This window comes from Anolis sagrei, chromosome 1 (assembly GCF_037176765.1).
Source record: "Anolis sagrei isolate rAnoSag1 chromosome 1, rAnoSag1.mat, whole genome shotgun sequence".
Classification (NCBI taxonomy): domain Eukaryota; kingdom Metazoa; phylum Chordata; class Lepidosauria; order Squamata; family Dactyloidae; genus Anolis; species Anolis sagrei.
The window spans coordinates 125,290,087-125,362,175 of record NC_090021.1 but is presented as its reverse complement, the minus strand read 5'-3'; the positions used below and the strand labels follow the sequence as shown (position 1 = coordinate 125,362,175).

The following is a 72,089-nucleotide window of genomic DNA, read 5'->3' as shown; positions in this document are numbered from 1 at the left end:
TCTGTGGAAATTGTCCACATGCTTGTGGATTTCAGTGGCTTCTCTGTGTAGTCTGACACGGTGCTTGAATTAGTCTGCAGTGCCTTTCATGTTCCTTGATTAGTGTTTGGCGATGCTGCGTTTGGTGGTCCCTATGTAGACTTGTCCACAGCTGCACGGTATACGGTAAACTCCTGCAGAGGTGAGAGGATCCCTCTTGTCTTTTGCTAAACATAGCATTTGTTGGATTTTCTAGTAGCTGCTTTTTCAAGCTGTACTTTTATCTTTGCATCCAAGCCAAAACTAAGTCTACTATTAGACAATTTAAATATTTCATTAAGCAGAGGTAGGAAACTATGGAAGATTGGTGTTAGCCCCCTAGGAGATCTTGGAGGGCAGGAGCAGTGCCAGGACAGAGAAAGTAGAAATGTGTTGGTGTTTCTTTTCGATTATCCCGGTATGAACTCAGCTATCATCTCCTTTCACCACTTGTGATGTTTCCTTCTTTGATAAAAAGTTAAGGTACAGTATTCACGTTGAACTCTGAATAAGTCAACTCAGGTTTTTTGGTTGATTTTTTAAATCCAAAATTTGAAGAGTTATTCACAAGTCTATAGGCCAATGGTTCTCAACCTGTGGGTCCCCAGTTGTTTTGGCCTTCAACTCCCAGAAATCCTAATAGCTGGTAAACTGGCTGGGATTTCTGGGAGTTGTAGGCCAAAAACATCTGGGGACCCCAGGTTGAGAACCACTGCATAGGCTATTGTTTTTGTCCCAAGGAGTCCAGGATGCCTCCAAATGTGAGAGGAAAGATCTCTACAAACCCTACATTTGGAGACATTCTGGAACAAAACAATTTTATTTTTGGATAGCCCTATAGACTTGGAGTTTGCATGTCACTCTTGAGCCACATTTTGCCGACTGTTGCCATTAAGTATTACAGAATAAGTATTTACATGTAAATTGCACAATGAACAGGAAACCCTAGATGGGCCCCTAAAATCTGAATGTCCTTTTTGAAAATACTGTGGGGCACCAAAAAACATTTTTGAACACAATTGCTATCTTTATCTTGGAGCAGCAAATACATACTAAGGACAGAACTCTCCCACGGAACCGACTATCTTCTAGCCATAATTTTAGCCTCAAAAATGACAGTGCTTCAGAAGGGAAATATAATTAGCCCATTGTCTTTGCCATGCCAAAGCTGTGTTATTGAGTTTACATTATAAGCGCAAATTTATGGTTCTGCTTATATGAAACACTGTTATTTCTGATAGAGGAACCACAGCATGAGTCTTAGCCCTGAATCCCCACCCCACCCCCACCCACCCACCCACTCATCCTTCCACTCCCCCTTCCACTCCCCCTCCTGCCTTAAATCTTCATAGCAATACTATGTTTCCCATAAGTAAAGCTGGTTTTTACCCTGTCTTACTAGGGTCCTTTTTGGGGAGATAACGTATATATTCGGGTATAAGCCAAGTTTTTTAGCCCTTTTTAAGGTTGAAATGTCCTCCTTGGCTTATACTCAAGTCAAGGTTATTTATCATTTTACTGTGTTGTTATTATTTATTACATGAAGTATTTTACTCTATTATTATTTTATTTCATTTATCTTATCTTAAACTTATCTTAACTTGTCTTATCTTAAACTACAGTTTTATGTAAATATTCAAAAACATTTAGCCTACTGATGACTCAATTAATGTAATTTTATTGGTGTCTATTTTTATTTTGAAATTTACCAGTAGCTGCTGCATTTCCCATCCTCGGCTTATGCTCAAGTAAATATGTTTTCCCAGTTTTTTGTGGTAAAATTAGGTGCCTTGACCTATTTTTGGGTCTGCTTATACTCTAATATATGCGATATGTGTAATTATCATACAAAATATTAGACTATACAGTAGAGTCTCACTTATCCAACAGAAATGGGTCGACAGAATGTTGGATAAGCAAAAATGTTGGCTAATAAGGAGGGATTAAGGAAAAGCCTATTAAACGTCTAATTATATTATGATTAGATTACAAATTAAGCATCAAGACATCATGTTTTACAACAAATCCACAGAAAAAGCTGTTCAATACACGGTAACATTCTGTAGTAATTACTGTATTTGCTAATTTAGCACCAAAACATTGCAATGTATTGAAAAAACTGTGGATCCGGGCAGGAGGCAGACTGTGTGGGATAATACAGAATGTTGGATGAGCCAAGGTTGGATAAGCGAGACTCTACTGTACTTTGCTCTAAATCATAGGTAGCTTGAGAAAATGGCCATCTCCTCTAAAACCAGACCACAAATGGATGGGCATTTTTTTAATCTGAAGCGATCTGAAATTTAAGATCACTTCAGATTAAGTGCAGTGTTATATGAGTTATATGAAGGATAATCATTCATATAACATTTCTAGTGCAGTGTTATATGAGTTTATAAAATATACTGTGCTTCTTTTCCTCATAGAAGAAAAATTCCTCAGATATTTGGTAATTCTCCTTGTAATCCAGGTCTTTGTATTACTTAGATGTTCCGAATGGGGAAGGGAAGCATTTTTCAGACAAATGCAGCTCAAATAGGACTTATGTTCTGAAATATTTCTGAAATGAGATCTTAGATCTTTGTCTACAAGACTAAACATATCTTATGATTTGTGACATTAAGAGATGGGAGTGTTATTTTATTTAAAGGTGGTTCTGTTATTCCCTGGATTAAAGTGATTGCAACAAATTCTTCTAAATTCTTGTGTTTTAACTTTTTAAACATAAAAGATACTTAATTTGTAGGCATAACTTAAGAATAAAGACACACAGCCTAACTTGTTTTTAAAAAGCTATAAACACATGTTCATTTTCCTTGCTAGATGTAGAATGAATAGTCTGGGCTGTATGATCATAGTCATGTCAACCGATGCTGCATTTATATTGTAGACGTCATACAGTTTGACTCCACTTTAACTGCTGCTTGAAATCATGAAACTCGTAGTTTGGTGAGTTACCAGCATTTTGGCAGAGAAGGCTAAAGACCTTGTTAAACAACAACTCCCATGATTCCATAGCTTTGAGCCAGGGCAATCCAAATGGTGTCGGTAAAGGTAAAGATTTTCTCCTGACATTAAGTCCAGTCGTGTCCAATTCTGGGTGGTGGTGCTCATCTCCATTTCTAAGCCGAAGAGCCAGCATTATCTGTAGATGCCTCCAAGGTCTTGTGGCTGACATGACTGCATGGAGTGCTGTTATCTTCCCGCCGGAGGGGTACCTATTGATCTACTCACATTTGCATGTTTTCGAACTGCTAGGTTGGCAGAGGCTGGGGCTGACAATGGGAGCTTACCCCACTCCCCGGTTTCGAACCTGCGACCTTTCGGTCAACAAGTCCAGCAGCTCAGTGATTTAACCCATCTGCCACCAGGATCTCCAAATGGTGTCACGCTGCACTAATTCCACAACATAGATGCACTCTCCTGATAGTGTGCAATATGGTCTCTCTTGAACACAGGCAGCTACAAACATCCAACTTACAAATGACTCATAGTTAAAAACAGTGGCGCGATAACAGGAAGTGAGAGAAATCTACCCATAAGACGGGAAATTCACTCCTGGAAGAGTTATCATGGGGGAAAGGTGTCTCCATTGAAGCTTTATCACCAATCTTTGTTTCTACAACCAGCCACCTTTTTCAAAATCCAATTCTCCCAGGGACAGAAAGCGAGGTGAAATCTTCTGAACGGACACAGACAGCAAAACAATTACACCATAGGGGTGTTAACCCTTCCCTATGCCATGCAATGCTAAAGTGTGTGTGTCGGGGAGGGGGGGGGTTACACTTTAAAAATATACCTGTTCTGACTTCAACTTGAGAACAAACCAATATAACCTATCTTATTTGTAACTTGGGGACTGCCTGTATTGGGTAGAGGCAAATGTCTTTGTGTAGCAACTGTGAAGGGAAGGCAAATTCTGTTGCAGCCCCCTGACATTCCTGGAAGGAGCAAAACAAATGTATGTGTCCCAAAGACTGCATATAGTTCTTCTTGTTTTGTTTTGTTTTTTGAATTGGCAATTCTACTTTCCACAAGGTTCAAATAACCCACATGGATATGGAAACCCACTGAGTAAGTCACACTCCGTCTGAGAAGGCAGTAATGGTAATCCTACCTGAGCAAATCTTGCCAGAAAACCTTAGAATTGCCATACGGATTTCTTAGAGCAGTGTTTCTCAAACTCTGTTCTTTCCGTTGTTCTGGACTTCAGCCCCCATAATTCCTAATAGCTGATAAACTGGCTGGGATTTCTGGGAGCTCATGTCCAAAACACCCGGAAGAGCAGAGTTTGAGAAACACTGCCTTAGAAGTTCCTTTGACCATCTTAAAGGATCCTGATTGTACTGCACCTAGCAGTTCAAAAACATGCAAATATGAGTAGATCAATAGGTACTGCTTCAGCGGGAAGGTAATGGCACTCAATACAATCATACTGGCCACATGACCTTGGAGGTGTGTACGGACAACACCGGCTCTTTGGCTTAGAAATTGAGATGAGCACCATCCCCCAGAATCAGATATGACTAGACTCAATGTCAGGGGAAACCTTTAGCTTTACTAAATACAATTATTTTAATATTTTTATTAACATGAAAATTGCTTTGGGCCTCCATTCTCCCAATGTTTCTAGTAGGGAAGGTAGAGGAACTGTGTACGCATCACATGAATGTGATGTTGATTCTCCCAGAACCATCATCATCATCTCCTCCCCTTCCTCCTCCTCCTCCTTAATAGATTCTGTGGCACAGAGCCAAGGGAATCCATTGGAAATCTTCCAATTCTTCCTTCCTGGTTATTCAAAATCCATTTCATATTGCTACTATTCCAGCAAAGCAGCAAGGGAACTTCCTTTCCTGTTGAAATGAAAGAGAAAACCTTTAGATTTGCATTCAATCCATGTTGAGATTTTTCAATTTCCGTTTTTGGGCTCCAACTTTGAGTATTATATACACAAGGATGTGTTTTATACAGAGAGAAGTGGTTTGTGCATTGGATAGAGAGGACTGATTATTCTTTATACTGAAAACAGTGGTTCTTATCCTGTGATACCATGGTGTATTTACTGAGAAAATCTTAGCAAGTAAGCCACAGTCTTCAACCCTTGAACCCTCTTAAACCAGTCAATTCCCATAAAGAGCCCTGGCTGTTTTAAGATAGACACTGTTTTCTCATGGGAGTTTTGCTGCAGGCCATAGAATCAAAACTGAAATCAGGAGAGATTGGTGAGGTTATGCTGGAACCATCCTATCTTTCTAATGCTTTAAGAATGTGTAGAACAAAGCATGATCCTGGTGGTGGAATCAAGATAGAAGGTTGTCGTTGGTTCACAGAGTTGGCTGACACAAGAAAGGGAATTCGACAGTGAAAATGACTTTTGTATGAAACGAAACTTCATAGGGAGAATTGGGAAAGGAAAGCAAATGTTAAATAGATGGGAAATTTGTTTAGTACATCAGTCACTCCTTTGTTTCCAGAAGCAGGGAAAGAAATAATTTCCCTATCCCAAATACTATTAATTCCCTTGGGCATTTATCTGACATTTCCCCTTTGGAGCTTAGTATAAATTTGGAACAACATTTGAATTTTGAGAGAAAGTTGGTGTTTTTCATGTCACGGACTTTGGCTGGAATTTTGCTGAAACCAAATATTATGGCCTCAGCTATAGCGGAAGCGGTCTAAGGACAAAGGCGCCTTTTGGAGAGGGACCAGTTTTTCCAATGCAATTATATTCTCAAGATTACATTAAAGGAGGAAAAGCATTCCCATCTATTAATTGTGGGATGGCATATGATTTAAACATGCAGAATCACTCTTCCTAAATGTCTTAAAATGAAAACTGTTATTTGTTCTAAAATGGATGACCCATTAAAATGGGTTTTAAAACATTATATCAAGCAGGCACTTTTCTCTAAAAGTCCATCTCTACTAGGATTGTGCTTTCAGGGTAAACATTGACACGTTTCGTGCCCTGGCTTTCGGTGGTGGCCCTGATCCATTTTTTGGGAGCCTTCCAAAATCGAGAGGACAAGTACCTGTTTTTGCTCTGGGGTGCTGAAAGATCCGTTTTCCACTGGCCCATTATGGGGAAGGGGCTTCCCAAGCTCCATCATTTCCCATCATTTCCTTATGGGAGAAGATTGATTGGAGAAAATTACTCAGCATTGTGAACTTTTTGTTGAGTGATTTGTTCATTTAAACTGTTTTACTCTAGAGGAGAGGTGCTCAGCTGCAGGCAGGCACATGCTTTAAGGAGGCTTTTTAGCTGTTTCTTACTCTAGAGAAGGCATCAGGGTGCGTTTTCTATTGGCCCATTATGGGGGAGGGGCCTCCCAGGCTCCCCTTCCCATCATTTTAGGCATTGAAGCTGTTTTACTCTAGAGGAGAAGTGCTCAGCTGCAGGCAGAGTGTGTGCTTTAAGGAGACTTCTTACCTGTTTCTTTCTCTAGAGGAGGCACTGGGCTGCAGGCAGGCAAGTGTGCATTCTGGGCCTGCATGCCACACACACTTTCCGAGGCAAGGATGAGTTCTCTTACTCCAGAGGGCGCGCTTGGCTGCACCCAGGCGTGCATGATTTCTGGGCCTACAGCACACCACACGCACTTCCAGGAGGCAAGTTTTCTTACTCCAGACAAGGAGCTCGGCTGCAGGCAGGCGCACATGCTTTCTGGGTCTGCACACCACACACTTTCCAAGGCAAAGAGTGCAATGTGCTCACGAAAAGCAGACAATGAGCCAGAATCAGCTCCTGCTTGCTTTTGTGTCAAGCTGATTTTCATACCGGGAGGGGCCCTCCCATTACGTGCTCGTGGAGGTGATGAAAGTAACAAAAGAACTGATGAAACGAAGGAAAACGGTTTCGTGCACAACCCTAGAATGGAGGCAGGGGCTAAGCCATACCATAGAACAGTAGTTCTCAACCTGTGGGTCCCCAGATGTTTTGGCCTTCAACTCTCAGAAATCCTAACAGTTTGTAAACTGGCTGGGATTTCTGAGAGTTGTAGGCCAAAACACCTGGGGACCCACAGGTTGAGAACCACTGCCATAGAAGGAGAAGAAGGAATGAAACAACAGTGTGAAAAGTTTTATCCCTTCCTGCCCCATTCTAATTCTGTTCTACTGAAAATGCTGGTAATCTCAGAAGAAATATTTTCATTGATGTTAAAGTGGCATCGCTCAGCAAACCCTCTCTATTTAAACAAGATGTTGAATGACCTTTATTTCAGGTCCAAGGAATGGCTAGAAATAACACCTCTAAAGGAAGAGAATGAGTGAATTCAGAGATGACAACAACCAGAAAAAAACCAAGGACATCTACCACTGACCTCATAACTTTATAGATCAACCTGGAAGAGCCTTTCCACCAGCTTTGGATGGCCTCATTTAGCCAAACCGAATGATGTACAACTGTACATCATTTTGATGGAAATTGTAAGCAATTTGAATTAATCACCAAATCACAAAAGGAAAAATGTATCTGTGGCCCCTTCCACACACCCCTATATCCCACAATCTGATCCCAGATTATCTGTTTATCCCAGATTATCTGGCAGTTCAAAGCAGATAATCTGGATTTTATACAGCAGTATAGAAGGGGATATTATTTATTTATCATGTCAGAAGCGAACCGAGGGTAGAGTTGCAATGTATTGAAAAACACAAAGTTTTAAAACTTGGCATTATACTAAATATCCTTTGACCAGTAGCTGACCACTTGGAGTGCCTCTGGTGTTGCTATAAGAAGGTCCTCCATTGTGCATGTGGCAGGGCTCAGGCTGCATTGTAATAGGTGGTCTGTAGTTTGTTCTTCTCCACACTTGCTTGTTGTGGACTCCACTTTGTGGTCCCATTTCATAATGTCAGCTCTGCACCTTGTGGTGTCAGAGGGGACATTGATCCAGCTTGTATTGTCTAGTTCCTTCTCCCTTATGGGAGAAGATTGATTGGAGAAAATTACTCAGCATTGTGAACTTTTTGTTGAGTGATTTGTTCAGGAATTGTCTTATCATAGACAGACTTGAGGCAGTGAGAGGAGATTATAATTCAAGATTTCCATCCACATCATCACTCCTGGAGATTTTCATAAAAGAAGATCTCTATCTTAGTGGGACAGGCTATCTGTAAACCACATTTTAAAAATAAATAACAAACGCCTGCTGATCGTTTAATGATTAAAACAACAACAACAGCAATGTGATTTATTGACATAGAGATATCTTCAACCACAGACTGGGTTGAGAGCTGTTATCTGCACTCTGGGGCTTTTGTCCCTCTTTGCTGTGTGTGAGAGAGTGATTTAGTTTTGAAGCTCTCATTAGCAAATGCTTTGAGCAGGAGTGTGTGAGAGAGGGAAGCATTCCTCTGCTTCTAATGACTGCGGGGAGGTCAGATTTGGTGCTGTTGGCATTGGTTTCCTATCTACAATTACTGACCTCTTCAGCTGTTCTTAAGTGTCAGCCTACAGCACAGTTCTTGCTCCACTAGATATGGGAAAGGGGGTCTATAAAGATTACCTCTGTGTTCTTGAGCATTTGTCTAATTAAATTCATCTGTTTTAAAATTAAATCTTGCCTCCAGGAATGTTTGGATACTTGGCTCAAAGCCACAACGTTCTGAAGTGTCCCGGGAAACTATGAATTGCCTCTGGGTGCAGACTTAAAATGATATTTTATTTGCCCAGCTTTAATGTTATCATCTAAACCAGGGAAAGGCAATTTGTAATATTTTAGATATTACTAAACCACAACCCCCATCATCCCTTACCATTGTCTGTGCTAGTGAGGACTGATAGTACCCCCCAATCATCCTGATTTGGGAGGGACAGTCCCAATCAATCCTCTGCTGTCCAACTTTCTCTGCAGCTTTTGAAATGTCCCATTTTTTCTCTCCCTCCTCCCATTGTCCTCAGCTCATTTGAATTGCTGCAAACAAAGTTCACAATGTAAAAAGCGCTCAATTAACTCAATCACTTTATCCAATTACCAAGAAGGTATTCTCACTTCTTGGTAGAAAGAAGTCATAGAAGTCCAGCTGGAAGAAGATGAAGCCCTGTCTTCATGGAAATAAGTATATGGTTCAGTACACCCAGGCTTCCTGCAAATTTGACATACAGACAAGGGATTGCTCAGTGCAGGCAGCCTGCACTCCAATTCTCCCATCCATGGGGCAACAAGTGAAGCAAGGAATGATATTTTGATTACAGTATTTTCAGTTTTCAGCCACATGCTAACTAGGGAGAAGGTTCCAGGTATTGGGTGATAATCATACTATGTGAAGCGGGCTTACTGTACTGCAGCCTCTTGTAGTTTGTGTGTCCCTTTTCATATATAACTCCCTCCCTTTACCAAACTCTGATCTTGCGTGACAACACATATTTTGATTTTCCACTGTGAAATGTTGGAGATCATTAACTGATGACAGTTCACCTCCTCAGAACACCACAAATTGTTCACCCTGAACAGCCCAGTGAAAAGTCTCTAGGTTCAAGTGAGGTTTCTTGCAATAGCTAATATCATTAGACCCTTCTGGTGTTACACGTGTGCTACCAGACACCCAGGATGTTATCGCCTTACAGATGATGAACGAGTGAAGCAGTATAAGCTTTATGAGTCCAGGGTGAACAGAAAACATGTAACAGGGTAATGCTATCATTAAACACTCCCACTCCCTACCTCCACTGGGATTTTTCAAAGGCAACAATCACAACCACAGAAAAAATGATACCTGTGAACAAGACAGGGAAAAACAAAAACATAACATATAACTTTGGTTAAAATAGAAATACATATCAAAATATATCAAGAGAGACTTTAAAAATAATCTGGATAGACCTGCTGGAAGAGGTATGTCCTGCTTATTTAAACACTGGCCCCCATGGACACTGCCATATGATCCAGTATCTGATCTCAGATTATCTCTTTGAACTGGATTATATGGCAATGTAAATCCAGCCTCAGACAGTATTTGAGCTAATTACTCTCATTCCACAGTTTGAGGGTGGGCAAAGAATATGCTATACATAACTGAAGTAGATGTGGGTTGTAGGTTTTTTGGACTGTATGGCATGTTCTAGAAGCATTCTCTTCTGATGTTTCACCTGCATCTATGGCAGGCATTCTCAGAGGTTGTGATGCTGTAGATAGATAGGCCCAAGGATGCTGATCTCATAACCTCTGAGGATGTCTGCCATAGATGCAAGCAAAAGGTCAGGAGAGAATGCTTGTAGAACATTTAGCCCAAAAAACCTACAACAACCCGGTGATTCTGGCCATGAAAGCCTTCAAAAATACATTGAAGTAGATGTCTCCCAAGGAGGGTGGCAGGAGAGAAATATAATGAGCAGAGAGAGCTTAAAATATCAAAGGCTTTCTAATGGGGGAACCACCTATCCGAAAAGAGAAGAAAAGAGGAAAGGCTGAATTGCAGCAAGGAGAGGTACATGATGGATGGGGAAGATACATTACAGCAAGAAATGGGCAAGAGAAGCACAGACTTCAGAGTAACCAATTTATTAAGGGATCATAGGCAGTCTGTAGCTAGCTTCCTGATTGTCTGAACATGCACAGAGCTAAACAAGTACACTTTAAGTGTCTGCGGCCTTTGGAACTCTCTGCTGCAGGCACGAAGGGAACAATTAATAATTTTGCCCAGGGGGGTTTCATGCAACACTTGGAAGACCAGTAACTTTATTCTTTTTGTGCGGGCAATCCTTACAGGAGCTCAAAGCTGTACAGCAAAACAGGATGTATCACAGGTGGATGGGAGACATAATATTTGCATTACCAAACATTAATGCCCAGTTCAATGGAGTGAAAAACAATTTAAGCTGTTATGGCGCTATTATTAAGGAAACTGCCATTCAGGATGGGAAACCTCCTATTGAATACTTGAAATACAACACTCTATGCAGGAAAGGAAAATACTTGCAGGCAGAGTTGTCCTCATCTACTTCTTTATGATGGTAAAGCTATTCAAATCCCTTTGGTCCCAGGCAGCTGATCAAACAAGGTGGTGTTGAAGTGCTGATAACCTCGACCCTTGGCAGGGGATGCAAAGCAGTGACAAAGGAGAATGTCACACCTGGGCAACTGAAAGCACCAGAAATTGTCAAAGATGTGTATTGCCGGAAATGGATGCACCAACACAAGAAAAATCAACATAGTTATATTACCGAAAGGGCTGTTAGGCACAAGGGAGAAACCACTGCTAGGCGCATGGATTAAAAGCTTGGAAGGCAATATGCCCAGAACTTGCCACATTATATTGTACATAACAGCGTTCATTTTAGGGATAAAAACAGAACAATGAGCAGATGTGAGACATAGCCAGATTATTATACTAACTTGTACTGTTTAGATAGGAAGAGGGAGAAGAGAAGCAGAATTGAAAATGGTAAAACATATATAGCATTTTGTTGTCGAAGGCTTTCGTGGCTGGAATCACTGGGTTGCTGTGAGTTTTTCAGGCTGTATGGTCATGTTCCAGAAGCATTCTCTCCTGATGTTTCATCCACATCTACGGCAGGCATCCTCGGAGGTTGTGAGGTCTGTTGGAAACTAGGCAAGTGAGGTTTATATATCTGGAATGTCCAAGGTGCATTACCAACATTATTTTCTATTTTTAAATTTTATTTTCTTTTGATCTAACTATATTTAAGATTGAAAAAAGTTTGGGAGGATGAACATTTTTGTTCCAAGGAGAATGTTTCATCCCTGAATAACCTAGACACGTGTATAAAAGAATAGAAAGGACTCCCTATTTATGGAAGACAGCTGATGTGTGCCTCCAAGTCATTTCCGGCCCATCACAACCCATTCACAGGATCTTCTCAGCAGGATTTGTGCAGAAGGATCTATCTATTAACCTTTGTCCTTCCTCTGTGCCTGAGAATGACTTGTCAGTAGTTCAATCAGTGTGTTTCCATAGCAAAGCACGGAGTTGAATTCTTGTCTCCAGAGTTGTAATCAAACAGTACACCATCCTGGCTCTCGTATCTTAGCAGCGCACATTTAAGTTGGTGTGTGAACATGGTGACTGTGAAATGGTCCATAGGTACAAACTACATGATTAATAAGTAAAAGTTTATAAATATCCATCACTCTCTATTCTGCAAGCCAAATACTATGCTTTGTCTTCCTGTATATGATCTAGAATTCTCAGTTTTGTTTCACAAAAATCTTAACTGGAAGAAGAAAGACTTATTTGGAAGACCTCTGTTCTCTCCAAGGGCCACAACCATAAGCATGTTTGAAGGTACATTGGGGAAACATTAATTTACAGGCCTTTGACAGCTTAAGGAGCATAGTCCACCCTCTCATAATGCCATTTGTATTTAGAGCATGACAAATCTGTTTGTGGTCAGCATGACTGCATTGAATGCTGTTATCTTCCCACAAAAGTGGTATCTATTGATCTACTCACATATTTTTGAACTGCTAGGTTGGCAGAAGTTGGGCCTAACAGCAGGAGCTCACCCTGCTCCCCTGATTTGAACCACCAACCTTTCGGTCAGCAAGTTCAGCAGCTGAGCTGCACCACTAGGGGCCTTAATGATTATGTAGAAGGCCTCAATACCATAAAAACACCATATGCCATTGGGTCTTAGAAGCTCTTGGAAGAGGGCAAGCTCTGGTAAGTATATGGAGGAGAGACTGCCAACAGATCTGAGGTGTTGTTTTCTATATTTCAGAGGATAAAACTAGGAAAATCACCTTTGAGTATTCTTTGCCTAAGAAAACACTATGAAATGAATGATTTACCATAACTTAGCCTATGTAATTTGAAGTCATACACACATACACACTGCTTTTGTAACTTAACAAGAAAGTGTCAGGTAGAATTTTAGGAGCTCAGTTGATGCAAATGGTCCATAGACAAACTATTTCCTAATGCCATGGGATGCGATTGTAGCTAACATTTCCTTTGTCCTTTGTGCTCAATTTTGTACAAGATATCTCTAATCTGATATACTTCTTTAGATACTGTTAAGCTTGGTTTTAAAACTATATGGTCAGAGTCAGTATACATCACAGCACAATAAATTGTAGGAATTTGTGGTAAAACATTCGAGATACTTAGATTTTGAAAAAATATAACTGATTATCACTTTTTTTATAAGGGTGACACTGCATGTTGCCTTGAAGTAGAAATATTAAAAAATAATGTATTAAAGAATCAATGGTTTGGTTGCTATTTTTAAATTCCAAACATGCATAGATATATGAAACAGTCACAAGTATGTAACTCTAGCTTACACATGTATAATTGGCATTTTTGGACTATAGTTTGCAAAATTGCTAACTGGCCAAAAAGTATACTTTCCCCCTCCTAAGATAAGTCGAAGCTAGGAACCATCAGGAAAAACATAAGCTATGGAGCCAAATGAACAAATATGAAATAAAACAACATGTCAAAGAGGCAAGATAAGAGAATGAAGATAAGCAGTATTTCTGTCGATTGGAGGGTAAAATAAGTGCACTTATTCAAATAATCTGTTTTGAGAAAGATCATCTTACTTGGGCTCATTTTTCTAGCAAAATTTGACTGTCCAACTAATAGAGGATTCAAGACTTTCCATAAATAAGCTCTGCTAGATTTAGTGCCCGGGTCATGCTCTACAAGAGGCCTGAGCATTTCTGTTGCACGCTCTCCTCTCGTTTGACCACTGGTCGCTCTGTTCTAAACAAACTTGGCTTGCCGCTAAGTACACAGTGAGAAGGCTTGGCAATGTGGCTCCACTGTCAGTATTTAAATATATCTGTTTGTGAGACAGTATCATAAGAATATAATCCAATGTTTTGTCACACATTGCCATGCTGGGACAGTGAAACACCTTTCAGATATAACCGGCTATAGTTATACCATAAACACTGGGCATTCTTTTAGATTTCTCTCTTAAAATCAGAGCAATCTAAGCATGGCTATGTTACATTGTTCGTGTATACTATCAAAGGCAAATCTGAACTAAGTGTATAATATGGCAACCTATCTCAATGGGATACACTTGAAGTTATTTACTATTGCAAGACAGCCCAAATCTGAATTTTACAGATGTTTTCATATACAGCATTCAATTCTGCTAAATTTGGGTGAATAATATTCTTCAGAAAACATGCATAGTTTGTAGGAAAAAAAACTATATTTTCTATTGATTTGTTACATTAGCTAGAGTGCTAAATCAGCCATTATAATACAGGTTGGGTTTTTTTTTTATCATGTCAGGAGCAACTTCAGTCTTCAGTCCTGCTGGCACAGGGGTTTAACACACTGCGCCACAGGGGGCTCCTACAGGTTGGGGTACTGATTCATTATCTGGGCGGAGGCCAAAAGGGGCGTTAGTGGGGGGGGGGGCTTTAGTACAGCTGGCAAATCACCAGCAATGATAAGATCTATCAACTAAAAGGAAGGTTGCCACTTTGAAGCCCTGGGCCGGTGTGAGCACCCAATTGCCAGCTCAGCTAACTGTTTACCTAAGCAGTTTTTAAAAAAAACCTTAGAACTGTAAGTAGAGAAATTAGGTAACACTAAAAAGTGGGGGAGGTATTTTATGACACCACAAAAGAAAGATCAGAAAAATGCCCAGTGATCAAAAGGAAGGAGGAAGTCCTGATGGCTCTTTGTCATAGAGAATGGAGCGACAGTACCCCCCTGTGGCTGGATTTTAGCACAATCTTCAAGGTGCCCAAAAGCTGGAAGTTGACACAACATACCTCCTTTCTGTCTGTCTATTTCTGTCCTGTCTGAATGTTCGCCATGTATGTGTACTGGGATCTGTTCTGAGTCCCCTTGGGGAGGTAGGGCAGAATATAAACAAAGTATTATTATTATTATTATTATTATTATTATTATTATTAATGAAATGGGAAGTAGGGAGGGGGAATAACCAGCGAAAATGGGGGAAATGATTTTCCTTCTTCAACTCCCCCCCCCCCCTGAAATGGACTATCCTTTGTAGCACCCCCTTTTGTCCTCTGCCCAGATAATAGAACAATACTCAAGTTGGCTATTTGAAATGCTTGGGGCTGGAAGTTTTTGAATTTCAGACTATCTGTATTGGCATATACATACATAATGGGATATCTTGAAGATGAGATCCAAGTCCAAACACTAATATTTGTTGCCATTTAAATGCCGTCATTTACTGCTGCATTCACTAACAGAAATTCTGCCAAATGATAAAAAAACAAAGGGCTATTGTAAATACAATCTTGTTATGGTGTTTCTTATGACTGGCAAGATTTAACACACATTGTATACAAAATAATGCAATTTCCCCAGTCGCCACCAGATGGTATTTTGAAAACAAGCTCAGTTCAGTGCTGTCTTATCTGGTTTCAAAGTATATTGCATTTGGATATCTTCCAGGAAAGGCATGATAAAACAATGTTTAAAAACCCAAACCACACATAGATACTGCTCCAAACATATAAATGTACTGCTCCCCTTGCCTTTATAGATCCTTTCATGCTAAGTTTTCACTGTGTTGTTGAAACCTTTCATGGCCGGAATCACTGGGTTGCTGTGAGTTTTCCAGGCTGTATGACTATGTTCCAGAAGCATTTTCTCCTGAGTTTCACCCACATTTGGCAGGCATGTAAGTTTTCACTCTTCTCAGAGTTGCAAGACAAGTTTCTTTCTAATGTAATAATTCTATCCTAGACATACATGCCAAGACGGGACGGTTGTGGTAGAGAGGTCAGACCAAGCACGGTCCCGAGGGAAGGTAATGGCAAACCACCCCAGTATTGGGTTGTTGTAGGTTTTTTCGGGCTGTATGGCCATGGTCTAGAGGCATTCTCTCCTGACATTTCGCCTGCACTTTGGCAAGCATCCTCAGAGGTAGTGAGGTCTGTTGGAACTAGGAAAATGGGTTTATATATCTGTGGAATGACCAGGGTGAGACACTCTTCTCTGTTAGAGCTAGGTGTGAATGTTCCAACTGACCACCTTGATTAGCATACAATGGCCTGACCGCGCCTGGGGCAAACTTTTGTTGAGAGGTAATTAGATGTCCCTGCCTGTTTCCTCTCTGTTGTGCTGTTGCAATTTTAGAGTTTTTTAAATACTGATAGTCAGATTTTGTTCATTTTCATTGTTTCCTCCTTTCTGTTGAAATGTTTGTGTATTTCAATGGCTTCTCTCTGTAGTCTGACATGGTGGTTGTGAGAGTGGTCCAGCATTTCTGTGTTTTCAAATAAAATGCTGTGTCAGAGTTGGTTCATCAGGTGCTCTGTTATGGCTGATTTCTCTGGTTGAATTAGTCTGCAGTGCCTTTCATGTTCTTTGATTCGTGTTTGGGCAATGCTGCGTTTGGTGGTCCCTATGTAGACTTGTCCACAGCTGCATGTTACATGGTAGACTCCTGCAGAGGTGAGAGGATCCCTTTTGTCCTTTGCTGAGGATGCTTGCCAAAGTGCAGGTGAAACGTCAGGAGAGAATTATTTATTTATTTATTTATTTGTTGCATTTGTTGACCGCCGTTCTCAGCCCTAGGGCGACTCACGGCGGTGTACAACATATAAAAGACAATTTACAATAAAGCAATAACAAAAAATCAACATATCACTAATACACTAATACACAATAATATAATTACACTAGAATAATCCGCTCCGTCTTATCGTAGAATCATAACCAGTTTCGTAATCCATATTCCGTTCCAGTTGTCATTACCAGTTAATGTAGCACTCAATTAAATGCCTTCTCAAATAGCCATGTCTTTAGGCTCTTACGGAAAGACATAAGGGAGGGCGCCTGTCTGATGTCAACAGGGAGGGTGTTCCACAGCCGGGGGGCCACCACCGAGAAGGCCCTCTCTCTCGTCCCCGCCAGACGTACCTGTGAAGCAGGCGGGATCGAGAGAAGGGCCTCCCCAGACGATCTCAAGGCCCTCGTGGGCTCATAGGCCGAGATGCGGTCCGAAAGGTATTTTGGGCTGGAACCGTTTAGGGCTTTGTAAGATAACACCAGCACCTTGAATTGGGCCTGGTAGCAGATCGGCAGCCAGTGGAGCTGGAACAACAAGGGCGTTGTATGCTCCCTGCGTCCCGCTCCTGTTAGTAACATGGCTGCTGCACGCTGGACTAGCTGGAGCTTCCGGGCCATCTTCAAGGGCAGCCCCACGTAGAGAGCGTTGCAGTAGTCAAGGCGGGATGTGACCAGAGCGTGTACCACCGTGGCCAAGTCAGACTTCCCGAGGTACGGGCGCAGCTGGCGCACGAGCCTGAGCTGTGCAAATGCTCCCCTGGTCACCGCTGAGACCTGGGGATCCAGGCTCAACGATGAATCCAGGATCACACCCAAGCTGCGAACCTGCGCCTTCAAGGGGAGTGCGACCCCATCCAGCACAGGCTGTAACCCTATACCCTGTTCGGCCTTGCGACTGACCAGGAGTACCTCTGTCTTGTCTGGATTTAATTTCAGTTTGTTCGCCCTCATCCAGACCATTACAGCGGCCAGGCACCGGTTCAGGACCTCGACAGCCTCCTTAGTAGCAGGTGGGAAGGAGTGACAGAGTTGGACATCATCTGCGTACAGATGACACCGCACCCCGAAACTCTGGATGATCTCACCCAGCGGCTTCATGTAGATATTAAACAACATGGGGGACAATATAGAGCCCTGTGGAACCCCACAGGTCAAAGGCTGTGGTGTTGAACAGGAGTCCCCCAATAACACCTTCTGGGTATGGCCCTCCAGAAATGACTGGAGCCACTGCAGAGCAATGCCCCCAAGGCCCATTTCCGCAAGGCGCCCCAGAAGGATACCGTGGTCGACGGTATCGAAGGCCGCTGAGAGGTCCAGGAGCACCAACAGGGACACACTCCCTCTGTCGAGCTCCCGGCGCAGATCATCCACTAAGGCGACCAAGACCGTCTCGGTTCCATGTCCCGGTCTGAAACCAGACTGTGCCGAATCCAGATAATCCGTGTCTCTCAAGAATACCTGGAGTTGTGAGGCCACCACGCTTTCCATGACTTTGCCCAAGAAGGGGAGATTGGAAACAGGCCGAAAGTTGTCAAATTTAGTGGGGTCCAATGATGGTTTCTTCAACAGCGGTTTTATAATAGCTTGTTTTAAGCTCGCTGGAATCTTGCCTTCCCGAAGGGAGGCATTAACCACCACCGTTACCCACTCAGCCAATCCCCCTCTGGCCTCCTTCAGAAGCCAGGATGGGCAGGGGTCTAGGATGGACATGGTGGGCCTCATTCCTCCAAGTATCTTGTCCACATCCTCGGGCTTCACAAACTGAAAAGAATCCATCAAAATAGGACAAGCAGGTGTTCGTGTCACATCCTCAGAGACTGCATTTAACATGGTGTCCAGCCCAGAACGGATCAAGGCGACTTTGTCTGCAAAGAACCGAGCAAATGCTTCGCAGCGCGTGACCGAATTGTCTCGCGTGACTAGAATGCCTCTAGACCATGGCCATACAGCCCGAAAAAGCCTACAACAACCCAGTGATTCTGGCCATGAAAGCCTTTGACAATACACCCCAGTATTCTTGCCAAGAAAACTAAATGGACCAGTACAACCAGAGATATGTCGGTATGCCATCAGAAGATGGGACTCCCAGGTCGGAAGATGGTCAAAATGCTGCAGTGACTGGCTTGACCTTGAAGGAGCTGGGCATGGTGACGGCCAACAGGGAGCTCTGGCGTGGGCTGGTTCATGAGATCACAAAGAGTTGGAAGTGACTGAACGAGCGAACAACAGACATACAAATATTTGCAGATATTTCTTCAATTGCTAAGCTATACAAATCAATTTACCTACCTACCTACCTACCTTATTTCTATCATCACTTCAATATCAGGGAGCTTCTTGCAGTGATGCTACCACGTGCAGTGGAACTCTGCATTCACAGAAAATGAGGAAACATTTCCCATAATAGCAACAAGCAAATATATTGAGGATGGTCACATCCTTATAGGTAACAGGCCAATTTCAGTTAATCACTATATCAATGGGAACATTTTGAAATATATGCTACCCCCTGTTCCAAATTACTTTCTGCTTCTTGGCTCTTTACAAAATATTGTGCCCTGCAATGCCCATTTGGGGGGGGGGGGGCTGTTAGCTGGAGGGGAGAAGGAAATTGATGACAGCAGAATATCTCCTATACTAAACTCTCACTTTGGATTTTAGTGTTGCTAGGCCATTCAGAGTAAAGTTGCCAACAGAGAGTAGTTCAGAAAGGATTGCAGGACCTTCCACAACTTTGGTACACTGTTTAGGAATGCCTCTATGGTGCTTTTCTCTAAACCAAATATAAAGATTGCCAAGAGATTTCTCTGGGACCCCTTCCACACAGCTGAATAAAATCCCATGTTATTTGCTTTGAACTGGGATATATGACAGTGTGGATTCAGCTATTCCAGTTCAAAGCTGATATTGTGGGTTATTCTGCCTTGATATGGCTGTGTGGAAGGACCCTGGGTTCCAGAAGGTTGCAGGAAAGAGTGGTGTAATTTAGCAGTGAAAATCCAATGGCTGGTTTTCTACCACAGCTCACCATTTGCAAGATCTGAGCTGAGTTGTTGATACTAACATGTCTTTAAGATGATGATGATGATGATGATGATGATGATGATGCATAAGTTTATGTTTATTTATAGCCTGCTTTTTCTCTCCACAAAGCAGCTTACATAAAAACCATGTCAATACAATTTAAAATCTACAAATCTACCAACATTAAAACAGAATTAAAATCAGAGGTATTCTTTAAAAACCAATGTTAAAATTCATAAAACATATTCAAAGCTGAAAAGCCCAGGACCCCCTGACTTGATTTTTAAAACCTTCTTCTTTCAAAGCCTGCCTGAATAAAAAGCTTTTAGAGCACTGCCATAAAGCAAACATGACAACAATTAACAACAATTCTATTTATGGTTAAGAGGACCTAGGCCATTCTCTGAATTCAGGTTTCCATTAAAAATCAAAACTTTTCAAAACTCAAAATTTTAAAATTATGGCATATTGCCTACAGGCATTTGTTTGATGACTGTGGACAAAAAATGTTGAATTTCAAGTTTTCATTTTTGGCATGATTTGAGAAGCTTTACACCAGCTAAATGTACCACGCTGCAGAATGTGCATTTTGCTAGCAAAATACATGTATGTGTGGTACCTCCCACACTACATCTGTCTATTTGGGGCAGGTCCAAGGAAGGAGAATATCACATGCCCAGAAATAACAAACTATGTTTTCTTTTCTCTCTCTCTCTCTCTCTCTCTCTCTCTCTCTCTCTCTCTCATCCAGAAGGCTTGCACACTAAGGCATTAGGTTACTCACTGATGTTATAAACAATTTAATTGCACTTCTACTTTACTGGTGTTAAGAGACAGGGCACAAACAGTATCTCCTGACATATCTTCTTGAAAGTATCAAAATTAGCAGGAGAATATGTCAGATTTTCTTGATCAACAAACACTCCTCCAAAGTTCGCTCTTAATCTCACAGCCGCAGACTTTTCACTATCTGAAACAATACCAAACTTTGCAGGAGACATTGAAGTCTTGTGTCTTATTTCATGTTCCTCTGGGCAGACTCAGAGCATACATCTTGTTATGAAAGCTGTGCACTATAATGAAAAAAATTGCTTTGTACTATTCATTTTCTCTCCAAAGGCATCTTTGTCTGGCATCATGCAGCAAGAAGACATCCCCAGGTCTGTCACAGTTGTAACAAATGGTTAATTTTAGATGTCACTGAATTCCCAACAAGGTACAGGAAAAATTGAGGGAAAAATCTGAAGACATGGAGCATTTGGAGTATCATGGAAATGAATTGCACATCTGTTCTATGTATAAATCATTTTGAATGTTGAGATTATGTTGGACCACATGTTCCATCAGCCGTAACCAGCCAGAGGTTAGGTATGATGGGAATTAAACATGGCACCATCTTCTGCCCATGGGGATATTTGAACTGCACAAACAACTAGGCATCTGGATTTAATACAAAATTGTTGGATGTTTAATTTATATTAGGATGACATAATTGTAACAATACTGTTAGTTTTAGATGTAACTGAATTCCCAACAGGGTACTGGAGCAATAGAGAAATGGAGGGGGAAAAATCCTGAAGATACATAGCACTTGGAGTATAACGGAAATGAACTGCACACTAATTCCATGTACAATGTGTTTGAAAGATTCTTCTCTCTGAGATGTCCTTTTACAAGCCCCAAAGCCATTAAGGGAGGTCCCAGGGACAATTAAATGTTGTGAGAGCACACAAAGGGGTGGGAGATGACTTAATTTTTCCTACATTTCCTATGCATCTACAACTTATCTATTCCTTGATTATCCTGACTCAGCTGATGTCTTAAAATTTGTTTCAAAAATGTTGGGCCACTTAGGCTTTCTTTTTCCCAGCACTCCTTGAAAGCCACCCTTGACAAAATAATAATAATAATAATAATAATAATAATAATACCAACAAAATAAATATTTATAGCCCACTTTTCTTCCTAAATGGGACCCAAAGCAGCTCACAACATTATATAAAAGACAACACAAGACAATATACATATGTAAAGCAATAACTTATAAAAACAAATTTACAATAAGAAATAAAGATTTGAAAACATCTAGGAGATTAAGGTCTTCTGGGGAGGGTCTGCTCTCGGTCCCGCCTCCTTCACAGGCATGGTTGGTGAGGACAAGAGACAGGGCCATCTCAGTGGTGGCCCCTCAGCTTTGGAACTCCCTCCCCAGTGAAATTAGATCAGCACCCTCCCTCTTGGCCTTCAGAAAGAAAGCAAAGACATGGCTGTGGGACCAAGCCTTTGGTTAGTAAGCAGTGCAAGAAATGAATAGGGATTATGTGCAATTGATACTTGGAATGGCCTCGGATTATGGTTTTAGATTATGTCATTTTAATGTTTATATTCAAATGTTTAAAAGAAATGCATTGTTTCCATTCTAAATATCTCGGTGTCACCTTAGATTGAACACTAGCATATAGGAAACACTGCTTGAACACCAAGCACAAAGTAGCTGCACGTAGTAACATTCTGTGGAAACTTATCAGCAGCACATGGGGTGCAGACCCAAAATTAGTGAGAACATCAGCCCTAGCCTTGTCTTACTCAACTGCTGAGTATGCCTGCCCTGTTTGGCATAGACCTGCCCATGCAAAGCAGGTGAACATAGCATTGAATGAAACATGCAGAATAATCACAGGATGTCTTAAACCTTAATCTGTTGATAAACTCTATAAACTAGCTGGCATTGCCCCCACCGATGTGCAATGGGAAGTAGCTGCTAAATGTGTGAGAAATAAGGTTGAACACTGTGAAAGTCACCTACTACATGGCTACCAGCCTCCTCCCAGTAGACTCAAATCAAGGAAAAGCTTTGTGAGAACAACCACTCCTCTTGGCGTCCCCCCAGAAACAGCAAGAGTATCCCTCTGGGCAGCTAAACCAGGAAATCTCAATTGGATGGCCCCCCACGAGGGTCTTCCTCCAGGGGCAAACTGAGAATGGACAACTTGGAAGTGCCTGAACAGACTCAGAAGCGGAGTGGGCAGAGCAAAAGTCAACCTGGCAAAATGGAACTACCTAAAAGAATCTATGACTAAGGTGGAAGCCGCTTTGAGTCCCCCGTGCCCCCTCCCCAGAGGTGAGTAAAGTGGTATACAAATACAGTAAATAAAAAAAAAATAATTTGGCAGTTTTTTTAATGGAAAGTAATCCGTTGCCTTACTTTCCTGGTTTGTTTGTTAAAGCTCTTTATAAAAGCGAACACACAGCAATAGAATGCTCTTTCATACTTTCTAGTTATATTGCCAGCATCAAACAGGGTTGTAAAATCAGAGAACATTGTTGGCTTCGTTCACCAATTCTTTTCGCTTTTGTCATTTAAAGGGTTTTCGCTTCAGGCCTCCTAACACAATCAGCGCAGGTGCTGTCACAATTCCAGTAACACTTCAGTGTGTACGGAAAGATTGAAAGTTTCCACATCCTCCAAAACTAAAGTCTCTATTATGCGAGATGCTTTAAAGCTGAGGATCAAATTGAGGCTGCTGCCTTGGAGAGCTGAGAAACCCTTTGTAGCCGAAGACTGTGGCACTCTGGCCCTCCTTTGGGAAACAAGAGCTCACAATGCAAACCAGTCTCCTGGCCAAGTACCCTACTAGAAACTCAAATCTTGTCTTGCTTAATTTCCCTTGCAGTTTCATTTGGCTGTCTTTTGGATGGTTATCGCCGTGTGGGGCTGATTTTTTTGTGCAAATACCTTTCAATCTATTGAGGCGTTCTTTACAAAATGTGTCAATGTGCTTGAAGAATAAGTGTGTGGGAATAAAAACCCGTAATAATGTGTGAATGGAAGATCTGGTTGAAGTACGACGGGGTAGAAAGGCTTGTTGAAGAACCTGCCCCACAAATCTTCCCTCCAAAAGGGTAAACACATCCCATTGAGAGGCATCACACCTCCCACAATGTTACCAAAACCCCCTACTTTAAGGTTATATTGGTGAAGTTGGAGAGCTTTCTCCCCCAAATCTTCCCAGAAGCTTCCTTTGCTTCTTTTGCTGCTATTCCAGCCAACATCCCATTCCTCTCTCTCTCTCTCTTTTTTTTTTTACTTTTCCACTTAATTTCTGACACAAAAGATTCAGTACTAAATTAAAAAAAACAGATTATTTCTCCACCAAAACAAAGCCTGGTTTAGTATTTCTATAATTCAGTTTAACCCTCTTATACCAGGATTTTAAAAAATGCTTTGTGTGGGTTGCATGGTATTTTTTAAACCAGTGTTTCTCAACCTTCCTAATGTCGCGAACCTTAATACAATTCCACATGTTGTGGTGACCCCCAACCATAAAATTATTTTCATTCCTACTTCATAACTGTAATTGTGCTACTGGGTTGCTACATGTCCTATGCCTCTAGAACAGTGGTTCTCAGTCTGTGGATCCCCAGGTGTTTTGGCACACAACTCCCAGAAATCCCAGCCAGTTTACCAGCTGTTAGGATTTCTGGGAATTGAAGGCCAAAAACATCTGGGGAACCCAGGTTGAGAACCACTGCTCTAGAACATAGCCATATAGCCCAAAAAAACCTACAACAACCCAGTGATTCCGGCCATGAAAGCCTTCGACAAATCTTGCTACTGTTATGAATCGTAACGTAAATATCTGATATGCAGAAGGTATTTTCATTCACTGGACCAAATTTGGCACTAATACCTAATAACGCCTGAATTTGAATATTGGTGGGGTTGGGGAGGATTGATTTTGTCATGTAGGAATTGTAGTTGCTGGAATTTATAGCTCATCTCCCCCCTTTGGAGTCTCAGAAACAGCCCTCCCCTTTGGCTGAGAGGCCAGCTGAGAGTCTGGCCAAAAAAGTAGAGGAGGGCTTTTGGTGGGAGGATTCAACATCTATTTCCAAGAAGGAAAACAATCAGGACCACCTAACACATCCCAACAAAGGATTCCCCCATGCAGGAAGCAGCCAGGCTTTGAAGCTGCAAGGCCATTAATGCTCATCAAGGTGGACAATTGCAACATTCACACTTGCCTCAAGAAAACAAGAGTTCTTTCTCCCACCCTGGACATTATTCCACAAATATATAAACCCAGTTTTCCTAGTTTCCAACAGACCTCACAACCTCTGAGAATGCTTGCCATAGATGTGGGTGAAACGGCAGGAGAGAATGTTTCTGGAACATGGCCATACAGCCCAGAAAACTCACAGCAACCCAGTGATTCTGGCCATGAAAACCTTCAACAACACATGCTATGAATGATTGTTGTCATCACCTCCCTCTTACATTGGACCTTCATTCTGCCAGGTTGGAATATATGGCACCGGGTTATGTTGAAATTGAACATTAGATTGGCCATTTTAGAGGGAAAGGGAGGCAGTAAAGATCTTGCTTCTGCTGCTCTTCCTCATTGCCTTGCTTGTGAGGGAGAAACTTAGCTTAACCATGAAATTGTTGTGGGGTCTTCATGGCAAAGTTGTTTCTCCTTCACAAGTGAAAGAAACGAATGGTGCAGAGTTGGTGGTTGTTCCACTGGAGAAGACAACAGATGCAACCCAGAGGCAAATAGAAAGGAAGAGCAGTGGAGGTAAATGCTGAGGCACTTATTTTTTCCCTCAGAAAAGGACTGCTACTTACCACCAAGCATGGGAAATTGAGACTAATCTGCATTGCTGCTTGCTGTGAAGGAAAAGAGTCCTCTTGCAAACCTGGAGTGAGGTGCTAAAAACCAAACTATTAAAATTTTGGCCCCTTACTGCTTCCAAGATGTGCAGGCCTGCTCCAGATCCATCAAGCCATGTAGGAGCCTTTGTGGGTCAAACTAACATACTTACATGTATACATACATACTTAAAACTTTTATATTGGGAGATGGCAGATGCCTGAAATTTGGGATAGACAGTCAAGGTTTCCCCTTGACATTAAGTCGTGTCTGATTCTGGAGGGTGGTGTTCATCTCCATTTCGAAGCTGAAGAGCCGGTGTTGTCTATAGATACTTCCGAGGTCATGTGGCCGGCATGACTTCATGGAACACCATTACCTTCCCACCAAAGTGGTACCTATTGACCTACCCACATTGGCATGTTTTCAAACAGCTAGGTTAGCAGAAGCTGGGGCTTACAATGGGAGCTCACCCCACCCGCAGATTCAAATCACTGACCTTCTGATCAGCAAGTTCTGTAGCTTAGTGGTTTAACCCGCTGCACCACTTGATAATTACATGCAGTTTTGCAAATCTCAAAAGATGCTGCTGCAGGTTGAAAACGTTACACATTCAGTTCAATGTGTGCACACATTTGGCACCAAAACGTATTGTGGGTCCCACCTTGGTGAATGGAGTTGACTTCAACATGCATGGTTTTGGTGGTGATGATGGATGAAATGTTGCCCAGCAAATCTTACCGTGCCTTTGAAATCAAGCTTAGAAACGAGAACAGTATTTCATCAAATGGTGTTCAACTGACTGTGGAGCAGTTACAAAGAAATGGCAAATGTCTTGAAATATCACAGCACACTTTGGACACGCATGTTAAATGATCTGACAAAACTATATAATTTGCACCGTACCCCCACCTCCATGGCAACTAATGAAACTAACATTTCCCATTATAAACTGGGCCAGACACAGCTATCATTCTTGAAGGCTTGTTCCAGTTTCAATATTTACTTGTGATTATACGCATTCAGAATCAATGCAGTGATCCTTTGAAGGGATAGATGTTTAATTTTAATCCTGGCATTGCGTCTTTTAAGTTTCCAGAACAAGGGCAGTGAATCTGTTCCATAAGTGTAGATCACAACCCTTTCCTAAGACAGAGCTCACATTAAAAGTGACAAGAGAAGTTGCCAGATCATTTGCCAAAGCAATATTTATGTGAACTCTAAGGCATGCAACATAAATCACCCCAATTCGAAGCAGATATTTTTCTTGCCATGTGAAATCACTAAGCTGCTCTTTGGTAGCAGTTTTCACTTCAGCAAGGCCTTTCGCAGTTTAAATTGTATCAGTGTCACACTTGTTTCACACTCGGTAAGCAAGTGTCCCACCTGGAGCCCTCGGTGGTGCACTGGGTTAAACCCTTGGGCCAGTAGGACTGCTGACCGAAAGGTCGGTGGTTCAAATCCGGGGAGTGGGTTGAGCTTCAGTCTGTCACCTCCAGCTTCTAAAGCGAGGACATGAGAGAAGCCTCCCACAGGATGGTAAAATGTCCTGGTGTCCACCGGACAGCGTCCTTACAGACGGCCAGTTCTCTCACACCAGAAGCGACTTGCAGTTTCTCAAGTTGCTCAGACATGGAAAAAAAGTCACACCTCTGTTAAATTGCAACTGAACCAATCATGCAAATTAGCCAGGCAGATATGATATATACACAAATAGCAGAGGAAAAGTGGCAAATAGTTTGCTTGCTTTCGTGACACATTAACAATTCACTTTCTGAATATAGTTTTGTTGTCCATATTTAAAGAAATTTGGGTCAGAGGCAAGAGACCGAAAAGTGAATAGACTCCCGTTTTTCTCTCTCACCACTCTCGTAGATGTGCACAATTCAAAGCATTCAGCTATACTCCAAATCCCTGGAATAAAATGGACAACTGAAGTTATTATCCTAAAAACTATTGTCTCAAACCTCCCAAGACTGTATTCTGTAGTGTTACATGTTTTGTGTGTGTGTGTGAGTAGTGACTTGAGAAACTGCAAGTCGTTTCTGGTGTGAGGGAATTGGTCGTCTACAATGGCGTTGCCCAGGGGATGCCTGGATGTTTTGCTCTTTTACCATCCTTGTGGGAGGCTTTTCTCATGTCCCTGCATGGGGAGCAGGAACAGACAGAGGGAGCTCATCCATGCTCTTCCCGGATTTGAACCTTCAACCTATCAATTTTCAATCCTGCTGCCACAAGGGTTTAACCCATTGCACCACCGGAGGCTCCATTCTGTAGTGTAACATATTTATAGTAAAGGTCAAGGTTTTCCCCTGACATTAAGTCCAGTTGTGTCCGACTCTGGAGGGTTGGGGCTCATCTCTATTTCCAAGCTGAAAAGCCAGCGTTGTCCACAGACACCTTCAAAGTCATGTGGCTGGCATGACTGCACGGAGCACCGTTACCTTCCCACTGGAGCGGTACCTATTGATCTTCTCACATTTGCATGTTTTTGAACTGCTAGGTTGGCAGAAGCTGGGGCTAATAGCAGGAGCTCACCCCACTCCCCTAATTCGAACTTGCGACTTTTCGGTCAACAAGCTCAGCAGCTCAGCGGTTTAACATACTGTGCCACCGGGGACTCCTTATTTATATTTATACCTTTCATATAGATCTGCACAGGCATGGTTATACTCCTTTTATAATGCACTGCCACACTGCTATAAAAGCATGTATCAAGCAAGTCTACAATTAGGATAGTCAAGCGGGTCTTTCCACCAAGATCATTTCCCTCCTTCTTTAAAAGGTGGTGAAAAAGTCTGCCTTTTAAAGCTTGCTCTGACCACCTTCTTTCTGATTTTTTAAGGTGAAGTCTTGTATGAAGATGAATGCCAGGTTCAGTCACTGAACCATGTCTTGCTACTCAGGGCAGCCGGCAATCATCATTCTAGGAGAGTCTGTTTTCTCATTCAGCTGTGCCTTAATATACTCGCAACAAAATACCAAACCTCTGCAGCACAACCCTCAAATCCATGGGGGATAAGCGCCTGAACTTACCGTACAAACAGAAAAGTATGGATAATAGTGGGCTATTTTGAAATGAATGACCTCTGCTAGAAGGGAAATCGCAGCCACACTGGAGAACCAAAAATTCAGAGGTTTTCACTCTAAAAAACTGCCAGATCTGCCAAGATGACTTTATGGTAACTTCCAGCAAGAACTGCTTGGAGGAACTAGGACAGGCATTCCTCAAACTGCATCTCTCCAGCTGTTTGGGCCTCTCAACTCTCAGAAGCCCTAGCCAGCTTGTTCAGTGGTCAGGAATTCTGGGAGTTGGAGAATCAAACAGCTGGAATGGCTGCAGATCAAGGATGCCTGAACTAGAACAAGTAGAAGAGGAGATACGCAGAATGGAATAATCAGAGTATGTTGTATCCACAAATATAGGAGTGCTATCCATAATTTACATTAGAATTGCAAATAGTTCAGCAAGACCTGCTTGTTGGTTTTAAAAGAATGGAGTTGTGCATAATGAGAATGATCAGGCAAGGACCTTTGTTTGGCTTATCTCTGATGGTAGATATTAGGGGTGTGAGATTTTTTTTTATTAATCCTCATAAATTTGATCAAATTTGTACTTACAACATGATATTGGATAAGTGGGCATGGCCCAGTCCAAATACTTAAAGAATCAAAACTTACCCAAAACTTTTCCATTTGAATTTGTAAACTTCAGAAGTCAGTTTTATTTTCAGCATAAGTAAGCAAAGCAATGCCCAAAAGGTTGCCATTCCTCTTCAAATTAATGGTCTCTCACCATTTAGAGAGGGATGAAGCAGGGAGAAAGTAGAGTTCGCTGGGAAAGAGACTGAGAAAGCACAGAATTCTGGGAAAGGTAGTTTGGGAAGGAAAAGAGCCTTATGCCAGAGAATTTAAAAGGCCCTGCCCTAAACTACGTTTCACAGAATACAGCTCAGCGTCAGAAAAATCCAATCAGGATAGCGGAGAGATTTGTCCCTCCGTAGCAGTAGCAGCCAATAAATCTGCATAGAGGAGGACTGACTGATACTTCTAGTGAGTAAATCTCTGTGCTGGGCTGGGAAGAAATCCCTAAATGGACGTTCTGTTGGTTACTATTCGAGACATTCAATGAGATAGCTGTTGTGGCTTTTAAAAAAGAGTTTTTGTCAAAACTAAAAAAAAATCCCAAAATCAGTAGATGTATGAATATTTCTCAAAGTTGGGTTGAATTATCCCATTATCTTGTGTCATTGTGTAGAAAATTCAAAGAGATAGCACTTGTAGTTTTTTACTGTTGTTAATAAAAACTTTGAAAATTCCCCAAAAATCCATGGATAAGTGAAATTTTCTGAAATGTGATAGGCTAACAGAAGTAAATGTGTTCTACCATTGCAGGCCGTTTCACCTCAATAGCTATAAAAATGATGGAGAAAGAAGCCCCTGAAATTTCCCCACTTGCAGAATTACTGTAATAAAAAGTAACAAAATTTCATTACTCTCGTTATAGTAATAAAATTTTCACTAATGACTTTTGAAACGAAATGTGATGTCCCCTAACTTTGTGATGAGTTTTTTCTTCCGTCACACAGACTTAGTTGAGATCATGAAAATTATACATAATTTGTGTTTGTGTATTTTTCAACTCTACATATCAATCCCATTTTCAGAAGGAAAGACCGGTTCATTGACCTATCTACTCTCTGATGACACAAGGGAATTAATGCTCTCCAAAATAGTGTAAATGAAACAGATCTACTTTCTATCGTTGTGTTCAATATAGGGAATAACAAAATCATTTTTTTTCCGGCTGAATATCTGAAAGTCTTCTTCCAAACTCTGAGTCCTTCCACACAGCTCAATATCCTAGAATATCAAGGCAGAAAATCCCACATTATCTGAGTATAGACTCAGAAAACCCAGTTCAAAGCAGATATTGTGGGATTTTCTGCCTTGATATTCTGGGATATAGGGCTGTGTCAAAAGGCCCTCTAGAAAATGTAATTTTCTGTGTCCAGGCAATTTTATTGCAATTCAGAATCATAGGATCCTGGAGTTGGAAGCGACTACATGGGCCATCCAGCCTCCAAAGTACGACTCCAAGGCAGAAGAGTTCCACTACTGAACAGCTCTCGGGGTCAGAAGTTCTTCCTCATATTCAGGTGAAATCTCCTTTTCTGTAACTTGAACCAATTGCTCCAAGTTTTAGTCTAAAGGGCAGCAGAAAATTATTTGCCGTAAAGCGAGAACTGACATGCCCTTACATTTTGAGCCTCCCTTATGTGAAAACCTGAACTCTCTCAAAACAAAACTGTCTTCCACCAGCTGCTCGCTTTTACCTTTAAAGCAGAAGTGCTGGTGGTGCTACACAAAGCAGAAGTTCATGGCTGGTGTAGAGAGATGCAAGATTGGAGAAAGAGAAGCAACGGACTGTGAAAAACAAAAGGTGTGGATTCCTGTCATTTCATAGACCATTAGCTTCTCTCCAGCTTCACGTCTTAATTGATTTGTTGCTTGTGCTGTGTATGAGATGCAAGATTGGAGAGAAATGAGGTCATGTGAAATGATGGGAATGTAGCCAGTTTTTGTGATTAATCCACACCTTTCTAACTTCGGAAGAATAGGTGTGTACTACTTGCAATCCAAAATGAAAGAAAGATGACATATGAAATAGTGTTCCTTCACTTATTGCGGGTGTTCTGTTCCAGGACTACCTGAGATAAGTGAAATTCCGCGAAGTAGGAACGCTCCGAGTGGGCAGATCCTCCTCCTCCATGCCGCCTCCGCTGCTCCCGGTCTTGGAGGCCCCTTGGGCGCTGTTGATAGCACTGCCAGGATAGTCTGAGGCCTCTGTCCAGCCTGACAGTGCTATCAACGGAGCCTAAGGGGCTTTCCAGATCGGGAGCAACAGAGGCGGCGAGGAGGCGACCGCCGCCAAGTGGGTGGAGCCTCCTTCTTTGTGCCGCTTCTGCTGCTCCCAGTCTCAGAGACCCCTTGGGCGCCTGGAGACAAGCCTCAGTGTAAGGCCCAGCACCTGGCTCCCCTCTCTTCCTCACCCTGCGGCTTCTGGGGGGGGGGGGGGGAGGAAAAACCCATGAAACAGCGAGACTGCAATAAGCGAACCACAAAATAGCAAATACTTATTCAAAGCATTTTGGCTAAGAGAAGCTTAATTTGTATAACATGTCACGCCCTAGGACACAGTTTAAAAAAACTCATAGAAAGACCTATAATGACAAATGGTCTTTTAAAAAAATCTGCCTATGTTCTGGAAATGAAGCCAATATCTCTATTATAGTTTTATAATTTATGCACTTTGGGAGAGTTTATGCCAAAAACATTAAGTTTGAAATAAGCTTCATGGAGGGACAATTTCTGTTCCAGATAATTAAGAATTAGGAATATTGTAGTGTGTTTACTTATCCGACTTCCAAATAATTGTTCTGCCTCACTGCATTTAAGCAGTTTGTTTTTACTGTACCACTGGACATTATTGTTGGGTTTCTGGGCTGTTGGACAGGCAAATCAATGTCTCTGAATCTTAATACTGGAGTTGAAAGGCAATTCTTCAGATCTAGATCACACTGAACGACAGGACATCCTTGGTCTTAAAAAGCATTCTGATTTCAGCATAGATGTAATGTACAATTCTTCCCTTTTTGAGAGTTCAATATAGGTTGTTTCATTAAGATGCAGAATTTGAGCATGTGAAATGAATGTGATGTCTACAATTTTAGGAGAAACAAATAAGAGCAATGTCATGCTTACTCATTACAGTTAGAGGCAAACACATTTAATATTGTAAAAATCTAAGACACAGCCATTTTAATTCATGTTGGGTCTTAAGAAAACAATTCAAGCCCCATTAAAGCCAACAGAAACTGGATATGAAAAATACAGAAACCCAAAATCTGCCTCTAATTTTTACCCAAGTGAAACCTTGATCTCTTGTTGTATTACAAAATATTGACTATGAAACAGAAACCATTCCCTGACTTGGTACAGAATACGCAGTCCCTTAACATCAGGAAATAGTTTTCTAATATATTACCAAAGAGTGACCAGAATAGGTTTTGAGCAGGTGAAATACTATTAAGAGTGTGCACCTCTCACAAATATGCTACAGTGCAAATTGCATATTAGTGCAAATTCGATTTTTTTTCTCAGTTCATCAGAACTGCACGCTAACCGCAAAAGCTTTGGAAATACTCCTCCCAAGAAATTTACTCTTTACTAAGCTAATGATTGTATTGTGAAGTAGTATATTAAGTTCAAATATCAATAGACAAAGGCACATACTTTTATGTTTTGGCAAGAACACGTGGATGTTTCTTGTTACCATAATATATTGTTCACCGCAGTTCACATTCGTTGAATTCCATATGACTCAGAGTCATTTCAAAATTGTCCCCCCCCCCCCATCGCCCACTTTCCCCAAACACTTATTTTCCAGTTGGTACAGTCACAGAAACATATCCATCTGTATTCACAAGTGAGTTGCTGTACATGCTTTCCCTGTTGACACAGGGATAGCTTCCACGAAGGCAAAACATCCTGTGTGAAGTAGTCCCGAGGTAACAGGAAACTTTGGAATGTTTACTGCTGTTTTATGGCACTCACAATAGCTCAGCCCAAGCGCTCCAAAACATTTCTGGAAATCTAGCATAGGTAGGTTAGTCCCAATTTGCACACACTTCATATAATCACATCTGCACCAACACAGGGCACTTGATTGAAAAACAAAACAGTTCAAAAGGACTGGGTTATGGTAGGTTTGTCGGGCTATACGGCCATGTCCTAGAAGCATTCTCTCCTGACGTTTCGCCTGCATCTATGGCAAGCATCCTCAGAGGTTGTGAGGTCTCACAACTTCTGAGGATGCTTGCCATAGACCTCACAACCTCTGAGGATGCCTGCCATAGATGCAGGCAAAACGCCAGGAGAGAAGGCTTCTAAATCATAGCCAAATAGTCCGAAAAAACCTACAACAACCCAGTGATTCCAGCCATGGAAGCCTTCGACAATACAATTAAAAAGCAGTTTGTGTGTATAATGAGACATGAAGCAGTTAAACCAAGGTCATAATGCAAAATAATACAAGCAATATTTCATTCATTTGCTAAACCCATTCCCTCACAAACAATTCACTTTCCTCTTTTTCTATAGAGTTGTCACGCTCCAATAATCTCTTTACAAATTTGAGAAACATATCTAGATTAAAAGAGGAAAAATAACACATTAGGCTTTGGTTTTTAGTTTGTGATGCGACGGTGATATAAAATTTGCTGAAGTGAACTAAAGAAGAAAAACTGGTCAGAAATAAATACATAAGCATAAAATATGAGTAAATACATTCACTGGCCCACTTAAGCTATACATCTATGGACACATACTCTTTTTTAAACCATGGGCAGATAGAGATCCATTCATGGAAGAAAAATGCAGACAAACGTTTGCTTATCTGCTTTTTCCTCAAATTTCTGCAACATAATTACATAGACATATATATTCTCTGCACTGACCATTACTGATTTAGGTCACAAGTCTCACATAATCCAGTGTTGCATTAATAAGGCTTTATTTACATTTCTTTAATATAAATCCAGGAGAGTTCGACACAATGTGCAAGACAGGACTGTAGGCGCAGGATCTTCTTACGCTTTTATACTGACCCACAGACAGCCTAATAAAGTCCCATAGATCCACGTTTTCACGTAAAGTTTCCGTCCAGATTCTGTCAGTAGCATACTAACAGTCAGGCCGCTTAAGAACAAGAAGGATGGTAAAGTTTTCTTGAGACTGAGCTTGGAATAAACGCATTTCCCAGGGAACTTGTTCCTCCTTTTAGGATCTTTTGCATCATAGAAGTCTATTAGCAGCCTAGAAACAAAGAGAGGGTTAAAAAGTAGGGAAGAAAGAACAGCAGTTTAATGTCTTATCCCCTCTGCCATCACATGTTCTGGATACAACCTTTTATAAATCTATAATGACAAGGGAGAATTTGCATGCTGACAAATGGCGCTGTACTACGACCCCTCTATCTCCAAGGATACACTTCAAGACCCCCTTTGGATACCTTTATCGTGTCAGAAGCAACTTCAGAAACTACAAGTTGCTTTTGGTATGAGAGAATTGGCCATCTGCAGAGACATTGCTCAGGGGACACCCAGAGGTTTTACCATCCTATGGGAGGCTTTTCTCATGTCCCCATATGGGAAGCTGGAGCTAACAGACAGGAGCTCACCCTGTCTTGTGGATTCGAACCGCCAACCCTAAGGTCAGCAGTTCAGCTGGCACAAGGCTTTAACCCATTGCACTATCACGGCTCTTCTTTGGATACCTGGAACCACAGAATAGAGTGAACTCCCTATTTTGACTACAGATGTCCCTTCACGTTTGTGGTTTGGATTTTTGTGAATCTAAGTGTTCACAGATTTTATCTTTAGTTCCTCCAGTGTGTCTTTATGGTTGTCTTACTTATCCATGGACAGTGACTCCATGGATAAGAAGTCATAATGTACATCAACTGGTTACATGTCTTCGCTTGAAGCAGGAAAAACCAATCGACTCGGGAAAACAACAAACAGCTTTGCTTTGTTCAGGGACACTATATACTGAGTGGAGCTGGCATCTGAAACCATCCCATCATTGTCAAACAGATCAGCTTTACTACCTATCAGCTTACCATAATTCTAAAAATATGAAGAAAAGAAAAGCCTGTATGTTTTTGGTGCTCAGGAAAACTGTACATACAAGTACTGACCTTATTAAAAGTAGGCTGAGGACTCTAAAAACCTTTCTGATAGGATAAAAATTTGAATATCTTATGTCTACATCCCACTTTTTTGGCATCAGAAAGTGTTTCATGATATGTATAAACTGCAGCCCTAAAGAATTTATCAATAGTTGGCATCAATCATCTAGCTGCCCCTTAACCTGAGTTGTAGGGACAAGCTAGACTATTCCAGACGTAAACACATGACATTTCGTTACTTACTTATCCTTGATTTCAAAACGTTCATGAAGCCATCTCCTCATATACATCTGTTCTTCTGGAATATCCTTTATTTCAATTCGATCAACATAAATATGGATTCTTGGGCACTCCTTGCAAAGGAAATCTAAAATTCAGAAGAGCATCATGAAAATGTTTGATCCACGCAGTTAACTGTTCCAGAAGAGAAACCTTTGTCCCAATGGAGTGATTCTATTTGTATTTAGTAAAAATGTAGCCAATTCCAGATAGCCTGCACCATTAAAGCTATCTTTACAAAATCCAGTTGTTTGTAAACAGAATTAGGATTGGAGCCTTGACTAATATGATCCATAATAAATAGGGGGTATTTTTCATCCATGTTCAGAGATGCTTTGGGTCTCCATTCTAAGAAATAAGCAGGGTAAAAATAAATGTAAATGTAAACCTCTTTCTACCAATTTTCAATATATAATTGATAATTTTATCTGCAGATGATAATAATTATTATTACTGCAGGTGCTCACAAGATGGCTCTGCTTAATTAAGGCATACAGGATGATTTGGACTGAGTAGAGACAGAGGTATAATCCCCTAATTCAAAATATAAAGACTGTTCTTTTTTTTTAAAAAAAAAATTCAGTTATCACAACAAATACATGTTTCACTGAAATAATTAAAGGTAAATATGCCTCCCACCCAGATTATCTGAATGTCCCAGATAGTTACAATCAATTCAAAGTATTGTGCTTGGGACCACCAAATGCAGCGTTGCCCAAACACGAATCAAGGAACATGAAAGGCACTGCAGACTATTTCAACCAGAGAAGTCAGCCATATGAACCAACCTGGACACAGCATATGATTTGAGAACACAGAAATGCTGGGCCACTCTAACTACCACCATGTCAGGCTACACTGCGAAGCCACTGAAATCCATAAGCATGTGGACAATTTTAACAGAAAAGAAGAAACCATGAAAATGAACAAAATCTGGCTACCAGTATTAAATAAACTCTAAAATCAGGACAGTAAATAGAGAGCAACACTCAAAAAGCAGGGGAATTCCAGGCAAGGCTCAATCAGTGCTAACTAACACCTCCCAACAAAGGATTCACCCATGCAATAACCAGCCAGTCTATGAAGCTGCAAGGAAATTTAATGCTAATCAAGGTTGCCAATTGTAACATTTACACTTGCGTCGGACAAGAGTTCTTTCTCCCACCCTGGACATTCCACAGATATATAAACCCCACTTGCCTAGTTTACAAAAGACCTCACAACCTCTAAGGATGCCTGTTACAGATGTGGGCAAAATGTCAGGAGAAAATGCTTCTGGCACACGGCCATACAGTCTGGAAATCTCATAGCAACCTTACTGTGCCTTTTGAACTATAGCTCTTACAAAATTGCTATCCTAAGTTGCAATTCCAATTATGTCTTCAAGTTACACCATGAAATGAAAAGGAAGATATACTATTCAATTAAAGCAGCAATGCTCCCTGGCATCTCTGCAATTTTTATATCCAAATGCCATGGAAGTGTGGGAGAAACCTCTGGTCTCTTCTGTATGCTCCGTCCCTCTTAGCCTGAACACTACCTCAAATAAATCCAGCTTTTCAATGGAGAGAATGGTCAACGGGATACAATCGGAGTTTCAAGGAACTATGCTAATTATGTAGTTCATCTTAGCGAGACCAATTCATTTTGAAAAGACACAATGTCACTGTAACCACTTCTGCTTACTAGTGGATAAGGACAATTTACAGCATTCCTGTTTTCGTGAAAGAACAGCTGGATTCTATCAAAAGAGCCACTAAAGGTTGCATAGTCCCATGACCCTCAATTTCACATCAGCTCAACTCCCCAAAGGCTTATGTAATTAGGCTGGAAAAGCTGAAGCTCACTGCAGCAATTCATTAAGTGCAAATTACATCCAACTTCAGGAATATTGGCTTGAAATGCCTGGATTTGATGGGTGGCTTAGTTCTCTCAAACTTGCCAGAAGGCTATTCTTGGAAGCGGGACTGAAACAAAAATTGCCTTTGCAAGAAGCAACGTAATTGGGAACCATACATTACCAAAAGCTTTTCAGCAGAGACAACTTTCTCAGTGTGAATCAGAAATTATTTAAAATTAAGAGGACTGTCATGGGAACAAAACCACAATGGACACAAGAAGATACAATTCTAACACAAATTTCAGTCTCAAAAAAATGAACTCCAGAAAGCACCTGTGTTTGCTTGCAGGAGAACCAGAAGAATGATAAATAGTTGGAAGAATGAAGACAATTCAAGAGAGATTAAAAGGATGTCAAAATATTAGCACACCAATTTCTCAAAATTTTTGTACTGATAAGAGTGGAATTAAAGTTTGGCGCAAGTCTGCCTATGCAAAGCTGCTGAACATAGCACTGAACGAAACATGCAGAATAATCACAAGATGTCTTAAACCTACACCTGATAAACTCTACAAGCTAGCCGGCATTGCCCCCCCCCCCCCCAACAATGTGCGACGGTAAGTTGCTGCTAACTGTGAGAGAAATAAGGTTGAACACTGGGAAAACCATCCACTGCATGGCTATCAGCCTCCTCCCAGTAGACTCAAATCAAAGAATCACCACCCCTCTTAATGTTCCCCCAGCAACAGGAAGAGTATCCCTCTAGGCAGCTAAACCAGGAAACCCCAACTGGATGGCCCCCCCACGAGGGTCTGCCTCCAGGGTCAAACCAAGAATGGGCAACTTGGAGGTCCCTGAACAGACTCAGAAGTGGAGTGGGCAGGCCAAAAGACAACCTGGCAAAATGGCACTACCTAGAAGAATCTTCCACCTTGTGCGACTGTGGAGCAAAGTAGACAACTCCACATCTGCATGCTTGTCCACAATGTCCTGCCTCATGCACAGAGGAAAAACTGTTTAAAGCTATAGGCAATGTGGTCACTGTTGCTCGTTTTTGGTCAAAAAAATATTTAACCGCTTGTGTTCCCTCTATTTTTATCAGTTTTATTTATTTATGCAATGCTTTTGGCATGGAATTAATAAAAAGGGCAATAAACAGAATGCAGGATGAGTTTACACATCACAATATGCCAAGGTAATGTAAACATGAACATTTCATCCATGCTTTCATTATTATGCTCCCTGAACGTGACGTTTTGGTATATGAAGTGAGAAAAAGTCATGTTGCAATTTCAGCTGTTACAATAAGCAAGCTTGTTTCAATGGCAGCAAGCAAACAATGGGCACCGGCATGCTTTCTTGTTCACACTAAAGCTTACAGTGATGCTTAAATGGGTCTACAGCGTAATTCTTGGAAGAGTGGAGTGGGAAATCATTCATTGCTAAAAATTATGAAAGTATTAGATACAATACAACAAGAAAGAAGAAACTGAATGTCTAGCTCTCAAAAGGCATGTGCTTTGTTATGCATGGATTGCATTCAGGTATAAACTCAAAAATATAAAAAAGCTTAAATTCATCAGCTTGGATTCAGACTTGCTATTCTAGAAAACATTATTATATTGGGTTGCTGTGAGTTTTTCAGGCTGTATGGCCATATTCTGGAACATGGCCATGCAGTCTGGAAAACTCACAGCAAGTATCCTCACAACCTCTGAGGATGCTTGCCATAGATGCAGGCAAAACATCAGGAGAGAATGCCTCTAGAACATGGCCATATAGCCCCAAAAATGTACAATAACCCAACTTATTTTTACTTAGTCTAATTTCCATTTTCATGCTGGGGATTTCCCCTGCTGCCACCACTTTGATTTTATTGCTTCGAATGAGCAGCATTTGGCATACGCCGCTGCGATATTAGTATTTCCAGCATGCCAGGGCATCCTTGGTGGATTTTACACTTCACATACCCACAAACTGTGACCATAATTATATTAAATTCACTACGGTTATGTGATTGTTCATGTTGTAAAATTAAGTGTGACATTACAAATCTTCAACAAAAGGATGAGATGCTCTCTGGAGATAAACATACAGTAAACAGACAGCTAAAACAAAATGGGCAAAAATTCAATTGGGAACTGATAAGATTTTTTAGAGAAGCCCCCTGTCCGCAAACTCTTAATGTTAATGTAAGGGTCACTTTCTCTTTTTTGCATTGCCCTGGTAATTTAAACATATTTGAAGCCCCAATTATAAGATGAATGCTGGACACAAGAATGTCTGATTTGTACAGAAGAGACACAGAAGAATGCTATCAAAGGGAGTCATTTACAAAGCTGAATGTTTGGAATGCAAGCAGTTCCCTGTTGGAGAGACAGGAAGCCTCCTCTTAGGATGATTCAAAGACTATCTAGCTGAGAGTCAGCACAATAAAACTCAGGCCAGCCCATTCATAGGAAGGGAAAGTATGCTGGCAAAGCTGTGTCAGGAAAACTTTTGGTAGCAATCTAAAAAAGTGCAATCATCAGAAACTTGACATCCCTAGACATGAAGAGTTAAAATAAGCTATGCTGTTTTATCAGATGGGTTTAGTTGGTTGCCATGTACAAATATTGCCTATTAAAATATTTCCCTTCCTGAGGGTTGCTGTGAGTTTTCTGGCCTGTATGGCCATGCTCCAGAAGTATTCTCTCCTGACGTTTCACCCACTTCTATGGCAGGCATCCTTAAGAGGTTGTGAGGTTTGTTGGAAACTAGGCAAGTAAGGTTTATATATCTGTGGAATGTCCAGGGTGGGAGAAAGAACTCTTGTCTGCTTGAGGCAAGTGTGAATGTTGCAATTGGCCACCTTGCTTAGCACTGAATCGCCTTGCAGCTTCAAAGCCTGGCTGCATCCTGCTTGGGTGCATCCTTTGTTGGGAAGTGCAAGCTGGCCCTGATTGTTTCCTGCCTGGAATTCCCCCGTTTTCTGAGTATTCCTCTTTATTGACTGTTCTAATTTTAGAGTTTTTTTAAATACTGGTAGCCCATGTTTTGTTCATTTTCATGGCTTCCTCCTTGAAAGGCCATTCAATACTAATCAAGGTGGCCAAGTGCAATATTCACATTTGCCTCAGGCAGACAAGAGTTCTTTCTCTCACCCAGGAAACTCCACAGATATATAAACCTCACCTGCCTAGTTTCCAATAGATCCCTCAACCTCCAAGGATGCCTGCTACAGATGTGAGTGAAACACCAGGAGAAAATGCTTCTGGAACATGGCCATACAGCCAGGAAAACTCACAGCAATCCAGTGATTCCAGCCATGAAAACCTTCGACAATCCCTTCCAGTGGTTTATAAGCCATCATCTGAACACAGTCTATCATTTCACATCCACCTCTCTCCAAAACTGTACAACTGATTGTCTACACTAGGTATTGGATCAAGTGATATGAGAAATAAAACTTGCTAGCCTTTAAGTTACCACATACTATAGTTCTCTTTTTGCATGTGTGTGTAACGGAGCTCCCACCTGTAAATATCATAGCTGCACTTGTGACTGAAACTGGCATTTCATATTTACTGTTTCAGATTTCATACTGGTGCATAATAACTTTAAGCAATGCATATAAGGTTTGATGTAAAACATCAACTTCTAAATTTAACACAAGTATTGATGGCCTCGTCTTCTAGTTTAGAGTATTCTAAGTATGTTCACTGCTCTGCCGACATTATCAAAGAAGCAACAAACTTGCTGGTTTTCTCATCTGAATAGGATTGTAATAATAAAAGCAGTTATACTGAGTCTGGCAGTTTGACTTGGCAGATCACAAACTGGCAGAGCAAGACTGCTCGAGTACCAAAACAAGGTAATTAAAAATCCATTCTAGGTTCTAATTTTTTATCACACAGTTGGGTAAGAGTAACAGGAATTCCTCACCTGTCATGGATGGTGCCTCTTTCCTTTTCCCATTATGGTCCACGGTGCCTTCATATGCTACTGTAACATCATAAACTGCATCCAAATAATCCTTCATCAAATTTAGAGCAACATGGGTAGCCTTCACTCGCGGTGTCAGAACATGTTGCAAGACTGCAAGACCTAAGCAAGAGGAAAAGTATTAAATGTTGCACCTTTAACAAGAGTTAACCAAGTTAATTACCTCTTTGGGGTTTCTACAACTTTCTAAAAAAGGTAAAACTAATTTATTTGAACATAGGAGCCCCTGGTGGTGTAATGGGTTAAACCTTTGTACCAGCAGCACTGAAGACCGACAGGTCGCAGGTTCAAATCCAGGAAGAGCGCAGATGAGCTCCCTTTGTCAGCTCCAGCTCCCCATGCAGGGACATGAAAGAAGCTTCCCCCAAGGATGGTAAAACATCAAAACATCTGGGCGTCCCCTTGGCACGTCCTTGCAGACGGCCAATTCTCTCACACCAGAAGCGACTTGTAGTTTCTCAAGTCACTCCTGACACACAAAACAATGTACTACAATTGGCAAGTTTTATCTACACAACATCTAAAATTGTTTCCAGATGTTATCAGTACAGAGACTCCTTTAAAATGCAATGTTCCCTGCCTACAAAAGTTGGAATCGGGTACAGCCTGGATCTCAACTGAGTACATTTAGTGCTGCTTTGTCTCGAGCCCCCATATGACCAAGAAGACTTTGCCTGCATTTGATATCCCATCTTAACTTACAACGGAAGTAACAACTGACTACTTCATCGCACTAGAGAATGAATCCACTTTAAACCCGGTTTCTGCCTCCTACAGAATTCTGGGGTTTGTAGTTTAGTTAGGCTGTTAAAGCCTCCTCCCCAAACTACAAATCCCAGAATTCTCCGGGAGGCAGAAATCGGATTTAAAGTGGATTCATTCTCTAGTGTGATGAAGACTGAAGACAAGTTGTAGTAGGCTTGTGACTCTAACACTGTCAGTTTTCTTCTCTTCTATGATTTTTAACATCTTTACCAGCAGCCCCTGATGGCACAATGGGTTAAACCATTGTTCAGTGCTGACCAAAAGGTCAGTGGTTCAAATCCAGGGAGAGGGATGAGCTCCTGCCTGTCAGCTCCAGCTTCTCATGTGGGAACATGAGAGAAGCCTCCCACAGGATGGTAAAACATCTGGGTGTCCCCTAGGCAACATCTTTACAGATGGCCAATTCTCTCACTCCAGAAGCAACTTGTAGTTTCTCAAGTCGCTCCTGAAAGACACACACACACACAACTTTCCTAGGACCCATTTCCCACAAATGCTGGCTGCTTCTACAAGCATTTCACTTTGTTATAACCATGGGGGAACTTGTATTCGGTCGGCCAAACCCAGTCCAACTATATTTGCTTTTTCAACATGGGAATGGCTATGCAAATGTTTTGAAATAGAACACAGTTCTTCATTATGTGCATTTTCATCAAAGCGTGGCTGTTATATTTTCAAGTTGTTGTTCCAGTCTCTGTTATGACACCAATTGTTTTTACTAATAAGCATTCCGTTAAATACACATGTACTATCACTCCAGCTTCCTACCAAGTATCACATAAAATAAGTCAAACACATGCAAGGGGTAAGGAGAGAAATGATTTCATCAGGCAAGGAAAATATAGATCACTTTAAAACATTAGTTTGCGACTTTGTATGTATCTAAAATTCCTTGGGTCCTTTCAAGAATGAGCAGGAGACATCAAATACTGTTTGATATACACTTTCATTTGGCTGCTAACACAAATTGACTACTGTGAATAAATCATTGTAATTATTTTAGAGATTGAGGGCCAGATTACATGTTATGCCAAGGATCTGGATTGTTCTTGGTCAATTATAGAACATAGTTACTAGGAGGAGCCCCTGGTGGCACAGCAGGTTAAACTGCTGAGCTACTGAACTTGCTGACCAAAAGGTTAGTGGTTCGAATCTGGAGAGCGGGGTGAGCTCCTGATGTTAGCCCTGATGATAACCTAACAGTTCAAAAACATGCAAATGTGAGTAGGTCAGTAGGTATCGCTTCTGTGGGAAGGTAACAGCGCTCCATGCAGTCATGCTGGTCACATGACCTGGGAGACATCTATGGACAACACCAGCTCTTCAGCTTAGAAATGGAAATGGGAACCATCCGCCTGAGTTGGACATTACTAGACTTAATGTCAAGTGAAAACCTTTAAATTTACTTTAGTTACTAGGCTCACAGCATGAAAGGAGAGAATCATTCCTTACCTTTCCAACCACAATCTGCCATGAGTACCCTGTTTTTAAAGTCACAAAAAGACTATTAAAAAACCTAAGCCTGCCTCTCATGTTTCTTTCATTGTTTCCCAAAAGCCTTTTGACATTAATCTTACCTTCCTTATCAGCATAGGCTTGACTATCTGCTATGACTTTTGGGAATTCTGGATTGTAACGTGTTCCCTCTGGAAAAATCACAAGGTACATCTGCAACATTAAACAAAATGTGTGCATAGTTTTTAAAAACATTGCAACATGCTTTTAAAATCTGAAGATTGCAGTACACACTATCATGTGCATTCTGAACACGGAGAAGAGAGCAGAACGTAAGTTGTTACTATTACTGTATTTTACAGTTAGGAGGAACAACACTAACATTCATGGAATTGCTATTTTTTTTTGGAGCAAACTAACTAGGGAAAGAAAACACCAGAAATGTAGTTAAAATGAGAATAAAAGTCTTGCTCAAAATTTTAACTACTCAACTATTTGGGCAGCTAAAGTAGAAGAAAGCATGGCTAATTCAGTATTGTGGACTAATATTTGTTCTTTTTTTAAACATCCTATCCGGATTCCTACTAGTTTCAACTAATTTTTGTAAATTACAGGGTAATGTTATAAAAGTCTACCCAGAATGAATAAGGCTAACAACTAAGTAAGCAACCACTGGATTGTAGCCATAAAAATGCTAAGAAAGCTAACAAGGGTTGCTGTGAGTTTTCCGGACTGTATGGCTATGTTCCAGAAGCATTCTCTCCTGACATTTCACCCACATCTATGGCAGGCATCCTCACAGGTTTGTTGGAAACTAGGTTTGTTGGAAACTAGGCAAGTGAGATTTAGATATTTGTGGACTGTCCAGGGTGAGAGAAAGAACTCTGGTCTGTTAAGAGGCAAGTGTGAATGTTGCAATTGGCCACCTTGATTAGCATTTAATGGCCTTGCAGCTTCAAGGGCTGGCCAATTCCTGCCTGGGGCAATCCTTTTTGGGAGGCGTTAACATGACTTCTTTAATGTAAGTTTAAATAAAAACTGCACAATGTATTATTGCATTATTATAGCTGGGGTTACAAAAATATTTGCAAGGAAAGAAAATGTGCAGCTGTCTCAATGAATGGGAAACATATGTTTTTTAAAAAATGAACAGGCCAGGAAGGTTTGAAATAAATAAGTTGTGAGAATGAGGCTCCCCAGTACCTGGATGAGATTACTGCGATCAATAGCCCCATTCTTCTCCAGCCCAGCCTGATAACACACAAGATTGCTGCGTGAATGTATCTGTTCTTGCACAAAAGGGAATTTTTAAAGGCTACAGAGCTCAACAGCAGTTGTTGTAACAAAGGAAATTCAGTTCTTTTACCTAGTCATAAGCAGTGAATTATTTCAGCAATAAGGACAGTTCCTAGCTAGGAACAAAAACAACATAGAGAGAAATAAAGGATCATTTTCCTTCCCTATTGTCCTTGACAGCAAAAATTCCCACAGACACTACTTCAATTGTGAGGCAGTCATTAATGGAACAGGCAACTGTAACCTTGGATTATCTTGAATGCCACCAAAATGACTTGGTTTTGTTACGTAGGAGTATTTTTACATTGCCCTCCAGCAAAATCCCCAGTGCAGTTTATAAACATAGTGAACTCGTCCAATATGAAATGGCCAGAAGTAAAGTCATAGCCAGAAATCAAAGCAGATTGCATTTGCACTGTGAGGGAGAGACTAATATTGTGCACATAAAACATGCAAATGTGAGTAGATCAATAGGTACCACTCTGGCGGGAAGGTAATGGTGCTCCTTGTAGTCATGCCAGCCACATGACTGTGGAGGTGTCTATGGACAACGCCAGCTCTTCAGCTTAGAAATGGAGATGAGCACCAACCCCCAGAGTCAGGCACAACTGGACTTAATGTCAGAGGAAAACCTTTACCTTTACCTTACTTTAGGCCTTTAATGGGTTCAGTCCAGAATACAAACTACAACCCAGCACCTCAATGTGGGAATCACCATAATATTTCATCTCAACTGATTCCATTAAAATGTTAATTGTTTCATAAAAGAATAGGTCTTCAAGAAAGAAACGTACCTCTGTTTTAGGGAGGCAAAGTCTCTTCCCCAGATATACCAGATGGACCTAATGGCCTTTCATTGGAGGAACTTTTATCAGATATAAGTCCTGGCAAATTAAGTATTAGAACTTTATGACAGAAAGTGTTACTGCCTCACAAAACTACAAAAATCCCCTTGGATAGTTCAGGGCAGCGGTAGCACAGCAGGTTAAAATACTAGTTGCAGGAAATCTGCTGACCGGAGGGTTAGCAGTTCGAAGCCGCAAGTCGGGGTGAGATCCAGCTGTTAGCCCTAGCTTTTGCCAACTTAGTAGTTTGAAAGCATGCCATCTGAAATTAGTAGGCACCGCCTCATTGGGAAGGTAAAAGGGTGCAGACATGCTGGCAAAACACAACTAGATATGTTTACAGACAACAGACTCCTTCAGAAAAGGACTGCAACTCACCACCATGTTGGGAAAAGGTGGGCAAATAGAGACTAATCTGTTTTGCTGCTTGCTCTAAGGAAAAGGCATCCCCTTGCAAATCCTGAGGCAGATTTAGCCTATTTGATTTCAGCCTCTTACTACTGTCAAGCTGTGCAGACCTAATGTAGACAGTGTCCTTTGTATTTTTGTGGGGTTTTCCCCTGAAGAACTCAGGGTTTTTTTTTAAAACCGCTGGAAGAGGAAACTGAAAAGTCCTTGTGCATTCTTTTTATCATGTTTACCATAACAAATGTTCTGGTTTGATGTTTTGACCAGAAAACAACCTGGAGAATGCGGACGCTAACATTAAGGTTCCACAAAATGCTACCCAGTTTCAACTGATAAACAAGAATTGCACTGCAAGGACCTAGAGATTCCCAGAGAGAATCTGCAAAAATCAAACATGCAAACATGTTGATTGTTCGATTAGCAATAAGACAAAATGACTCCAGTTCAACTAGCGTTGCTTCTGCCTCCTGATAAAGACTGTTCTGTGTGTGTAGAATGTTTCTCCATTGAACACAGAGTAACAACTGTTCAGAGTAGGGTCCCTGGAAGGAGAAAGTAAACCAAGCATCCTCTTCCAGCCACTTTTTGTAGAATGTATGTAGGAAGATGAATCATACAAATGGTCCAAGAGTTGTGAAAAAAAGTCCATCTGTGTTTCTGCCATGTTTATATTAACACAGAGATACACATATGAAAAACATACATTCTTACCGGAGTATTAACTTTCATCTGGGCTTCTAACTTGTTTCTCATTGTCTTCTCATTGAATTTGGCACTTCGTTTCACATAGACTCCGCCATGCTAGCATGTAAAAAAGACAATATATATAAAAATAATTCAGAATGTACAGTGTACTTTAATATTTTAGATTCAAAGAATTTAAAAATAACTACGGCTTTTTTCACTGACCTTTCAACCAGTTGAAACATTTACACTTGCAGGTCTGTAGCTGTAATGTGTTAAAGAGGAGTTGGTTGGCTTTTAATATCCTTTTGAAATATGCAAACAACTAAATGGGTTACTTTGTTGCTTGCCTTTCATCTCAAAGAGAAAATCCTGTATTTAGGAAACTTCATTAAGTGTGTTTGGCTAGATTTCATACCAAATCATCTGTCTTTAGGTTAAAGAATGTAACATTTACAACAAAAATTAAAAGTGTCCTCAAATCTAAGCATAGGAAACCTAGGTGTCGGCGCTAGCTGCACCCATACCTTGAAAAGCCTGATCTGGCCATGGTAGTACACACCATAGGCACATCCAGGTTAAGAGTACTGTAATACGATCTACATGGGGCTGCCCAGAAGAGCGTTTGGAAACTTCAAGTGGTTCAAAGGTCAGACCTCACAACCTCTGAGAATGCTTGCCATAGATGTGGGCGAAACATTAGGAGAGAATGATTTTGGAACATGGCCATACAGCTCAGAAAACTCACAACAACCCAGAGTTTTGGGCCATAAAAGCCTTCAACAATACAAAGGTAAAACTCTTATAAATGGACTATTGTTTGAGCCTACAATTCAACAGGTTTGGGGCACACAGCTCCCCCCCCCCCCAATATGATAGAACATAAACTGTATGAGAAATTCAATATTTTATGCCTAAGAAAGGAGCATAAGATAAGGATATCAAGAGAAGTTACTTTTCTGTTGTTAATGGAGTTAAAATTTTATGACATGTCATTTATTGCTCTGTGCTTATTGTCCTCATGAGACCAATAAGGCAAGTGACCTTTGCCTGCATATCCTTCAATGCCATCTTAACTGACAACATCTCAGGCAGAATGTAGCTTTATGACTCTTAACGGACCTCATTACACTAGAGCAGTGGTTCTCAACTGGTAGGTCCCCAAATGTTTTGTCCTTCAACTCCCTGAAATCCTAACAGCAGGTAAAGTGGCTGGGATTTCTGGGAGTTGTAGGCCAAAACACTTGTGGACCCACAGGTTGAGAAATACTGCACTAGAGAATGAATCCACTTAAAATCCGGTTTTTATCTCCTGCAGAATTCTGGGCTTTGTAGTTTAGGGAGGAGCCTTTAACAGCCTCACTAAACTACAAACCCCAGAATTCTGCAAGAGGCAGAAAATGGATTCAAAGTGGATCCATTCTCTAGTGTGATGAAATACAACATCTTCGCCTTTTTTTTCTCTTTGGTTTTTTTTAAATATTTCTCCAATGAAGAAGCCATGAAGTTTTGAAAGCTTACATAATATATGCTATCCTTTGGAATTGGTCCACATTTGAATCTCCTTTGTGGAGAGAAAAAGCAGGATATAAATGGACATAATAATAATAATAATAATAATAATAATAATAATAATAATAATGGTTTTGGGGTTTTGCTGTATTTTGCTGCCTGGCCAGCCCCTGAACATATGTGCAGGATGCTTCCCCATCATCTGCACAGGATCGGTGGGTAGAAGAATAGCTAGGAAACCGGGCAAAGTTTGATGCAAAGTTGGAATCGAATGGAGCGTCTGGAGAAGATTAAAAGGGCAGCAAGGACTATCTAATTATCAGCATAGCTCATTTCCCAGTAAGAAATTATTTTTAAATTTCCTCAGGGGGACTTACCCATAGAAATCAATGATGAAATGCTGAATTTTATTTTGAACGGAAACATCACCCTCTCCCCCCCCCCCCCATGACAAAACTTTCAGAAACACCCCATAAGAGCCCCACTGGGCACTCAGAAGGTGATCTTAGCTGTGGGAGAATTTCAGGGGGGGGGGGGGAGAGAAAACAGAGAGAGGAGAGAAGAAATGGTAAAAAGCAACTTGGACAGAGGCAGTCTGCCTTGAACTGTTTCGTAAGCGCTGGTCATTTGTTCTTTCTAATCCCAACTGAATAAATCCTATGGTTTCAGAGTGAAAGCTGTAAAGTCCCTACAGAGATAGGCAGCAATGGTCTGGATGTGGGGATGAGTTGGATGAAGGCTTATTACATGAAACTGAATCCTGTGGAGATGTGCATAAGGTATGGACTTTGGAAACTTTGGCCGTCCTGTATGGTGTTGCATTTCCTCTGAAGGAACAGGTATGCTATTGGAGGAATTCAAGACTCATCATTCTCCATGGAGTCTCAAGGAATCTTTAAGGCAAGGAAGCCAAAGCATCAGCTTCAGCTAGTTTACCAACAGTGTCCTCTCCAAGAATGGGATAGTGACTTATATATTGGCATATCTGGATCAATATAGCACATTCTGCATGGTACAGAAGCAGCAGCTGTTTTAGGATGCACAAATATTGAAAGATAATGAAGTATTTTATCAAACACACAGTGAGACCTTGGTATCTGGTGTGGTTTTGGTTCCAGGACATTGTCTTTGTGAATATCATACTTTGTTTGAGATATACTTTGTTCTATCATTTTGAATATTGTATATTCAAAATGTATATTCAAAGCATATATTTTGAATACACCTTTTAGACATTATTTTATGATAAACAGCCTATAAATGATAGTAAATAGTCAATAAGGGAAGCAGATCAGAGCTGGCATTCTGTTGATATATGTGGGTGTAACTGGGGGTTATGTCTGCAAGAGCATTTGCACACCCTGCAGAAGAAAGCACCTCCTCTGCCCTTATTCAAGCACCTGCTACTACTAATGGGCTACAGGAAGGGAAATCCAAAACAGTCCTGAAAAAAACTCAATTACAAAAATTGTTACAAGACCAAGAGGGGGCACAGGACAAGCAACAGATGTGGGGCATAATGAAACAGAGTAATGACCAAGGGGCAATGAAAGGAGATACAGTACAGAAGGGTCTACCATAGCTTCGGGATATTGTTTGTACCTTGGTCAGCCAGGTCCAAGGGAAGCACGTAAGTAAGGTATCTGTTCCTTAGCAAATGTTATTTGGAAACATGCTGCCTCTCACGTACAGCCATAGTAACTACTAGCCAATAATGGCTTTAACCTCCGTGAATATATCTAATTCCTTTTGAAGCCATCTAAGCTCACTACCTGCTTCATGCTGAGAAGCTATTTTTAAATTTATCAGAAAACCAATTGAGAACTACTCACAGAAGTCAACAAAGACACCCAAGATTTCAATGTGTATGGGACTGGACAATTATGTATATAATACATTTGCTCAAAAGAGAGGGAGTACTCCCAAAAAAGGACAAGGTGGATTGAGAATTTTCAGTGAAAACAAAGCATTGACTATACAAGGGATGGGGGAGAAAACATGGCTGGACAGGAGTGGAACACAGTAGCTAAAACTCTGAAAAGTATCAGTTTACATTGCAACAATTTTGTTGCACATCTCCACTTGCAATCAAATGGGATACAAATATGAACAAAATCTTTACCTTTCAGAGATTGTTTTGCTAATCCTACATAACCACATGATCAAAGAGAAAAAGGAATATTTCCTTCAGAATGCTAATTGGGTTTGCAGCATATAATTAATTTAAATTCAGACTGCCAATCTTTAATCAGTTTCACAATCCTACTCTGTTTCCCCAAAAATAAGACATACTTGTAAAATAAGCCATAGCAGGATTTCTAAGTATTTGCACAATATAAGCCACACCCCAAAAATAAAACAAACCAATAGGCATGGCTATGCAGCGTACAAGGTCGGCTCCCCAGTCAGGTCCTGGTCATTCTGTGCATGCTGCAAACTGAGGCATAGAGGGAGACGTAGAAACTGAAACTGACTCCTCAGTGAAGTGAGGAGCAGGACGCTCTGCTTGAGGCAGTGTGTGTCCTCGGGGGAAGAAGTAAAGCTGTGGCTCCCATTTGACTCAGCACTGTGGGTCTCTCTCCTCCAACACTAACCAGCAACAGTCTGTGGGTCTCTCTCACCCCCCACAAATACCAGTAAAGCTGCTTCTTCCCAGCACTGATCAGTAACTCTGTGGATCTCTCCCCCCCACCCCAAACATTAGCCTCTGTTTAAAAGTCTCCAAAGAAGGAGCCTCCACCACATTCCAGGGCAGAGAGTTCCACTGCTGAACAGCCCTCACAGTTAGGAAGTTCTTCCTAATGTTCAGGTGAAATGTTCTTTCCTATAGTTTGAAGCCCTTGTTTCACATCCTAGTATCCAGGGCAACAGGAAAAAAAAGCTTGCTCCCTCCTCCCTATGACTTTCCTTCACATATTTATACATGGCCCTCATCATGTCTCCTCTCAGCCTTCTCTTCTTCAGGCTAAATATGCCCAGTCGCTCCTCATAGGGCTTGTTCTCCAGATCAAGGGATCCTTGATCCTCCTCTGGACATATCCCAGCTTGTCAACATATCCCTTCAATTGTGGTGCCCAGAATTGGACACAATGTGATTCCAGGTGTGGTCTGACCAAGGCAGAATAGAGGGGTAGCATGACTTCCCTGGATGTAAACACCAGACTCCTACTGATGCAGGCCAAAATCCCATTGGCTTGTTTAGCCGTCACATGACATTGTTGGCTCATGTTTAACTTGTTGTCCATTTTCCTGTGAACATTAAAATTTTATGCCATAATATGTTTTCAAAAAACAATCAGTATTTTTTAGTTCTAAAATATTCTCTTGCCTATGATTTAAGGACCTGTTTTGTAGACCAAACAAAAACAAACATGCACAAAATAGCTCAGATATGTTTACTACGACATTTCCCTGGCTTGTACTGGCCTTTCTGCATATTCAGAATATATGCATATTCCACAACAGGATGTTTATCGGAGGTAGGAAACATGCATTCCATCAGAATTCTGCAAGTAATTGTCATTGGAAAGTCCAGAGTGTGAATGACATCACTAACACAGCATCAACAGGAAGAAGAGGAAGTGCTTCGTGTTTGGCAGGATTGAACGTGACATGGAAAATAATAATTTTAAAAAACCCATTAGTGGGAATTGTGGATGTTGTACATCCTTTTTCAATACTGTAATAACTTTTTCTTCAATAACCTTTAGGTGTCATTATTCAGATTACTAACTGTGGCACTGAATTATTCAGGCAGTCATAAATTTCCCCTATTTGCTACTCTCTTGGCTGCATGGAAAGCATCCAAATGTTTTTCACAATCACGTGCCCTAAAGGAAAACCTAGCCTTGATTCATATAAGCCCATGCCAAAGGCAGGGCTCAACTGACCACTATTCAGGAAGCCAACTTCGGGGTGGGGGTGGGGGCAGATTACCTTGAGCACCTGGGAGGAATAAACAGAAGAAACTCTCAAAGGTCAATTAGTAAAACTATTTTCTGAAGCTGCTAAGATATAGGGAAAAAACTTCTCGTCAATGTCACATAATAACGTAAGTTGGCCATCAATCACTATTCCTCTTGGCAGAGGGTTATCAACCACTTATTGATGAGTAGGCCAAATCTGGAACTTCTGGAAAATCTGAAAAATATGGTGCTGAATTGGATAGGTCCTTGGTCTGATCTAGCAGTGGTTTTATTAGGACCTTCATTTGATTCTATTCATGCAATAGCTTCTCTATGGCTGCAACAAGGAGGACAGCATGGCCTCAGACACAACCAGGTGCTTCAAAAACTACAAGATATTCTTAGAACTGGGGAGCTGTGTGGTTTCCGGGCTGTATGGCCATGTTTGAGCAGCATTTTCTCCTGGGTTGTTTCAGCTGTATTTGTGGCTAGCATCTTCAGAGGATCCATCTGAAGATGCCAGCCACAGATGCAAGCAAAACATCAGGACAAAATGCTGCTCGAACACAGCCATACAGCCCAGAAACCTCACAACTATCATATTCAATACTGGGTTTTAACTTTACTTTTGACAGCATTTCTTAAGACCTAAATGTATGTCATGTCTCTATTCTGACATTTGTTCATTTTTGGTGTTGGTCATCAACCATAATAACTGTAAATACTAATTAACAGCCATACAGCCCAGAAACCACACAATACCCTAGTGATTCCAGCCGTGAAAGCCTTCGGCAATACACTGAACATATTCCTAGAAATTTTGCCGGAATCTAACATACACCAATATATACATTGACTCATATCTTGTTCCCGTCTCCAAATAAAGTAAGTCCATTGGATTCCCATGAAACCTGTTAAGTATCAGGGAAATCAATGCAGCTTGTACCACATCAAAATGCAACTTACAGAAAGTTACACAACCTTCCATCTGCTAGGTAAACAACCACAATGGCTGACACATAGTACACATGCAGCAACTGCCTATGTTGGCTGCACACCAGTTTTCTTCAGCATATTGTGGATAACAGTGGTTCACCCCAGTTTTTTTTTAAGGTTTGCAAAAGCATTACTAAATAAAAAGAGCTCTTCCACTGCAGAGACAGCTGCCAAGAGGAGTAATGTAAACTATCTTTCATGTGGCCACTGTTTTGCATGTAGTAGCTCTGATTTCAACATTATGATGCTCAAGTGGAGGTTGCCGGAGTGGAAAATCTTCCATGTAGGAAGGATAATATGAGCAAATTGCTTACACATGGATCAGATGGATGATGCAGACAGACCATTAACAGGAGCTGCCAGAAATTTGTTCCAACAACAAACACTTCCACATAATCAGTACTGAGTATCCACTGCATGATACTGTACTGTTAAATGGCTCTTAGTATAGAGGTTTCACACATTAAAGTAGGAAAAGTGTTATTTTGAGTACTAGAAATAGCTTCAATGGTATTACATCCATGAGAGACCAGATACTCCCATATCTAACTTGACCTACAATGGAGACCTATATGAAATGAATGGGTTAAAGTTCAGCAGTGTATGACAAGGATGGGAAAGATTGATCTGCTAGGCTAGTGGTTCTCAACCTGTGGGTCTCCAGATGTTTTGGCCTTCAACTCCCAGGGCCCTTCCATACAGCTTTATATATATCCCAGAATATCAAGGCAGAAAATCCCACATTATCTGAGTATAGACTCAGATACCCTAGTTCAAAACAGATATTGTGGGATTTTCTGTCATGATATTCTGGGATACAGGGCTGTGTAAATGGGCCCCCAGAAATCCTAACAGCTGTTAAACTGGCTGGGATTTCTGGGAGCTGTAGGCCAAACACCTGGGGACCTACAGGATGAGAACCACTGTACTAGGCCCTGCTGAATTTAGGAAGGAGACTTATTTTAATATGAATTTTCTCTATGACAGAGACAAGGAACCAGAATCTATTTACTTTTACTATAGGCAGGCATTTTTGAATTATGTTTGGGAGCTTTACCTTTTAGAATGGCTAAAGACAGTGTGTATTCATGGTATTACAGTGATAGTATAAGAATCTATTTTACTCATATTAACAGAATCGCGGATATAAACATGTAGGAAACAATATTGGCTGTAAGTTTTAATTAACTAAATGCAAACTTTCAGATATATGACTACAGTGCAATCCTGGAGCCCTTCCAGACAGGCCCTTTATCCCAGGATCTGATCCCAGGTTTTCTGTTTATCCCAGATTATTTGGCAGTGCAGAAAACCTGGGATCAGATCCTGGGATATAGAGCCTGTCTAGAAGGCCCCTAAAGACACTTATTGGAAAGTTAGTCCCATCAAATTCAACAAGGTTGAGTCAAATGGGAGTTATTCCCTGGATTTCTCTCTTCTAACCTCTTTCCTAGATGTAAACCATTGGATTTAATATGATTTACTTCTAAGCAAATATAATCAACATTGCACTTTAAAGCATTTTTCAGAGGAGTGCCTACATTAGACTTTTGAAGCAAAGTAACAAGAAATTTATGGGGCATCTTAAGAATCAATAAATACATTAAGGCACAAGATTTGGAGGACTATAGTCAAGTTAATCAGGAATATGACATGATGTGTCATGCCATATTACAAGCACATTTGTTGGGAGCCACGGTGGTGCAATGGGTTAAATCCTTGTGCCGGCTGAACAGTCAAACTAAAGGTTGGTGGTTCGAATCTGCGAGATGGGGTGAGCTCCCATCTGTCAGTCCCAGCTTCCCATGCGGGGAAATGAGAGAAACCTCCCACAGGATGGTAACATATCCAGGCGCCCCTTGGGCAACATCTCTGCAGACTGCCAATTCTCTCACACCAGAAGTGACTTGCAGTTATCTCAAGTCACTTCTGACACACACACACACACACAAAAGCACATTTGGTTGGTAGGTTGAGTGGGAAGTAACTGTAAAAAAAGTTTCTGTATTTCTTTTTTTTTGCAACAATGTATTTCATTATTATTGATCTCATGTCATCCCATGAGCAAATACTTGTGAATTAGTTCTCAAAGTAGCTGTGCTGTCGCACATATTAACAGTAGCCATGTTAATTTCTTGCAGCATAAGAAGTCTAATATACATTAATATATCTCTTTATTTACTTGTTAAAGTGGACTTAAACCCATGAATGTTTAAGTTATAACAAATGGATTCTTCTTTGAAGTTACTCTTCAGCATGTGGGACACAGGCACATCTATTCTGTTCAAGCAGCTGTCCTACGTTCACAGATTTTCAGTTGGTAACAATGGTAAACTAGGCAAAAAGCCAAAGGCATTCAAATAAAATCACCCTCTAGGAAATAAAAGAAACATTTCCACATATTACTATCTTGCTACAGTTCTTTACTTGCATGGTTTTACTAAAGGTAATGGTGTTGTGACAAAAATAAGAAATTCAGCCATTGTTTGAAGTCATATGGGAACAGATTTTAAAACTACCTGAGAAAAATACCACCCGTACAAAGGAAGCCATTTTAGCCCATCTTTCAAAACGTATCGAACATGTCCAAGAGCATTTTGTCTGATGGCCAACATGTCTGCTACAATCCAGTCAACTGCAAAGTCAACAGAAGAAATATGAAAAGTCAATATTGTTATGTTTCATATCTTTTTTCAAGATTTTTTTCTAATGATAAAATCACACACTGACAATGAAGCTCTTTGAAATGCAGGAGAAGCTGCTTCCTTTTTCAGTATTTTAATGTCATCTTCTCCTTAATTTTTCAGCTTTCAAGTTTTATATGTTTTACAATATTGAACACCCTTTATCTTACTGCCACACATAATATATCCATACTTTTGAGGATAAGACTTGGACATCCAATACATATGGAAACCACCGAGGAAGTCTGAACTGAGCTAAAATTGATGTTGGTCCACAATCAATGTGAAGTCACAGATATTAAAGTCTTATTGTTAACCACACCCAACCCTTTAATTACAGAACTCAGGCCTTGATTGAGATATATTTTCTGTGCAAGGAAGTTTATTATGTCTACAAGGCAGATGCTCTATATATTACACATTTCAGACATTACAATGTTTGGACTGTAATCTATGACGGTTTTGCTGAGTAGGAAGTGCTTCTAACTTCAAAGTTAGCTTCCAAAAGCTCCTGGAGATTAGAGACATCTTGTCGGGAAACAAAGCAAAGAAAAGCACCACTCCTTATATGTAAGCAAACTGCATACAAACCTGTACACTGGTGGTTTGATATATATATCACATTCTCTTTAGTTTTTGGCAAATCACCATATATAAATATCTAGAAGAGAAAAAAAGATATGCAGTTAGCTGAATGATATAAATGTTTTATATAAACTCTAACACTTATCCAAGGGGGAAAAATAACAAGTGTTATTTTAACAGACTAATTAGAGATGGAAAGCAGGAAGATAAATTACTCTCTAATCATTCCAGTGACACTGTACTGGTCAGTATAATTATCTATTAACACAAGATCAATTTGAACCTAAATAGCTAAAGGAATGCACAGTTTAAATGATTTTGGTTGCTCTGAGTTTTCCGGGCTCTCCTGACGTTTCAGCCACTTCTATGGCAGGCATCCTCAGAGGTTGAGGGTTCTTTTGGAAACTAGGCAAGTAGGGTTTATATATATGTGGAATGTCCAAGGTGAGAGAAAGAACTCTTTGTCTGCTTGAGGCAAGTGTGAATGTTGCAATTAATCACCTTGATTAGGATTGCAAAGCCTTGCAGCTTCAAGGTCTTGTTGATTCCTGCCTGAGGGAATCCTTTATTGGGAGATGTTAGCTGGCCCTGATTGTTTCATGTCTGGAATTTTCCTGTTTTCTGAGTGTTGTTCTTTATTTGCCATTCTGATTTTAGAGGGTCTTTTTAAATACTGGTAGCTAGATTATGTTTATTTTCATGGCTTCCTCCTTTCTGTTGAAATTGTCCACATGCTTGTGGATTTCAATGATGTCCCTGTGTTGTCTGCTATAGATGTGGGCAAAACATCAGAAGAGAATGCTTCTGGAATATGGCCATATCTAGTGATTCTGGACATGAAAGCTTTCAATAACACATTTAAATGATTTGTTTATTCGATAAAAATAAACCCTTCCATTATAGGAAATTAGGGTGAAAAAAGCCCAACCCTAATTGCAATAGTATGGCATATCCGTAGTAATGTTATATGCAAAAACATGATATAGTCCTTTCTGTTACGTATGCGCATATCCACACTTTCACCTCAAAAAAGTGGGCAAAATTTAGGTAAACAGATATGTATAAGCTTTAAAGTTAGCTTGTAGACACCGGCTTGTCACTGGAGCAACAACAACAATAATAAAAATGATTTATTTGTATTCAGCCACCATCTCCCTGAAGGGTCTCGCAGCGGCTCACAGAAAGCGCTCAATAGTGCAACAATATACAATACAACAAAATACAAAAAGATAAAAATAACAGTAAAATCACCCAACAATTTTACTTAAACAACAATTTTTTTCCATGTCAGGAGCGACTTGAGAAACTGCAAGTCACTTCTGGTGTGAGAGAATTGGTCGTCTGCAAGGACGATGCTCAGGGGATGCGTGGATGTTTTGATGTTTTACCATCCTTGTGGGAGGCTTCTCTCATGGGGAGCTGGCGCTGACAGAGGGAGCTCAACCATGCTCTCCCCAAATTTGAACTCCTGACCTGTTGGTCTTCAGTCCTGCTAGCACAAGGTTTTAACCCATTGCGCCACTGGGGGCTCCTTTAAACAAAAAGTAAAAGCCCAATTAATTTAAAAGATATTATAATCATTAGCTCTATTGTGTAGTATGTCTGACCCGATCAGACTTTTACAGCTACACTCATCTTTTTAAAATCACACAGGACCTGCATTACACATCAACAAAGCAGTTTTTTTAAACTATGTACATGTGTGCTTGCCGTATTGGTTTATACCCAATCACACCTAAATGACCACCTGGTTCAGGTAACTACCACCAACCTTCCACTCTACCATTATTCCCCCTTGATTCCATTATGAGCCCAATAAGGGAGTCAAGCTGCACATTTTAGAAACCTGGTTCTTCTCCCAAATGGCAGAGGAAACTGTAGGGTTTTTAAAGCCTTAAAGCCCTCAAGCCGCAAATGGGAGTGTTTTCACCTTGGAGGGAGAGGAACACTGAGTGCTCCAACAGAGCTAACATCAAGGTTATTATTTCGCTTGGAGGGTTCAGCCAGGCCAATGTAATGTGTTGCTTTTCCACCCAGATAAGTGTCTTGCCACTTTAGCAGTTCAATCTTTTAGGAGGCATCCTGCAAATGTGACTGGGCAGAGTGTACCGGCATCATATTTACTGTCCATTAAGCTGAAACAGCTTAGTGTTTTGTGTGAACACAGCTCTGGAATTACACTGATAAATCTGGGAGAATCGAACAGGCCTTAAGTAAAGACTGTGCTTCCAACTGTGAAATCCCTTTGTGTAAACGAAAAACCCTTTTCAGTTTTTGTTGCTAATCATGTTGTGGGAGTAGCTCACACAGGAGACTGAAGTTGGGTGTTTAAAGATAACTATATTGTCCAGATATGTAAAAGATTTGTTCCATTTTGAACATGATTTACATAGGTGCACTGACTGCTAAACAGCTGTTGCAGGCCTTTTGTGTTGTCACTCTGAGTGGAAAAGTTTGTGAATGCCAAAGAAGGGGGAAAAACTGGAGGGCGTTAGGCTTAAATTCATGAATGAAGGGAAAGGGATGAAAGCACTTGGAAGTACATAACTGATCAGGACAACAGGATGCAGAGGCCTTTGACCTCTAGATCACCAGTTTCATTCAAGCCTAGTCAATGGAGGGACCATCTGACATCCGTTTGGTGCCTCATTGAACAGAGGCTGAAACATCTGTCCATTGGCAGCCACACTAAAATGAGCAGCTGATTCTAACCACGTTTTCCTAAATACATTTGCTCATCTGCAAATCTTATTTATGTTGACTGACCCTCTAAATTGGTATGTTTAAAAACTACAAATGTTTAGCACCTGCTATTATCTGATTTATCAAGGGTGGTAGGGCTGAATATAAATATATATAACGTATATACTTGGGTATAAGCCAACCCAAATATAAGCCAAGGCATCTAATTTTATCAGAAAAAAAACTGGAAAAACGTGTTGACTCGAGTATAAGGTGAGGGTGGGAAATGCAGCAGCTACTGGTAGATTTCAAAATAAAAATAGATACCAATAAAATTACATTAATTGAGGCATCAGTAGGTTACATGTTTTTGAATATTTACATAAAACTGTAATTTAAGATAAGACTGTCCAACTCTGATTAAATCATTATTCTAATCTTCTTCAATGTAAATGTGCTTACATATCCTTCCAATAATAATATAGAGAGTAAAATAATGTAATAAAAATAATAATAGCGTAAATAATGGAAATGTAATAATCACGGTAATAGAGTAAAATAATGTAGATGCAATAATAATGAATAGAGTACAATAATAAATGAAATAATAATAACTACAGAGTAAGATATTAAATAACTTTGATTTGTGTATAAGCTGTGAGGGGCTTTTTCAGCCTTAAAAAGGGCTGAAAAACTTGGCTTATACTCAAGTATATACGTTACTTCCAAGATTTAAACCTGGTGTATATATATGATATTTAGACCCATTCTATTATTGTATATGCTCGCGAATGAGTTGGCCACATGCAGAAGTCAAAGGAGGTTTAGGGACCAGAATTATGGACTTTGATATGGTCAGTGGGTAAGTCTAGGGTCATTCTGTAAAGAGGGGAAATATCTCAGAAAGCAAACTGCCTTTGGGTGCCACTGCCATTTCCTCACGCTTGCATTTAAAAAGGCCAAATGCAATGCCATGGTGAAGAGAGTAGAGGGGATCAGCCCTTTTATGTTCTCTCAGGATGACCTAGTGAGAAGCCGCAGTGCCCCAATGGGTTATACCCTTGTGATGGATGAACTGCTGACCCGATGGCTAGCGGTTCAAATCAGCTCCAGCTTCCCATGTGGGGACATGAAAGAAACCTCCCACAAGATGGCAACACATCCGGGTGTCCCCTGGGCAACATCCCTGCAGATGGCTAATTCTCTCATACCAGAAGAGACTTGCAGTTTCTCAAGTCACTTCTGACTTGAGTTTAAAAAAAGAATGGTCTACCACTCACCTTTCAGCATTTTACTCAGAAATGGTTCCCTTTTCGATAAAAGTTAAGCTACAGTGCTCACATTGACCCATGGAGAAGTCAACTCATGTAATTACTGATTTATTTGTGATACTTTAAATGTTAATTAGTTTATTATGCTGTATTGATAGCACTTAAAAACAACCACAAATTATGAGTATAGCAAAGAGATTGAAATGTGTGTGTGTGTGTGTAATGTTGTCATATGATCCTTGATGCATAAGAATTAGAATTATGTCACTTACAGATTTTTAAACTTAAAATCTTTGCAGTGTAATATAAAAATGCAGAATTTTCAGTCTTTTAACATTTACACTAACCACAACGGTGTTTGTGTCAGGATATGATGTGGTGGCCTTGAGGTGCCAAGTTTTAGAAGTTACTTTTAACAGTCAATTTGAGATACATCTAACAACAGTCACACAAAGTTCTTTGTTCAAAGGTTGATTGCAGACAGAAACTCATTGTTTTCCCCTTTTATGGGAGACTCTAATATCTCTTTATAATGTAGGCTTACATTCAATTGTTAGTTCCAACTGAAATAAGCCCACCTGTAATGTAAAACTAATTCAGTGTATATACTCTAGCAACTTGATTTATGTCATTATGTGAGGCATTGACCGTAGCCTAATCTCTTAGACAAGCCAACAGCACAAAGAAACATGTTAAAAAGTTGAAAATGAAGGGTAACGTTTACAGATAGTAGAGGCATGCAGGCCTATCTGGACAGATAGCTTTGAATGTTTGAGCAATGCACGACGAAGTAGTGATTCATGCTGGCAATGCAACGCCTTTTAACTCCAGGCTAAATACTTCAGTCATTCCTGAAAATGGGGAAAAGGACTGAAGAGAAAGGGAACTTTGCCACCTCGTCCTTGACTCTGGGACTCCTTCACCACAACTGCATAAATTGCCACTTTTTAGGATGAAAGGCCAGTAGCAGGCCCCAGCAGGTTCTCCAGCTGGACTGGGAAGGATTATATCAATGAGGTCTCTACGGGAGAGATCCTGTCACTGTGGGAGATGATATCCAAGAGGGATTGCCCCTTTGGGAGTGGCAGTGAGGCAAGGGCTTGTCATCCTGCTGCTTTGTGGAAACCATCCCAAAATTGTTTCCAAATAACACTATGTAACAAAATTTGAAAATTTTCTGTTCCTGGCTTTAAAGTGTTATTTCCTGTTTAACTGTGTTACTTTGAAAGTAGTTGTTATATTCCAGAAACCTTCGTTTTTGTGGATGCCTCAAACTATGTTGAATTGGTTTACACTGCAATAACACTACATTAAAAAATTGAACAGTTTTCTGTTCTTTGTTTGAAAAGTGTTATTTTCAGTTTAATTTTGAGGTACTTACTTTGAAAGTATACTCCAGAAACTTAGTTTTTGTGGCTGCCACAAACTATGCTGCATTGACTGAAACTCTATGAGATATTCTTTGAAAAACTATTGCAAAATGTGCTGGAGGATGTCCCACAAAAACAAAGGTTTTTCAGTTTAATACACTTTTCCAAGTTTTTATGACAGAACCATTTAGGAAATGACATTTATAACCCAGGAACAAAAATTGTGTTACACAGTGTAATCTGGATAACCATGGCATCAATCCCCTGGGTTGAAAATGCTGCTGCTAATACTAAGTTGGTGAATGTTTCAAGCCCTGCCAGTCAAGACATGATCCTGGATAAACATGCTGGACTGCTATGTATTGCACAGGCCTGGCTGGAAGAGGCAGCAGGGATGAGGATGAGGGTAATCTCCTCCAGCTTTGACTATCAGGTTCCCCTGTTCAGCAGCAGGTGAGACCTGAGAAGGTGGAGCTGCAGTGGTCTGTCTAACACCCCCCTGATGTCGGACCAGGCACCCTATCTCTCATACTACAGTCTTTGATTATGTATTGTGGAAGGCTTTCATGGTCAGAATCACTGGGTTGTTGTAGGTTTTTCGGGTTGTATGGCCATGTTCTAGAAAAAGCTTTTGATTATGTCTATTTGAAAATAGGCAGCAGGGGTAAATAAGGAATTTTCTTTATGTTTTGCTCACCCTACTGCTTAACAGTCTACCTGCATAAGGGGGTAGTATTGGCTTGTGATGCTCGGGGACTTCACATTTGCCAGCAAGACCATGGGCCTGTTCCAAATGATATCTGGAACTACTCATGCTGCTGGGCATACTGTATACATTTTTTTCTGTACAGGGGATGGGGATGTGATGGTCTGGAAATGGAGGAGCTCTCTGTTGCTCCTTTGTCATGGACAAATCACTTCTTGGTCAAGTTTAAACTTCCTGGGACTCTGTACAAATGGGGGACCCATTAAGATGGTTTGTCCCAAGAGGTTTAAGGATCTGGGTAGCTCTTGGGGAGTTTCCTCTTGCCTTGGAAGGAAGGAAGACTTGGTTGATCTCTAGAATGGAGAAATGAGCAGAGTAGTAGACACAACAGGTTCTACATGTTCCATCTCTGAGTAGAGCTAAACCAGGGTGGTTTTCTAAGGAGACGGCAGCAATAAAATTAAGGAGATGGAGACTAGAGCAATCCTAGTAAAAACCTCAGAGTAAATCCAACCAAAAACAGTCCTAGGAGGGTAATGAGAGAGACTACTTTTGGGTGCCATCATCACAGAACCATCCAGTGTAGCAATTCTGAGTGATCAGGGAATTGCCACAATCTGACCCATAGGAGATTTTAAGTCAGTCAACAGATCAGGGTGAATAATTTCCCTTCCACTTCACAAGTAAAATAGTCCAGATTCTCTCAGAGGGACCATCCAGGCAGGGACCATAATACGGGAGCTCCCACAATTTTACCAGAAGCATCCAAGCGACATCTCCGGTAAAACCAAATTAATTTGAGACAAAGCAGGAAACCCAAATTAATTTGATACTGCATTAAACCCGGATCTTATGGAATATGGGACCTGTGGGAACTGAGCCCTAAGTAGTGCTAGGACTACGGAATGGGTCGGTCCACACAGCTCAATTCACTTCTTCGGCCCAGTGGACTCGGAAAAGTGAAGAGAAAATCCACCCCCTCCCCAAAACCTTTAAAATAAAAGAAAAACTTACCTGGTTGTCATTATGCTTTTTGGCATGCTTTTTGGAACATACAATTGTAGTGCTAAGGGGAGGGAGAATCGCTCCCTCTGGTCTCTTAGTGCTACACTGGTACCTTCCAAAAGCATGCCGAAAGCATAATGGTGGCTGGGTAAGTTCTTTTATTTTAGAGCTATTTTGGGTCTCCTCCCAAAAGGTACAGGGAGAGCATCTAGACACTCCTCTGGGAAAGCGCAAGTTTTGGGAGGAGGTGTGCAGACTTTAACCCGCACTGAAGCAGGTGTTTTAAACCCTCTTCGGTATGGGTTAAAGTGCTGTCTGGAAGTGGCCTGACTTGGATGCCAAGTCTTTCCTGGATAGGCATTCTTAAAGAATGATGCTAGGGGATCTCTGTTTGACTCCTTTGCCGTTGGCTTATGGAGTGTTTCAGGGCTTAATGAGTAGTATTCCTTATGCTATTTAACATATACATGAAACTGCTGAGCAATGTTGACTGGAGTTTGAGGATCAGTAACACCAGCTCTATTACTCAAGTCCACCTAAAATCAAAGAATCTCTTCCTGTGCTAAACCAGGACCTGGAAGCTGTAATGCACTGGATGCGTGAATAAATTGAAGCTTAAGCCAGCAAAAATAGAGGTGGTCCTGGTTAGTTGAAAAATAGATCTGAGAACAGGTATGCAGCCAGTGTTAGGAAAGGTTCTGCCCCACCAAAAATGCAGGCTTTCAGTTTGGGGCACTCCTACATTCAGACTGGAGGCCCAGGTTTCAGCAATGACCTTTGCGCAGTTAAAGCTTGTGCTCCAACTACAGCGAAGAATCGGGAGAAGTCGGATATGAACATGTTAACACATGCCATGCTTATTTCCTGTTTCAATTATTTTAATATGCTTTATATGGGGCTGCTTTCAAAGAAGTATTCAGAAACTTCAAAGAGGTGTAGCAGATTAGTAACTAGGGCTGGCTACAGAGCACTACACTTGCCTTATTGCAACAGTTGGATTGGGCACAACTCAGTGCTGATTGTGACCTATAAAACCTCATACAGTTGAGTCCAGGCTATCTGAGGGATTGTATCTGCCTTAATGATCCTCTGCGCCCCTTCTCTGTCCCATCAGAGCCCCCAGACTTATTTAGAGGGAACAAAGGAGAGGGCCCTTTTGGTGGTTGCTCCAAGACTCTGGAACTCCTTCCCTAGAAAGACCATGATGGCCCCTTCCTTGCTCTCCTTCCACTGGCAAATTTATGGCATCAGGAAGCTAAAGGGGGTGGGGTTGTTGTAGGTTTTTTGGGCACTCTCTCCTGACTTTTCGCCTGTATCTATGGCAGACATCCTCAGAGGTTGTGAGGTCTGCCACAGATGCAGGCAAAACATCAGGATAGACGACTGTATAGTGTTATTCCATCTTGACTGTCATGGCAACATCCTGTGGAATCCTGGGGCATTTTAGAGAGGGATATGAATAAATCTCAGCCAGAGTTTGCCTCTATAAACAGCCCTCTACTTCACTAGGATTAAGGGCACTGGTTCCTTACAAAAGTAGAGAATCAAGAACAGCTGAGAGAACACCTCTAGGAATCTTTATGTCCTCCAGCACAAATCCGGTAGGAACTGATCTTAGGATTGAACTGGAAGACATAGAGCACTGGTTATCAACCAGTGGGTCCCCAGGTGTTTTGGCCTACAACTCTCAGAAATCCCAGCCAGTTCACCAGATGTTAGGATTTCTGGGAATTGAAGGCCAAAACATCTGGGGACTCAGAGGTTGAGAACCACTAACATAGAGAATCCTAGAGAGGACACTTCAATCCTATCAGCAGAAGGCAGCCCACAAATGTGCAAGTGCCACTGAATTGTACAAATGCAAGGATCCCATGAGATGGAACCATAGCAGTTAGTGTGGAATAACAGAGCCATCACTGTTTTGAGTTCCAATCCCATCTCAGCCAGATCCACTGGGTGGCCTTGGGGTAGCCTCACTCTCAGTCCTCCTGAACTGGGTCACCGTATCTACGCCACATAAACTCAAAGCCCATGGGCCAAAGATAGCCTGCCATGACATTTTATGTGGCCCCAAAGGCTCTGAACTACAATTCCTGTGTTAGAGCTGACGGGAGTTGCAATACAGTAACACCTAGAGATGGCCTTGGTTTTCTTTAGTCAGGAGAGCAGAGTTTGGATTTAGATGGAGGACCTGTGTATATGATGCCTGACTTTAAAATCTCCTTTAACCTTTCCCCAGTCTCAGAGCCACAAGTGCTGTTGGGTTGCAATTCCCATTATCCCCAGTCCTCAGGTTGGATAATCAAAAGGGATGGGATTTGTCATTTAATAACATCTGGTGAACCAAGTTGACTAAAAGCTAAAAGGCACTGACCATTTTTTGGGAAAAAAAATCATAGTTGGTCTTCTGTCTCCACAGATTTTCCATCTATGGCAGTGGTTCTCAACCTGTGGGTCCCCAGGTGTTTTGGCTTACAACTCCCAGAAATCCCTGCCAGTTTACCAGTTGTTAGGATTTCTGGGAGTTGAAGGCCAAAACATCTGGGGACCCACAGGTTGAGAACCACTGATCTATGGAGTCAATGTCCCTTTGAAGGCAATTCACTACAAGGTTGATGTGGAGTTCAATGAAAATGAATTTGACACCCCTGATCTACAGCATATTATTAATCCAGTTTAGCACCACTCCAACTGCCTTGGCTCAAGGTATGGGATCCTGGGAGTTGTAGTTTTGCAAGGTCTTTTAGCTTTTCTCCCAAAGAGTGCTGGTACCTTACTAAAAAACAAACTCCACAATCTCATAGCATTGAGCCATTACAGTTAAAGTGATGTCAAACTGCATTCCTTCTAGAGCAGTGGTTCTCAAACTATGAAGCCCCAGATGTTTTGCCTTCAACTCCCAGCTGGTAAACTGGTTGGGATTTCTGGGAGTTGCAGCATATTTGAAACTATAACTCCTGGGATGCCATAGCACTGAGTAGTAGTGGTGGTGGTGTCAAAGTGCATTCATTCTACAGTGTAGCTGTACCTGGGTCAAAATGAAGGTGCAAAACATGTAGAGGGCAGAATGCTTCCATAGCGTTGACCCATAGCAAACCAAGTGGGGTCAAAGTGCATTCATTCCACAGTGTGGGTGCCTAAAAACCACAAACAATATGATTGCATTAAGTGGTGAGAGTTATAGCGGTATCAAACTGCAAGCATTCTACGGTGTATTGTCAAAGGCGTTCATGGCCAGAATCACTGGGTCGTGTGAGTTTCCTGGGCTGTATGGCCATGTTCCAGAAGCATTCTCTCCTGAAGTTTTGCCCATATCTGTGGCAGGCATCTTCAGAGGTTGAGAGGTCTGTTGGAAACCAGGCAAGTGGGGTTTATACATCTGTGGAGTGTCCAGGGTGGGAGAAAGAACTCTTGTCTGCTTGAGGCAAGTGTGAATGTTGTAACTGGCCAGCTTGATTAGCACTGAATGGCCTTGCAGCTTCAAAGCCTGGCTGCTTCCTGCCTGAGGGAATCCTTTGTTGGGAGGTGCCAGCTGGCCCTGTTTGAGGCAAGTGTGGATGTTGCAATTGGTCACCTCACTTGCTTGGTTTCCAACAGACTTCTCAACCTCAGAGGATGCCTGCCATAGATGTGGGTGAAACGTCAGGAGAGAATGCTTCTGGAACAGGCTGAAAAACTCACTTCCCACAACGCGGCTTCCCCCAGAGTCAAGTGGAAGTGCACAACAGGTGGAGGGGCAGCATGTTTCCGACCACAAAATATTGTTTTATCTGGTTTTATATTTAAATTAACTGTTTTAATTGTATTTTATGTCGTTAAAGTTGAGACGCCTGCGGGCTGAGTGGGGCGGTATAGGAATATAGTAAGCAAATAAATAAATAAACAAATGCTATGATGCCATAGCACTGAAGTACAGCAGTGAATAGTGGTATCAAAGTGCATTCATTCTACAGTGTAGCTGCAGCAGGGTGGAAAGGAAGGTGCAGAGCACATGGAGGGAAGGAGGCATGGCAAACCAAGTGGAGCCCAAGTGCATCAATTCCACAGTGTGGCTGCATGGGGGCCAAGAGGAAGGTGGCTAAACACGTGGAGGGCTGCATGTTTCCAACCTCAAAGCTCCATGGTCCCACAGTATGGAGTAGAGGTGTCAAAGTGCCTGTGTTGGAGGCGGCGGCGCTGGTGTACCTGGACTCCGGTGTAGTTCTCGAAGAAGAAGAGCACCATGCTCTGGTAGAGGGTGTAGAGGCGGTCGTCGACGCGGTGGTACAGGCGGGCGGGGAGGAGGAGGGCGGCCAGGAGGCGCCAGGCCCCCCAGGCCAGCACGTAGGTGGGCGCGGCGCCCAGCATCATCGCCGCGGGAAGCACGTAGCGCATGGAGTACGTGTGCAGCACCAGCGAGAGCAGCATCCTCCCGTCGCCTTCTCGCGCTCTCCTTCTCTCTCTCTCTCGCTCAGGCGCCGCGGCTCATGCTCAGCCTTCCCGCCGCGTGGCCCAAGGGCAGCCCAGGCAGCAGCATGGGAAGAAGCCCGTCCACCCGCGAGCAACGCTGCTCCTGTCGCCGCTTCCCCAAAGTCTTCAGACAAGGAAGGCTTCCCAGGAGGCTCCTCCTCCTCGCGCGGCAGCAGCGGCGGGGAAAGCGACTTCCGGGGCCGGGCAGAGGGCGCGCCAGCCAATGGGATGCCTCCTCCGTTTTGGAAGCTTTAAAGGCGCCAAGCACAGCTGCTTCCCTCAATGGCAGGGCTGCACAAGGACACCGTGGGACCTTCCCCACAGCCCTGTCAAGGCAGAAAACCCCACAACTGGGATATATGGCACTCTGGGTCCTTCCACACAGCCCTATTTCCTAGAATATCAAGACAGAAAATCCCACATGATGTGGAATCAGATAACCCAGGGCCCTCCCCCACAGCCCTATATTTCAGAATATCAAGGCAGAAAATCACACAATATCTGCTTTGAACTAGGCTACCTGAGTCCACACTCAGAAAATGTGGGATTTTCTGCCTTGATCCTGTGTGGAAGGTTGGCCCCTTCCACACAACTGAATACAATCCCACATTATCTGCTTTGAACTGGGATATATGGCACTGGGGACTGTAGGGCCTTCCCCACAGCCCTATATCCCAGCATGTCAAGGCAGAAAATCCCACATTATCTGAATGTGGACTCGGATAGCCCAGGACCCTTCCACACAGCCCTGTATCCCAGAATATCAAGGTAGAAAACCCCACAATATCTGCTTTGAACTGGGTTATTGGAGTCAACACTGCCATATATCCCAGTTCAAAGCAGATAGTGTGGGATTTTCTGCCTCGATCTTCTGGGATATAGAGCTGAATAAAATCACACATTATCTGCTTTGAACTGGGATATATGGCAGTGAGGACTATAGGCCCCTCCACACAGCACTATATCCCAGTATATCAAGGCAGAAAATCCCACAATATCTGCTGAGAACTCAAATATATGGCACTGTGGACTATGAGTCTATCCACAAAACGCTATTTCCTAGAATATCAAGGCAGAAAATCCCACATTATCTGAATGTGGATTCGGATAGCCCAGGACCCTTCCCCACAGCCCTATATCCCAGAATATCAAGGTTGAAAACCCCACAATATCTGCTTTGAACTGGGTTATTGGAGGCAACACTGCCATGTATCCCAGTTCAAAGCAGATAGTGTGGGCTTTTCTGCCTCGATATTCTGGGATATAGGGCTGAATAAAACCACACATTATCTGCTTTGAACTGGGATATATGGCAGTGAGGACTATAGGCCCCTCCACACAGCACTATATCCCAGTATATCAAGGCAGAAAATCTCACAATATCTGCCTTGAACTGAGTTATCTGAGTCTACACTCAGATAATGTGAGTTGCCTAAGGGCTGAGAAAAGAGGTATATAAATGAAGTAAGTAAATAAATAAATATTTTTTCTGCCTTGATATCCTGGGATATCGGGCTGGCCCCTTCCACACAACTGAATAAAATCCCACATTATCTGCTTTGAACTGTGATATATGGCACTGTGGATTGTGGGTCCGTCCACAAAGCGCTATTTCCTAGAATATCAAGGCAGAAAATCCTACATTATCTGAATGTGGACTCGGATAACCCAGGACCTTTCCACACAGCCCTATATCCCAGAATATTAGGGCAGAAAATCCCACATTATCTGAGTGTGGGCTTAGATAACCCAGTTCAAAGCAGACATTGTGGGATTTTCTGCCTTGATATTCTGGGATATAGGGCTGTGTGAAAGAACCCACGTCGCCAATAGAAGAACTACATCTTGTGGAGTTTTGTTTGTTTTTGTAAATTTTTTGTAATTGACTTTCAGAGAGAAAGAAAAACATACAATGCCATAAGACACAAAGAAGAAAAGACATACACAAACAGGGGGCCCTTCCACACAGCTATATAACCCAGAATGTCAAGGCAGAAGAACACACAGCGTCTGCTTTGAACTGGGTAATCTGAATCCACACTGTGGCATATCCCAGTTCAAAGCATATATTGTGGGAATTTATTCAACTGTGTGGAAGGGATCTAGGACTCGGGGCGATGGGCTCAAATTACAGGAAAGAAGATTCTACCTGAACATTAGGAAGAACTTCCTGACTGTAAGAGCTGTTCAGTAGTGGAACTCTCTGCCTCGGAGTGTGGTAGAAGCTCCTTCCATTGAGGCTTTTACACAGATTCTGGATGGCCACCTGCTATAGGTGCTTTGATTGTGCTTTCCTGCATGGCAGTGGGTAGGACTAGATGGCGTACGTGGTCTCCTTCAACTCTATTGTTCTATGAGGCTCCAGCATTCTTTGGCAGACAAAGCTAAAGGCCTTATATACTGTAACTACCAATGCCAGGATTCCACAACATTGAGCCAAGGCGGTTAAAGTGGTTATAGCGTTAATTCTTCAGTGTACTGCATGGTGACAAATTGGGATTTTGGATCCCCCCCCCCCCCCCAGATCTTTTTCAGTACCTGTATTTGCAGATATGAAAATAATCCAATTCAGGTTGAGTCTACCTTACCTGAAACACATATGGCCAGAAGTGTTTGGGATATTAGGGTTTTTATAGATTTTGCAACACATGTATTTGGATGTGTGTAGACAATGAGATGTCTTGGCGTCAGACCCAGGTTTAAACATGACATTCCTGTATGTTTCATATACAGCTTATACACTTAGCCTGAAGATAATTTCATACATATATTTTTTTTAATACTGGCAGTCCTCAAGTTACGAAAAAAGGGTTCTCTAGGTTTGTTCTTAAGTTGAATGTAGAAGGGATAACATCCCTGTGGAGTTTGTTTTGCTCTCTGTGCCCCTGTTGAGAAGATTTCACCTCATTTTCTGCCCCTATGATAATTAGATTTGGAAAAATACGGCCTGTGGAAACAAGGATTGGCGATAAAGCTCCAGTTGAGAGACCTTTTCCCTGTGATAAGTCTTTCAAGTTTGGTTACGCATGACAAATGCCCATTTGATTGTCATTTATTTTTTGATATTCATTATGTGACTGCTGGAACTGGGTATATGGAACAAAAAAATCTAATTATCGCAGGGATAGAAGGTGAGGCAAAAACTTTTGAAGAGGGGCACAGATAGCAAAACAAACACCACAGGGGCGTCAACCCTTCCCTATTTTATCCAAAGCTATATAGATATAGCTTTGGGTAGCACAGGGAGTGGCACTTAAAAACGTACCTGCTCTGACTTACCAGCAAATTTAGCTTAAGAACAAACCTACAGAACCTATCTTGTTTGTAACGTGGGAACTGTCTGTATTCAGCAGGGCCTTGGTATCTGCTGGGGTAGGGTTTCTCAACCTTCCTAATGCTGTGACCCCATAATTCAGTTCCTCAAGTTGTTGCGACCCTCAACCATAAAATTATTTTTGTTTCTACTTCATAACTGTAATTTTGCTACTGTTATGTAATGTAAATATCTGATATGCAGGATGTATCTTAATTCATTGCACCAAATTTGGCACAAATACCTGATACAGCTTGAGGATGTGGACAGGATCCTTGGGGAGGTGCGACCCACCACATGCATCCTAGACCCCTGTCCATCCTGGCTGATTAAGGAAGCCAGAGGGGGTTTGGCAGAGTGGGTGAAAGTGGTGGTTAATGCCTCACTTCGGGAGGGCATAATTCCAGCGAGCCTAAAACAGGCTGTTATAAAACCGCTGTTGAAAAAACCATCACTGGACCCCACTCAATTAGACAACTATCGGCCAGTTTCCAATCTCCCCTATTTGGGCAAAGTCATGGAACGTGTGGTGGCAGCACAACTCCAGGGATTTCTGGTAGACACTGATTATCTAGATCCGGCACAGTCTGGCTTTAGACCGGGACATGGAACGGAAACAGCCTTGGTCGCCTTGGTAGATGATCTGCGCAGGGAGCTAGACAGGGGGAGTGTGTCCCTGTTAGTTCTGCTGGACCTCTTAGCGGCCTTCGATACCGTCGATCACGGTATTCTTCTGGGACGCCTCACAGAGATGGGACTTGGGGGTACTGCTTTGCAGTGGCTCCGGTCCTTTCTTGAGGGACGGTCCCAGAAGGTGTTGCTGGGTGACACCTGTTTGGCTCCACAGCCGTTGTCTTGTGGAGTCCCTCAGGGTTCAATTCTGTCCCCAATGTTGTTTAACATCTACATGAAGCTGCTGGGGGAGATCATTCGGAGTTTCGGACTGAAATGTTATCTCTACGCGGATGATGTTCAGATCTGTCACTCCTTTCCACCTGTCACCAAGGAGGCTGTCCAGACCTTGAATCGGTGTTTAGCTGCTGTGTCGGACTGGATGAGAGCTAACAAATTGAAATTGAATCCAGACAAGACAGAGGTCCTACTGGTCAGTCGTAAGGCCGAA

General features: G+C 41.5%; 1 protein-coding gene across 1 annotated transcript; it reads right to left on the bottom strand.

Moving 5' to 3' along the window:
- Positions 1-31,949: 31,949 nt before the first annotated feature.
- Positions 31,950-67,819, bottom strand: AGPAT5 (1-acylglycerol-3-phosphate O-acyltransferase 5). The gene is made up of 8 exons (XM_060788503.2): positions 67,390-67,819; positions 56,177-56,246; positions 55,421-55,536; positions 46,516-46,605; positions 43,378-43,468; positions 40,976-41,137; positions 35,176-35,299; positions 31,950-34,058 (listed from the first exon to the last, which is right to left on the bottom strand). Exons 1-8 carry the CDS (start codon positions 67,609-67,611, stop codon positions 33,833-33,835), a joined length of 1,101 nt encoding a protein of 366 aa, XP_060644486.2. The 5' UTR covers positions 67,612-67,819; the 3' UTR covers positions 31,950-33,832.
- Between the last annotated feature and the right edge of the window lie 4,270 nt (positions 67,820-72,089).

What these genes read in the sequence shown, in the direction of transcription:
- AGPAT5 (XM_060788503.2), bottom strand. Translation starts at nt 67,611, where the DNA reads ATGCTGCTCTCGCTGGTGCTGCACACGTACTCCATGCGCTACGTGCTT. An exon ending in ATCAAACCACCAGTGTACAG is followed by an intron (nt 55,537 to 56,176) that starts GTTTGTATGCAG and finishes TTGACTTTGCAG; the next exon opens with TTGACTGGATTGTAGCAGAC. An exon ending in AGATGAAAGTTAATACTCCG is followed by an intron (nt 43,469 to 46,515) that starts GTAAGAATGTAT and finishes TTAATGTTGCAG; the next exon opens with ATGTACCTTGTGATTTTTCC.